Source organism: Panicum virgatum, chromosome 2N (assembly GCF_016808335.1).
Source record: "Panicum virgatum strain AP13 chromosome 2N, P.virgatum_v5, whole genome shotgun sequence".
Classification (NCBI taxonomy): Eukaryota; Viridiplantae; Streptophyta; class Magnoliopsida; order Poales; family Poaceae; genus Panicum; species Panicum virgatum.
The window spans coordinates 13,589,996-13,661,637 of NC_053146.1; the positions used below are offsets into that span (position 1 = coordinate 13,589,996).

At 47.1% G+C, this 71,642-nt stretch overlaps 3 protein-coding genes and 1 pseudogene across 4 annotated transcripts; all 4 read left to right on the forward strand.

Annotated features, from left to right (window-relative positions):
* The first annotated feature begins 2,010 nt into the window (after positions 1 to 2,010).
* LOC120658730 lies at positions 2,011 to 7,501 on the forward strand (annotated as a pseudogene).
* Positions 7,502 to 15,678: 8,177 nt separating this feature from the next.
* Positions 15,679 to 16,474, forward strand: LOC120659820. The gene is made up of 2 exons (XM_039938065.1): positions 15,679 to 15,897; positions 16,079 to 16,474. Exons 1-2 carry the CDS (start codon positions 15,758 to 15,760, stop codon positions 16,224 to 16,226), a joined length of 288 nt encoding a protein of 95 aa, XP_039793999.1. The 5' UTR covers positions 15,679 to 15,757; the 3' UTR covers positions 16,227 to 16,474.
* A 6,161-nt stretch (positions 16,475 to 22,635) lies between these two features.
* LOC120659821 (serine/threonine protein phosphatase 2A 57 kDa regulatory subunit B' theta isoform-like) lies at positions 22,636 to 27,535 on the forward strand. 2 transcript variants are annotated; one of them, XM_039938067.1, is made up of 5 exons: positions 22,636 to 22,892; positions 23,074 to 23,159; positions 23,425 to 24,854; positions 26,821 to 27,193; positions 27,285 to 27,535. In XM_039938067.1, exons 3-4 carry the CDS (start codon positions 23,676 to 23,678, stop codon positions 27,178 to 27,180), a joined length of 1,539 nt encoding a protein of 512 aa, XP_039794001.1. In that variant the 5' UTR covers positions 22,636 to 22,892; positions 23,074 to 23,159; positions 23,425 to 23,675; the 3' UTR covers positions 27,181 to 27,193; positions 27,285 to 27,535. The 2 variants fall into 2 exon arrangements, with proteins under 2 accessions (XP_039794001.1, XP_039794000.1); XM_039938066.1 differs by having other exon boundaries at positions 22,681 to 22,885.
* A 1,898-nt stretch (positions 27,536 to 29,433) lies between these two features.
* Positions 29,434 to 32,815, forward strand: LOC120659823 (UDP-glycosyltransferase 91C1-like). Its single transcript, XM_039938068.1, has 2 exons — positions 29,434 to 31,446; positions 31,554 to 32,815. The coding sequence occupies exons 1-2, from the start codon at positions 30,985 to 30,987 to the stop codon at positions 32,580 to 32,582; spliced, it is 1,491 nt and encodes a 496-aa protein (XP_039794002.1). The 5' UTR covers positions 29,434 to 30,984; the 3' UTR covers positions 32,583 to 32,815.
* Positions 32,816 to 71,642: the final 38,827 nt, after the last annotated feature.

A 71,642-nucleotide genomic window follows, 5' to 3' on the forward strand; every position in this document is an offset into this window, starting at 1 on the left:
AAAATAGTTTCAGCACAAAAAAAATTATTCCACCATATGTGATGATTCGATTGTTAGTCACACGTGTGACTTCTAATATTTACCACAAATTTGATTACTGACAATTATTTTCACTTGAATAATAGTTGGAAAATCCGGAAAAGAAATTTTAATGCTGCAGAGATGGAAAATTACATTTTTGTGCAGAAGACTCTAGTTGTGTGTTTGTTCTTGAATTCTTCCGGTGGGCTGGGCTGGTACAATGGATCGGAGATTGGGATCAAGTTTGGGCCCCTGCCATGCCAGTAGCCCACAGTAGTGCTCGGCCGACGCCCCACCTCTGTAGTAGCTCATGATGCTTCACACGCCAGCTTCAAGCCATCAACGAACACGAGGCTGCTGGCGGACTGGCGCGCGTAGCAGAAATAAGGATGGCAGCGGGGCGGGTTCAGAGCGGGTATTCATGGATTTTGGGTTCGTGGGTTTCAGATTTGGATTCTGTTTTGCGCTCGCGGATTTGCGGGTTGGAATACCCGAAAAAGTTCGGGTTTGGGGCGGATCCTAAATTCTACCCGTGGAGCTCCATCGGGCCACCGAAACAATTGGCCCAATAAAAACCCACCTAACAACCCTAAATATATAAGATGAAATCTCCTCACCCATCCTCCAATCACCCTCAGGCCGCCCCCCTCCCTCACGGCCTCACCCATCACGCCCCCTCCTCAATCTCTCACCAATTCTGGCGGCCCGGCATCACGCTCGACTCCTTGGCCGGTCGTGCTCACACATGCGCCCACCCGTCGGCCCCCGCACCCAGCGACCGCACAGCACGTTGGTGGGCCAGCGGCCGCCCGCGCCCCGCACACCGCAGAGGCTACGCCGCCACTGCAGTAGCAACCCGCATAGCGGCCGCACCGCTCATCGGCCTCCTATCCGCGGTCGGCTCGGCCCCCACACCCTAGCCTCCTGTTCGTGGTCTGCCCTCACCCCAAGACCGCACCCAACACGACCTCGGTGACCTTGGCACCTCTCTAGGCCGCACCGGCCTCGCCTATGGCAGTGGCGGCCGACTACGACCTTGGGGGCGACAACGCCCGACTGTGGGCTTTGGGGCGACGGTGGCCTAGGGTCAGCAGCGGCCTGGGGGTAGCAGTGGCCTGGGGGCGGCGACGGCGCAGACCGGGAGGTGAGACGAGAGAGAGAGAGAGAGAGAGAGAGAGAGAGAGAGAGAGAGAGAGAGAGAGATTGAGTGATAGCATGAGAGGCTAGGGTTCCGGAGGGTTGGGCTCTTGGGTGCGGCTCGCGGGGTTGGGCCGAGAAGATGGGCTAAATAGGAATGCTGGCTTGTAGAAAATTTCGGGTTTCGGATTATCCGTTGGGTTTTGGGTATCCGCGATTTTGGGGATGAAATCCCACCCGAATTGAGTTCGGGTCGGATTTGGGTTTCAAGTTTGGGTTTCGGTCTTGGGTGCCCAGGCACTCCACCCGACCCATTGCCATCCCTAATCAGAAACGCCCCTCCCCAGTCCCCACCCCACAACCACGACACGTCTGCACCTGCGCGGAGGCCCTTCGATCATGGAAGAGGACAAGTCAGGGCGCGTCGAGTTGTTCGTTCGGCCATTACAATGTCTACCAAATTTAAGACTGAATGCATATAATAACTAAAGATAGTATCCACCAACCTTATATCAATGAATCATAAATCTCTAGCTAGAATAAAAGAACCATATTCGCCATGCTTATTAGTGTAAAATATTGCAATCGACCTCATGAATGAATATGCCACAATCATGATGCAAATGGCCAAGATTAAGCTATTATCAAGTTCTAACCTTCGGCATCTTAATGGCATAACTCAAAATATAACTGAATGTAAAATGATGAACCTAACTCCGCCTATGTTGACTGGAAGACTCTCTCTCTCCTGAGTCGTCTTAGCATAGCCGGTCCCAAGCCCGGGTAAAGGAGGAGGGTTGCGTTAGATTTTGGCAAACCAGCATAAAAAAATAGCCACTCTAATGGATTTGAAACCCACAAGAAACTCATTGGGGGCATAACCCTCTTAGGGACGCGCTACATCGGAACCCGGGTGTGGTGATAAATGGGCAAGGGCCGGGTCGCCATCCCCCCAAGGGCGCATCGTATCGTGACCTGGGTACAATGATAAGTGAGCAAGGGTCGGGTCGTCACCTGAATGGCGCGCTACATCTACGCCCGGGTGTAGTGAAAAATGAGCAAGGGTGTCGGTACCCTGTAGCAGGGATACCCACTCTTACTGCGACAAGGCAGGACCCGCGTAGTTATCCGTAACTACGCGCAAAGGACGAAGTAGCCAGGCCCCACAGGTCAGGCTCTTTCCTCACCAGGCCAACGGCCCCGGACCCGTTCCCCGCCTGGGGATGGGTCCGGAGACGCCACGTGTCTCTAAGGAAGGGAAGCTCCGAGCTGACAGCCGAGGCCTCGGACCCCCCGTAGGGGTCCGGGGCCTCCTGCGTCCATCCGGACCCCCTTACCACGTGGGGGTCCGGAGCCGCCACATGTCCCGAAGGCACGGGCGCGGGCTGGTGCGCGAGTCCTCCACTAGGAGACTCGCCCACCCACCGCATTTAATACGGATGGTTGAGGCGTGCTCTGTCGCCGCGGCACGCGGGACAACTTTTGTCAGGCCTCACTGTGCACCGCATATTACCAAGGTACACAGTGCAGCCGCCTGTGCCGCACCCGCGCAGTGCCCGTCTGCAGCATTAAATGGATACAACGGCACGGCACTTTTTCATCATGTCGCCTACGCCGCAAGCTACACAGCCCATTCAGCTACATGGCAAGTGACGCCACTAGCTACGTCTGGCATCATCCCGACAAGACAGCGCCTAGACATGATGAACGAGGGACTCTAGGAGCAGGCAAGGGATTCTAGGAGAGAGATCTCCTTTGCCTGCTACGCCATAATGTATGAACAGTACGTTATTTTATACTACATCATTGGGCCCACCTGTCGGGGACCCAACAGCCATGTACGCGCCTCCCTTGAGATATAAAAGGGAGGCGCTCGCTGCGCACTACAAGCTCTCCAGACACACAAGCTCTCGCGAACTCTCTCGAGAGAAGGCAATACAACACACAGTGGATGTAGGGTATTACGCTCCGGCGGCCCGAACCACTCTAATCCCGCTGTGTTCATTGTGTTCGAGAGGGAGATCGAACTAGAACTAGCTAACCCCCAAGTACACACCCTCTGGGCTAGGGCGGGTGCCTTCCGCCATCCGGCCGTGGTTTGCAGTACCACGACATTTGGCGCGCCAGGTAGGTTGTCACTGCGACGCCTGTTGCGTGCCGCCCCGCGCCATCCCAGTGTCAGGTCAAGGTTTTCTCTCAAGCAACGGCCATGCTTCCTCTGCGGAGGCATGGCGTCGGCTCAAGGCTTTCTCTCAACATGGAGCCTGGAGCCGGCCATCCCGGAGGAAGTTGGCCGTGTCGTCGTGCCGTCTCCGGCACCACCCGAGGTGCTTGGTGCTGCCGCAGACAGGACCCCGCCACCAGGTGCGGGGCCCCTGGCGCTAGCACCAAGGACAAGCCAGCGAACGACCACCCTTCTCCACGCCCTGTGCTCGTCCATACGAGCACCCGTTCTCCTACTGCGCCAGGCCGGAAGACCAGGTTCTGCCGCAGCAAGCGGCAGGCGGGCTGGCTCCCGGTGGCAGACGACGGCGGCAGAGGGGCCTCTCCCATTCAAAGCCAAAGAATTTGTCTCATGCTACCTAAGCATATGACAGCTCTTAGGCGAGGAATGGTCGCCCGAGCTCCCGAGGTGATGCTGGATGATGCAGTTCAGGCACATCCGGGGTGCCTTCACCTCCGGCGACTATGAAGAATCCAGGAGTAGCGGTACCACTTCCAATCAGAGAAGGACATGATGTATAGGATGCAACCGAAGGTTACTCCTAAGATAAGACTAAGAGAATTCCTCCTTTGTAATAACGTGGTGCCTATGTGTGAGTCTAGAGCGGTCAAGGTCCGACCTTGTAAACCCGACCTCTGGCCCTATCACACAAACAGGCAAAAAACGGTCCGGAGCGGTAGAGGTCCGACCTCGTAATCCCGACCTCTGATGTATACCATGACAACCACAATAATAAAGGGGATTTTCTTTCTCAATTTTATCTAGGCTCCGCCTTGATTACGTTTATTCGCCTTGGTTTAACTATTCTTTCCCCTTAAGCAGAATCTTCCTTTTATTGCTAACAATCCAAGTTAAGTTGCTGGCTTGTGACCAGGTAGGGACACCCCTTCTAGCTGGAAGGCAGTTCGGACCCCTAAGGACCTACACCGGAGAAGTAGTATCCGTATCCTGGGGTAGAGAAGCTCCGCGTAGCTTAGCCTGGTAATGTACCCTAAGTTTACGTACTTCACTACCCTGTTACAAGTACTCTAGTATCCGAGACTGCTGTCTTTAGAGGTCCCGGGCTCCCTTCTAGTATAAGGCTTGGTTTCTCGCACCTTACTATGAGGACCGGTGACATTTCATCAGATCGTTAGCAATGACTCAAGTCCACTCCGGTGGCCCGCTCCGGTGGAGACCGCTCGCCATGATCGACTCAAGTCCACTCCGGTGGCCCGCTCCGGCGGAGACTGCTCACCACGGTCGACTCAAGTCCACTCCGGTGGCCCGCTCCGGCGGAGACCGCTCGCCACGTTCGACTCAAGTCCACTCCGGTGGCCCGCTCCGGCGGAGACCGCCCGCCACGGTCGACTCAAGTCCACTCCGGTGGCCCGCTCCGGCGGAGACCGCCCGCCACGGTCGACTCAAGTCCACTCCGGTGGCCCGCTCCGGCGGAGACCGCCCGCCACGGTCGACTCAAGTCCACTCCGGTGGCCCGCTCCGGCGGAGACCGCCCGCCACGGTCGACTCAAGTCCACTCCGGTGGCCCGCTCCGGCGGAGACCGCTCACCACGGTCGCCAAGAGCCGGGTCCGGGAAGTGGTGCTTGCTCCCTGGGCGATCCGAGGTCTGTGTAGCCGCTTAGCTTGGTTCCGCACCCTAAGCCTACACCTTCATCGTCCTGTGGAGAGCGCTCTAGTACCTGAACCTGGCAACCGGTGTACCGGCCTCAGGGGTCCGGAGTGCCCGCTCTCTGCATGAGCGCACCGACGCAATCAAGTTTGCGTGAAAACACATCACAATAGTAGGCCCCACCCGCGGGTTCGTACCTCTCCCGAGGTGGGCCCGGGGGCCACTGTCGGTACCCCAGGACAGGAGTACCCCCTCTTGCTGTGTCTAGGCATGAGCCTTGTGGTTATCCTTGACTACGTCCAAACAGCCAGATCCCCGCGGTCCGGAGCCCTGTTCACCCAACAACGGTCCCGGACCCGTCCCCCGGCTGGGAAGGGTCTTGGAGCACCACGTGTTTCGGGAAAAACAGGCGCTCAGCCCGAACAGCCGGGAGCTCCGGACCTTCCGTGGAGGTCCGGACCCCCGCGGAGTCCCGGACCCCCTGTATAGTAATCAGACCCCTCACTAAGGGAAGGAATTGACACCCCGCCCCGGGGAGGTCCGGGGCTGCCACGTGTATGCAAGCACAGACACGTATATAAGGCCACTTGGTCTCCATACTAAAGGTTCACCTTCCACTACATTCATTGCGGTAGGTGGATGTCCGCATTGATATAGCAGAAGCCGAGGCAAGTCTTTGACCAAGGGACACTATTGATTGCGTATTACCAAGACGTGTAGTGGAGCCGCTGGCGCCGCCCACGCCGCGCCTGTCAGTCTGCCATGACAGATGGACACGACAGCTCGGCTTCACCCATTATGACGCCTACATAATAGCCTCAATAGGCCATGCCGTAAGCTACGTTTCCCCAACGGGCACCTTGCTAATGGGACAAGAGAAGACCTCCCTGAGTCAGAATGCCAGCAGGGCATGGAAGCATATCAGAGAAAAGATTCACAACTACTGTAGCCATTTAAGTACTCTGCGCAGTATGCTACTTAGTCACGTTTGGCCCACCTGTCGGGGCCTCAACGACCAATGTATCCGCACCCCTTGATCTATAAAAGGGTGGGCGCCTGCTAGAAGGGGGCTCAGGCTGGGAAAAAGGCCAAGGCCCGGTAGAGGATAGGTTCATACACAACCAAGAACAATACTTCTCCCAGTGGATGTAGGGTATTACGCTCCGGCGGCCCGAACCACTCTAGATCGTGAGTTCATGTGTGCTTGCCTCCGTGCTAGATTAGCCTAACCGCCTAGTACTTCCTCGAGTCCTCCCTCACCGGGAATAGGCGGGTGCGCTCCGCCACCCGGCTGTGGGTACCCTAAAAATCCCACGACAAAGGGTCTTTGCACTTCCCTCGATGGGTGCGAAGGGTAAGGAAGCTAGCCGAGCCAACTAGGATTCGTATAGGTAGCTGGAACGTAGGGTCCCTAATGGCTAAGTTGCGAGAGCTAGTTGATGCAGCAATTAGGAGGCGTGTAAATATTCTATGCGTTCATGAGACTAAATGGAAGGGCCAGAAGGCGAAGGAGGTTGAGGATACTGGCTTCAAGCTTTGGTACACGGGAGCAACTCCGGGTAGGAATGGTGTAGGCATCTTGATTGATAGGAGCCTTAAGGATGGAGTGGTAGAGGTTAGAAGGCAAGGCAACCGGATTATCCTAATCCGGTTGGTAGTTGGAGGTTCGGTTTTGAATGTGATCAGTGCCTATGCCCCTCAGGTAGGCCTTAGTGAGAGCATCAAGATGCAGTTCTGGGAAGATCTAGATAGCATGGTTAGTATCGTGCCTACCAGCGAGAAACTCTTCATAGGAGGAGATCTCAACGGCCATGTGGGTGCGACTAATGTAGGGTTCGAGCGAGTGCACAGGGGTTTTGGGTATGGTAGCAGGAGTCAAGAGGGGGAGGATGTGTTGAACTTCACGTTAGCCTACGACTTGTTGATAGCGAATATCATGTTTAAGAAGAGAGAATCCCATCTTGTGACGTTTCATAGTGGACAACACTCGAGCTAGATCGACTTTATCCTTGCTAGGAGGTAGGATAGACGTGATTGCTTAGATTGTAAGGTGATACCTGGGGAGTGTGTTGTCCCTCAACACAAGCTTATGGTGGCGGACTTTCGTCTTCGGGTACGTGTCCACCGGGACAAACGTGCCAAGATTGCGAGAACAAAGTGGTGGAAGCTTAGAGGGGAAGCGGCACAAGCGTTTAAGGAAAGGATGCTAGGTGAGGGGCCTTGGGAAGAAGGAGAAGACGCAGATGACATGTGGCTAAAGATGGCAACATGTGTTCGAAAGGTGGCCTCAGAGGTGTTTGGCGTGAGTAGGGGAGGCAAACAGGAGGGGAAAGACACCTGGTGGTGGAACGACGAGGTGCAAAGGGCTATTAAGGAGAAGAAGGAGTGTTTCAAGCGCCTCCACCTTGACAAGAGTGCAGCCAACATCGAGGGCTATAAATTAGCGAAGTGGGTTGCAAAGTGAGCTGTGAGTGTAGCAAAGGGTAAGGCGTATGATGACCTGTATCAGAGGCTAGGCACGAAAGAAGGGGAGAAGGACATTTATAGGATGGCTAGGATCCGCGAGCGGAAGACAAGGGACATCAACCAAATCAAATGCATTAAGGATGGGACAGATCGACTGCTAGTGAAGGATGAGGAGATTATGGATAGATGGAGAGAGTACTTCGACAAGTTGTTTAATGGGGAGAGTGAGGGCCCTACCCTTGAGTTAGCTGACTCTTTTGACAATACCAACAGACGTTTTGTGAGGAGAATTCAGGAGGTAGAGATCGGGGAGGCTTTGAAGAGGATGAAGGGAGGTAAAGCGATGGGCCCTGATGGTATCCCCATTGAGGTGTGGAGATGCCTAGGAGATAGAGCAATAGTATGGTTAACTAAGCTTTTTAATCTCATTTTTCGGTCAAACAAGATGCCGGAAGAATGGAGGAGAAGTATATTAGTACCTGTCTTCAAAAATAAGGGCGATGTTCAAAGTTGTACTAACTACCGTGGGATTAAGCTGATGAGCCATACGATGAAGCTTTGGGAGAGGGTTATCGAGCATCGCCTAAGAAGAGTGACAAGTGTGACCCAAAACCAATTTGGGTTCATGCCTGAAAGGTCAACCATGGAGGCGATTTTCTTAATACGACAGTTGATGGAGAGATATAGGGAGCAGAAGAAGGACTTGCACATGGTCTTCATTGGCCTTGAGAAGGCATATGACAAAGTACCGAGAAATGTCATGTGGTGGGCCTTGGAGAAGCACAAAGTCCCAACTAAGTAAATTACCCTCATTAAGGATATGTACAAGGATGCGACGACGTTTGTCCGGACATGTGATGGCAACACCATTGACTTTCCTATTAACATAGGCCTACACCAGGGGTCAGCATTGAGCCCTTATTTATTTGCTTTAGTGATGGATGAGGTCACAAGGGATATACAAGGTGAGATCCCTTGGTGTATGCTCTTTGCTGATGATGTGGTGCTAGTTGACGAGAGTAGGGCAGGGGTTAATAGGAAGTTAGAGCTGTGGAGACGCACGTTAGAGTCGAAAGGGTTCAGACTTAGTAGGACCAAGACCGAGTACATGATGTGTGATTTCAGCGCGACTAGGCATGAGGGGGGAGACGTTAGTCTAGATGGGCAAGTGGTGGTCCAGAAGGATACTTTTCGGTATTTAGGATCGGTGCTACAAAAGGATGGCGACATTGATGAAGATATTAGGCATAGAATTTCAGCTGGCTGGTTGAAATGGCGGCAAGCTTCTGGCATCCTTTGTGACAAGAGGGTGCCACAAAAGCTTAAAGGCAAATTCTATAGGACAGCAATTTGTCCAGCGATGTTATACGGTGTTGAATGTTGGCCTACAAAAAGGCGACATGTCCAGCAACTGAGTGTAGCAGAGATGCGGATGTTACAATGGTTTTGCGAGCACACAAGGAGGGATAGAGTCCAGAACGAAGTTATTCAGGATAGGGTCGGGGTGGCACCAATTGAGGAGAAACTTACCCAGCATCGGCTGAGATGGTTTGGACATGTCCAACGAAGGCCTCCTGAGGCGCCGGTGCGTAATGGGGTTCTTGAGCGGGTCGATAATGTAAAGAGGGGTAGAGGTAGACCTAAACTGACATGGGATGAGTCGGTTAAGAGAGATCTTAAGGATTGGAATATCTCTAAAGAGATAGCTTTGGATAGGAGCGCTTGGAGACTAGCTATCAATATGCCTGAACCTTGAACTTATTTCTTTCGGGTTTCATCTCTAGCCTACCCCAACTTGCTTGGGAAAAAAGGCTATGTTGTTGTTGTTGTTGTAAAATGATGAACCTTTATATAGCTATAATTCTGTTGATAATCAATAATTTTTTTCCCAAACACTAACCTCGGTTGCATTATGATTTTGGGCAACTATAGCTGACTAAGTGTTTTCTGCAGGAAAAATGGTTAGACCAATTTTACAAGCTATAAGACCGCTCTTGAAATCCGGCTTGACCGTTCTCATGAGCCGGTTGGGCAGGTTTGTCCAGAGAGCACTCTTTGGCATCAACAAATATCGGTCCTTTGATATGAAATTGATCTTCTCAAATCATGTAGCCAGATGTTTGGTGCGTCAAAATATTAGCTCTATTACTGACAAGTCTAGGTATATGGTAAATGATGAATTCGTCAAAACAAGATATCACATCTAGACATTCTCATAATAAAAATTTAGTGATCCAAATAAGCATTAGTTTAACTTAGGTACTTGCTGCATCTATTAATATTGAACCACCAAACACTTCTGGATATTTCGCACCTATGGATTACAAGATTTCTAGCTCGAATACAAAACTTCATCTTCGGCCTAATTATTGGTGTAAATGTATTTAAACCGGCTATACTTCTCAAAATAGCATCACTTTCTTAAATAAAACAACACCAATGCCTTAGAGAACTCTTTCAAACCGATTCAACAAAGTATATAATCCATAGCGGAAAAATACACAACTTATAACCCCCCACCCCCTTGTTGGCATTTTTAGCGCAATCACTTTGGAATGGGGGTGTTAAGCTCGTCCCTAACAACGGCTCTAGAAATGCTGGGTTGGTATGTCTTAATGTTTACAGAAAGATCCGCAAGCGCACGAATATACCATTGTAGCATTTCACCCGGAAGTATTCAGGGTATCGTAATTTATATTTTCCCAAGGGATGGCGAGGTTGTGTAAAGATATTTACTAGTTACATAACCATGACTTTATGAAATAAGGTGCAGACTGCTGATTATATAGGGGTAAGTGATAAATAAAGGATAATCAGGGGTAATGTGACACACACAGAACAACCAACTCTCATGAATAAAGAATAAACAAGCACACCTAAGGTTAGTGGGAGCCTAGGCACAGATCCTAGTATACTATTCATGTTAGCAGATAAGTTATGTTAGCCACATGCTTAGAGCTGCAGGTGCCGGGAAATTAGGGACATCGGGGAGAATGACCCGCACTGGAGAATATTCAGTCCCGTTTCATCTTTGCATGAACTCCTACACGATACCCGAACGTTGGGGAGTACGCTAACCGAGAAGCAGCTTCCCGGCGGACCGACAGGGCTGTCACCACCTGCGGTCTACCCCAGTCAAACCGTGGAGCACCGTCATATCCGAGGGATCCCATATACCCGGGCACCATGGCCGCATATGAGGTCACTACCTTAGCACCCCCGGGTCCCCCACCCTTCGGATGGACAGGTAAGATACTCAGGTAAGCCCAAAAGCACAACAAACTGATATCCTTACCCAGATCATCTGGTTTAAGTAAGCAACTAGTATAACATGATAAAGCACAGATCAAGGCTAAGCATGCTACGAACATAGCAAGATAACCAAGAACAAACTCAGTATGAATATCATAATGAATGTCGGAATACAAAGCCATACCAGAGGCCGAGGATTGCTCGCCGACCCCGAGGACGACTGGATTCGCTAAGGGAAATGAAATACTAGCCTAGCTCCACTACCCTAAGGAGTACAAGTCACAAGAGAGTGTGCGAGAGAGGCCTTCAAGTGGTGTGTGAGAGAGAGAGTGGTGGGAGGCCTCTTATATAGTGCTTGAGGTCGATTCTCGCCAACTCTTTACATGGAAACATCCCTAACCGACCTCTAGAGGATAAGACCTGATCTCCCACCAAAATGCACCTGGCCGGGAACCAGGGTGGGTTCGACCGGCCCCACCTTGCCGCCTCTGGCCACCGCCTTTCTCTGGTACGCTGCCTAGTGGGCCCTGATGTTGGTACGTCAGTGCCAGGGCTTCGTTGGTCGGTGTGGTCTGTCAAGTGAGCCTCTTTTGCATGTGTTACGCAGGATGCGATCTTCTGCGACTTTATCTGCGTATTCTTCATATTTTCTTCTTATTGCGGACTTGTGCTCCTGAAAACATAAATCTTCGAAAACAACTGTGGAGCTAGGTTAGTGATACGAATATGCGAGTAAGAGGTATGGTTTTTCCTTCTTTTATGAGTATAGTTGACGGTCATATTTCACACTTAATGACCGTCAACACCCCCCTCCCCCCCCCCCCCCCCCCGAACATCAAATCATCAAGATGACGACAATTGAAATCCCAATGGGGAATAACCAATTTAGCGTGATGACCAAAACAATCATCGGCTATACATGTTGCTAAGGCCGATAATAAGATATCGGCCATATATACTCCATCCACATGAGTATAAATAACTGAAATAATTAGAGAAAAAATATGAATGTGAAAACTGAATCATGAGAATCTCATAGGTATTCGGCTTTTTAAATTAATGGCAATCGCATTGCAATTAATTAATATGCCTAATAATCTGATGGCAACCCTCCTTGATATAAAGACCCATATGGAAGCCAAGGATAAAAAGTAAAATATGAGGGGTAGCCAAGCATATTATAGGATGGAGTCCATGACATAGGCATATGTGGCATTTGTGAATCAAATGGATGATGTATTGACCAATAATTTAGATGATTTGGTGCAAACCTCATATTTGAAGATCGTTTCTTAGACCTTCTCTTTCCTTTAATTGTGTTGCTATTCATGTGTGAACATCATCCTTGCCTTGAGTTTCTAATATTCACTTTAGGAACGCACGCCATGTTCCTTTCTTTCAACGCACGCCATGTTCCTTTCTTTCAACATCATCAATAGGTGAAGTCCTCAACGCAACAATCGTCTGCTTACTAATTGAATTCAGATCTGAACTTATATTTTTGTGGCCATCATTTTTCACCACATAAACCTGCTTGACAACCTTTGTCTTCTCATGAACTGTAGAACGATTCTTTGATATAAAATGATCATTCACAATATGTGGCTGTCCTGCATGCACTGGTTCTCTTGGAGCTGCATACTCTACATGATATGGTCTAAAATAAGGAGCATGTGCCCATGTATCATCCCACCCCCACGATGAATAATGATGAAAACTAGTTGGATGTGGAGCATATGGAATTGACATTGATGCTCTCAAGGAGAATATGATGCTGCTAAATGAAAGTTTTTCTCTTGCCCATTCCAACTCTCGGAATTATGTTTAGGAGGCAATCTTGATGATTTAACATCATTTGACTGATTAGCACGTTTGGCCTTATTCTCTTTAAGATATTTAGCCAGAAGTTCATCGAACTGAGCTTCAACTTCTTACCCTTGTGCTTATCAAGGTCTGACCTGTTTGGCACTACCGGTCTGACCGGTCGAGCAAACCGATCTGACCTGTGTTGCCAGCACAGCAGGAGTAACTGGTTCCTAATCCGATTATAGAACCTACTTCACCCCCAGTGCCTCTAGGAATTTCACTAAGCTCATTGTCCTTGAAAATATCCTCAACTTGCAATTTTATGGATGATGTCTTCCTCATTATTCAAGGAGTTATAATCCTCCTTTTCACCAAGATTTTCATTGTTAAATGAACTGGCCCATGCTGGCCAATTTTGTAATATGTTGTCATCAAGACCAACTGATTTCAATTGGTCATCTCTTGTGCATAAGCAAATTTAATAGTCCGAAGTTAATAGCTGATTGTATAACTTGGTGAAACATATTACAATTCTGAGTATTATGATCAAATCAATTATATCACTTGCAATACTCTTGCTCCTTTTGCATCAAGAGATGATCAAATGGTTTGATCAAATTCTTCTCCAGCAATTTATCAAATAAATCATCACACAACCGATGCTTTTGTGGAGAAGGTTTTAAGGCTGAGCACACGAATGGTTCATATTTCTAATTAATCCATTCAGCTATACTTTTTCCAGTGCTTCTCATATCCAATGCTTTAGAACTTATCAATACATCATCATCGGATTTCACAATGCTTCTGAGTTTTGGTTTCTTGCTTTTAATTCCAGAATGACCACAAGTAAACCATGTAGAGAAATTTTTTTGCAATGATGATACAACAAGTTTAAATACCAAAATATTACTAGTATTGGAATTTCTAATTTTCACAATGCATTGGCTGATACTATCTGAAATTATTCTGCTGCTAGCAAATAAATTGCCTTCATAAATCGATCTTCTAGGATTACTCACAATGATATTTCTACTAGATGCATGAAACGAAACCATATGATCTGATTGGGAATCAAATAATTTACTTTTGCAGCATACCTTGTCAAATATGTTGGAGAGACGTAGAACTTTGATATGGATGATATCATGCTTCTCCTCTTGATGGCAGCGCACATTCACATCTTTTATGGACTGGTCAGACCGGTTTACAGAGCTGGTCAAACCAGTCTTTCCAGTGCTGCTGGAAATCACCTTCTGCTGACAAGCCAAAGTTCCCTTGTTGCCTCCATTGCTATGTTCTTTGACAATGCGATGTTCTTCACCAATCAAACTTTTCTCAACCAGAACTTGTTGCTCTATAACATGATAATCACTAGAAAATGCACAACACCTTTGACTTTAGAAAAATCAAGTATAGCTGTTTTATTATCTCTGACATGTTTTTGTACCGCTAGACTTGCTTCTTGTGATACAACAAATTCGGAACAATCTTTATTTGATTAATCGAGAAATAATCATAGCCCTAGAGCTTTTCTTTGAAGTGAGAACATAAACCACCAAGAGCCAAACCAGCCAAATCTCATTCAGAAATAGACAAATTAAAACATCGGTTTTTAGTATCTTTAAATCTTCTAAGAAACCATGGATAGACTCATCTCTACCCGATCTAACCGATGTCAAATCTATGAATTTCGCTTTATTGACTTTATTATAGAAGTGATGCATGCAATTTCTGTTCTAATTCATTCGAAGAGTGGATTGAATTTCGAGGAAAAATGTTTGCTACGCTAGCGTATGAAGATGCATGCAAGGTCGCTGAATTTTCATTAATTCAGTTTGGGTTAAAAATAACACTTGGAACCGAATCATAAGAATTCAAATTTGCATGTGGTGCTGAAATTGTAGATGCAACCTCTGCTCTAGTAATATATTGTGTAGCGTATGATGCTTGAGAATAATTCGCTTGATGACTAAAATCAGCACGGTAAATTTTCTCATTCATCGGCATGCTCTGAGATAGAGTCAAATATTGTGAATTTGCTGCCAGTGAATAAACACGTGAAACATCTTCTGATTAGTATTAAAATTATTAGCACATGGTGTCTTATAAAGTTGGCCAAACTCACCATACTAGTTTGGCCTTGATAATTATTCATCGGTACGTGAACTTGTTTCGCTGCCGATGTATGAAAATGTTGTATGTTGCTAGTAGCATCGAAATTCAAAGTATGCATATTATTTGACATATTGCCTTTGCATGTAGTTTTCAGAATTATCATGATGTGCATAATAAAATTCATTACCTGAATAATGACTAGCCGATGCAATATGCACACTATCACTATATCTAGCAAATCAATATGAGAATTTGTGGTACTAGCACAATAATTAACATAAACCATATGATGTATTTCTATGTTGTATCTCAGGCGTGGTGTAATAATATTGCTTTGGAGCATATGAATAACCCGCCATATATGCTCAATAATAAGTCTTATGCTTCTGGTCTTGTGATCAATAAATCAAAATATTCTTGATAATCCAAGCAATCAATGATCAACACTTTGCTTTTCTTTTGATCTTCGATGTGCAGCAGCAAGCAATGTAGGATGCAATTGGCATGAGCAGGTTGATGCAATACCACAATTATAGATGCAATAGGTATAAAGGTCAGATGTAATATTCGAATCAAGATTATAAAACCCCATTTATTGCATTGTTCGTCGAAGATGCAAGCCGTTGACCGCCGACGCGCGTGCCGTTCAACGACCGCGAGAGGTTGGGCGTGTACTTTTTTGCGTGCGAGAAATGCCGCCCACGCAGGCGGGGAAGTTTCGGCGGAGCAAGGCAGCAAGCCGCGCCGGTTCGGTTGTGGAAGGGAAATGTCGGCGCCTAATTGGGTTTGTCCTCCTTGGCGACCCCACCATCTGGCTGGGCCAAGTTGGCGTGCGGAACTGGTTGGGCATGTGAGAGCGACCCGTGCCCCCCGCCACCGCCGAACCGCTCGCTCTCGCCATCACCGCGTCCAACCCCGGCCGATTCGGTAGGAGCTTTTTTTAAAAAAAAAACCCTACCAACTGAATGGGCGCTGCGAGGCCCAGGCCCGGCCCGGCCCGGCCCGGCGGCCGCCTATATAAGCTGGCAGGCGAGCCAGTCCCGCACGCCGGCGCTATTCTTGCAAGCCACGAAAGAACGAAACAGATCTGCTGTTTTTGTTCTTCCTCCCTCCGCCGATCGGATCGATGGCGTCCGCCGCCGCCGGGTCGTGGTCGAAGCGTTGGATCCGGCCCGAGGTGTGGCCGCTCTTCTTCGCGACGGGCACGGCCGTCGGCATCTGCGGGATGCAGCTCATCCGCAACATCACCGGCAACCCCGAAGTCAGGTCAGGACCTCTCGATTCGTTCTCGCTCCTTCCCCTTGCACGATCCCTCGGTCCTATCCGCGCGTCGTACGTTTCCACCCGCGCGCCGCCGCGCTACGCATGAACGAACGAACCTAGTTTTAATTTTGGATGATGCATGATTACACATAAAACAATCTCCGATCCGAACTGCCTGCCGCAGGGTTCTCAAGGAGAAGAGGGCTGCCGGCGTGCTGGAGAACCACGAGGAGGGGGAGAGGTACTCGCAGCACGGCTTCAGGAAGTTCATCGACGGCAGGAAGCCCGAGATCATGGAGTCCATCAACTCGTGGATGGCGGACCCAAAGTAGATCGATCCATCTCCGTCTCCATATACACCGGCCTGCAGGTCTGCTACCGGCCGACGGCTGATTATTTGGTCGGCCGCAACCATTTAATTCTTGATTGCTATTGTTACCGTAATGGTCCTCTCGATCGGTACTTTTTTTTATCAACATATACATGTATCTTTAACAAGAACAAACATGACAGCATCATGTTGACAGCCTGGCTGGCTGTTAACAGGCATATCATTACAAGTTTTGAATTCGAATAACTTTGCAGTCAAATCTGACATGAATAACTTTGCAGTCAAATCTGACATCTAACCAGCTCTCGTTCTGATCAAATAACTTTAGCAGCCAAATTAATTTGACATATCTGACCATACGTCTTTTGCAATCTGTCCGTCCTCCTGCGGGTGAATCTTCCCTCTTTTAGCTGTATATATGCGTTGATTGGGCGGGCTTTCCTGATTTTTTATTTTTATTTTTCAACCTGGCTATTTTGAGTTCTTGAACAAACTGATGACGATGATGTGTGCGCGCGCGCGACCTTTACGAGCGGAGCAAGTTGGAAAGAGAGGGCTGCGTACTTCCTCCACCGACCGACGCTGCGTTGCGGCATGTGAAATGAGAAAACGGAAGGAGGGGCGGTCGTCGCGTCCACACGCACGTCCAGTCCAGCCTGTTGACGCCCTGCGGTGGCTGGCGGGCGCCCACGAATCCACGAAGCTGCTTCCTCCGCGCCAGTCGGGGAATTTTTTTTCTAAAAAATAAACGCCGCGCCGCATGTGTACCAGCTGTTGGTGCCGGACTACCGGTGGGTTGGAAATTGGGCCGTTGTTGGGGCGGGGGGAGGCGAGCGACTGGGCCACTCGGTGTTCGCGGCCTTTCTCTATCTTGACCATGGCCTGCTCGCTGGCTGGGCTGAATTGCGGGAGGTTTACGGCCCACTTTTCGATGGCTGGCTCAATTATATGCAAAATGCAAAAAGTAGTTGGAAGGAAGGAGGCCCGATTATGGGTGGGCAGAATACCCGAAATCCGAACCCCGAACTCGAAAAATCCGAGCACGAACCCGAAAAACCCGAGCCCAAAAAACCCGATCACTACTTCGGGTAGCAAGTCCCGGTACCCGAAATAATTACGGGTAGTTCGGGTTTTAACAGCCGGTACCCGAATTACCCGATGGACTCGAAATTAAAGAAGCCTACCATACTCACAGCCCAACCAGCCCAGTAGCCCACTACTACCATGCTTTACACGGCCCACCAACAACAATAGAACACCAAGCCAAGCCCCCCGTCAGCCTTATCCCCTCATTCCACCTCCGGTCAAAACGCAAAAGGCAAAAAGAAACTCGTCTCTCTCTCTCTCAACACATCTCTGATTTCTCCGCCAGCTTGCTGCCTCCGGATCAGAGCCTCAGAGGCCATCGCCTGAGTGCTGTGGAGAGGATCTGTGGATGCGTGTGCTCCATGTTTGGTAGCTGCGCTGGAAGTTTTGCGACAGCGAGCAGGCCGGCGGCGGCCGGCGGCGGCCAGGACTCCTGGGAACCTCAACAACTGGCCCCTCCCCCACGCGATCCGCCCCTGCGGTCTGCGGATGCCTCAATGGCTCGACGCTCGCGCAGGTACACGCGGTGCTGGTCATCCGGTTTGTACTCATCCATCTGCAGCAAGCGTTCGATCCAAAGTCAAGATACATTGTATTTTTCGGGTATTTCGGGAATACCCGAACCCGAACCCGAAATATTAGGTACCCGAATTGTCGGGTATTAATTTTTCAAAACAAATTTCGGGTTTGAGTTTTAAAAACCCGAATTTTAAAAAACCCGAAATATCCGACCCGAAATTTTCGGGTTACCCGAATGCCCATCCATAGGCCCGATTGCACAAAATCGCTTTAAGTCCGAGAAAAAAAACATCGAAAACAAGCTTGCTGGCCTCACATATATAATTGGGATATATTCATTTGCAGTAATACATAAAAACACAACGCATTTTGTGTCTCGGCGGACTGCAAGTTGAAATTTAATCCATTAGGAAACCCACACATACAGTAGGGATTACATTATGGATGTAAACGGATCGGATACGAATGGATATCACTAATATTGTAATTTTTTCATATTTTCTATCGAATTTGGATTCGAACACGGGCAGACTGGGATACATATAAGAATGCCGATTGCTTCGATTATGAATACAAATATATGTGTATCGAATACGGAGCGAATCGGATGCGCTTAATATCATATACGGATATTTCTTCGGATATCGAGTAAAGACAACATTATCACACGTGTTGTAACATTCGAACTCCCAACAAATCCAAATTTTAACTAGATTATGCTTAACAAAACAAATGAACAAACAGTTGCATGTTTCTAACTTACGAAGTAGATGAGAGAGCTTTAATTACATGACATTCTAACTTGTAATATACCTTATATTGGAGGCACTCAATTCACGACATTATAATTTATTACATTCATGATACTTAACAAGCACTAGAATCAATTCATCTGTTCAAGAAGGCCATATTCAAACTAAAATCGTGCTTGATTAACCGAATTAATAATAGATCACATACCATTTTTAGCACTCAATTACATGACGTCGGCACTCTAAATTATGACATGCATAAATAGGTAGAAGCAGTCAAATCATTGCTAGAGTTCGAATTATTATACAATATTGAATTTTAAAAAAGACAGAACAAGTCTAATTTTCATTGTTGAATTATTGCTAGAGTGCGAGATTAATTATCAAACTAGGAATAAATAAGATTCAACTCCAATATAGTACAAATAGATAGATTGTATTTTTAGAAAACTTTTGATACTAATTTTATATTTTCTAATTAGAAATGAATTAGTTATGAATTTTTAGAGATTAAATCAAATTTTTTATTAGTATATATATTTAGAATAATACAGCTATCCGAACCTAGTATCCGAATTGACTATCCAAAATATCCGATATCCGCCTGACATTGGCTATATTAAATCCAAATCCGATATCCGATTTAAATATCTGATATCCGAAACAGTACCCGGATATTTGAGAAAAACTATCCAAATTGGTATCCGTCCCTTTCGGTCGGACTTTCGGTTGGAAAATATCCGTACCATTTACATCCCTTGTAAGGATATGTACAATATATATGTATATCAATTTGTAATAAATTATTCCAGATCTTATGCCTCATGCACAAAGACAACGCAAAGTCTGTTTTGTGTATATCTATATTAAGAATGAAATCCATGAGGGAACTTACCCATAAAATTGGGATATATATAGTATATATATTAATTTGTGATAAATTAATGCATAGCTTATATCTCATGCAAAAAAGGAGAGACAATGCAAATCTATTTTGAATATCTACATACTACAGCCTAAATTGAAATCAGTGAGGAAATAACCCACAAGTATAATTGAGATTAATATGAATAATTTCTTCCATAGCTTATATCTCATGCACACAAAGACAACGCAAGTCTATTGTGTGTGTGTACTACAATTAAAATATAGTAGGTTGTAATAAAATATTAATTTCATATTTTGAGTATAATACTGGATACAACTCAACATAAGTTGTTCCACTCAATAAATCTCTGTTGTATGATGTATGATGTATCTGACCCAACGAAGAGTATATATGTGAAGTATGTGATTATACTAGACAATATATGATGGTATATACATTTGGTACGTGGCCATACATCGAGTATATCGACATACTTATTTTTAATATATAGTAGTACTGTATAATTATAATATATTTAAAAATTGGGATGCTTTTGAATTTTTTTGTATATATCTCTTTGAAGTATCTTAGAATTAATATATGAACATACTCAAAGTGATAAATGAGTACATGGACATACATATGATGGCATATGATGGTGAGAGTGGTTAGGCCACTCCCAGTGGGGGTTTTATGAGAGTTTCATGCACATTAAACAGAGTGTCATGCCACTAATTTAGATGATGTGGCACTAGTTCTTTCATCTAGATTAAACCATGTATGCATGGTTACCAATTCTTGATGAGTCTTAGAATTAAATGGGATGAGAGTCTATGAAATAGCAAATATAAAAACAATGCATTTTGGAGTGAGTTTCATCCAAGATCCAAGTTTCATTTGTATTTTGGTGATGTGGCACTCTTGGAAACAAAAAAATGAAACCTCCCATTGGGATTAGCCTTAGCAATTGTTTCAATCATTAAATGTGTCTATCTTTTACATTTATTTCTACTCAACTATCAATTAACTACTCCATCTTTACCCATAATCTTCCTTTTACATACTTGTTATGTTTGCTTTGAGGGTAATAAATTTATGGTTAATTATAATCACTAATACTATATATCTAGGATTCTTTGTTGGGAGTCAACTTGTAAGCAGGGTGTTGTAGTGATGCTCGACAGATATATGTCAGGGACATATATAGGAGGGAGAGTTGGGGTGTCACATGAGACATAACATGTTAGGGTACATTAGACAATGTGAAATATAGAAAGTCTAGGTGATGCAATAAGTTTTGTTTCATGTTGTAAAAGATTGAAGTTAGGTTTTCATGGTAACACCAGACAAAAAAGAAGTGGAATTGTCATATTGCAATGCAAAATGGCCCGTAAGGAACAACATGAAGTGGAGCTAGTGCCGGTGATCTACTAGTGCACAAAAGAAAACTAGGTAAGGAAGATTGGTTCAAGGGGAATAGGATTTGTTTTGTGGCATCAGTGCGACACCATCCCAATTAGGAAGTAAATTTTATTTTTCATTTCAAGTTTCTATTTCCATAAATATTTCAACAAAGACCGATGCATAACATCACATCTAGAGATCGCACGAGCACAGAGGAGTGTGGCTCATGCCACACCTAATGTAGAATGGCTCGACTCTTCATGAAGTTCATGTGCTCTCCACATCACCTTTTGATATATGATAAGCATTCGGTGATTCATAAGCCATTCAAAGAAAAGGAAAAAAACAACATTGTCTTTGCTTTTGCCCCACTCTGGTGCTGCATTTAGGATTACGTCCTCGACTTATGTATCAAGCAAGAAGATAGCACTAGTAGTCTATTATGTATCTTTATCTAGATATAATTAATTAAAAATATAAATGGGATATAGTATATTTAATTTTAAATAGATTCTTCCATATCTTTTGCATATCAACTTGGATATAACTCAAGCCTCTAGAAATGGCCCCATTCAATAAATTCCATTTCAATATATTCATTTCTTTGTAACCGTCACCTATTGTTGCCCTACCCCACAATCCTATCTCAACTTTCATTGCAATCCTTCCAATGTATTGAGTAGTTAGTAGTTGCTTCACTCTGTAAATGCCCTACTCATCCTTTATATTTATTTTTACTTAACCGCCAACTACCCCATATTTTCTCCAAAATCCTACTTTTTGTACTCATTATCTTTGATTTTAGGGTTAGCAAATTGTTAATGCTAATCACTGAGATGATATTTCTTGATTCTATTGTGGAGAGTCCACTGTTACATCAGGATATCGTGTCGACACTTGATAGAAATGTTGGAATTTTCATAATACGATGCTAAATAGTCATGAACTGATGGCATGTTGGGGCACAGGACGTAGGTTTGGACCGTTGGAATGGCAGCAGCATTTTAGGATGCATTTTTGTCGAGGTTTTCGTACTCGTGATTAATGATTGATGTTAGATTCTCGCGGTAACGCCCGACAAAGAAATAGAATTGTCGCGTTGCGATGCGAAAGGTTCGTCATATAAGACAACGAATAATCAAGCGTTAGAAAAAGTACTCGACCATCAGCATCAACGAATACGAGTTGCTACAGATTACTCAAAGGGCATGATTTATCTGGTCGCATCGGTGCGAGACCATCCCAATCCGGAAACCCTAATTTTCACCACTTCCAATTCCCAATTCCGCAAATAGCTCGATTTGCATAACCATGCATAGCATAACAACTGTCAACTACCACCTATTAAAACATCAAACGGCTCCAATGCACCCACCGCAATGCTCTTGCGCCCCGCTCACATCCACCACCTCACCTAGAGGGTTTGTGTACATGATAACCATTCCATCCGGTGCGTCATCACCCACTCAAAGAAAAGGCGAAACAGAACGCCATTGTCCGCGCTTGCGCCTCACGCTTTTGCCAGCAAACATGGCTGGCTCTCTCTACGCTCTGACTACCAAACACACCCCTGCCGTGTTCCCAACAAAAAAGTTTTTTTTTCTGAAAAAAAAAGAGGATGGAAGGAAACAAACGCCGTGGAAAGGGCGGAAACGGACACGCTGGCCAAGGGGCTACCGGCCGAAATCGCTCTGCCACGGCCGTCTTCTAGAGACAGAGAGGTTGCACAGAAGAAAAAAGGAAAAAAAAAGGAAGCCGGGGGGTAGAAACGGAAAAGGGCATTAAAATAGTCGTAGAAGCCAAGCCCAGGAGATCCAACAAGGCAACTCCCCCCACCCCCTCCGTCCTCTTCCTCCCTCCCTCCCTCCCTGCTGCCGCTCCACTCCGCTCCCCGGCTGGGCCACCCCGCGCTCGGCTCGCCCCTCGAAGCGAGCTCCCGTGGGGCCCGGCGCCGGCACGCCACCTCGGCCGCCGCGGCAGGAGGAGGAGGAGGGTACGAGCCAGCCGTCGCCGTCGCCGTCGCCGCGTGTGGTAGGTGGTGAGCGCCCCTCCGCGCAGCCCCGTTTTCTCGCGGTTCGCGCCCCGGGGAGGGAGGTGGCGCGCCGAGTGGGGGGGGGGGGGGGGGCGTTTGCTCCCGCTCCCGCCTGGGCCCCGCGCCGCGAACGCGCGACTCCGTGTTGACCGTTGCGCTGAGTTGCCCTCTGCTTTTGTTTTTCCAGAGAGGTCGCTGTCGTTCGCCGTCCCGTCCCGCCCGCCTGCGCCCAGCCAGGATTCTTCGACCACGCGCCGCGTAGGATCGCCTCAGGTTGGTTCCTTTCCGCCGCCCCGTCAACCAATTTCAGCTGGGCCGCGGCGATTTCAGGGGGACGGGCGCTCTGGGTAGCTTAGTACATTCTTCGCCTGACTGTTCTTGGTGGAATTTCTTGTTTGGGGTGTGGGGAGGTAGTCGGAGGTGAGCTTCCGTGGTTGTTTTCGCGATATGGTTGCAATAGTGCTGCAATTTCTGTGAGGTGCTGACATGGCTGAGGGTGTTCGTCGGTTTACCTGACCCCAATTTTCCATTGTTGTAGGTTGGAGTGGCTGGATTTGGCAGGATAACTCTGCAACACGGGGGGGGGGGGGGGGGGGGGTGTTGTTTGGTGTGCTGTGAGAGCATGCCATGGACTAGAAGTGAGGGGTTAGGGTTTGGTGTGTGGTAGCGGCTCCTGTTTCGGCTGAAGGGGCAGGGATCGCCTTTTGCCGTTTCTTCCTGGGAGGATCTGAATCTCGTATCCGTGTTGATTCGGTGGGTGGCGTCAGCTGTTCTGTTCTAGGTGGTAGTATGATGAAGCAGATATTTGGGCGGCGCAAGGCGTCCAAAACCGCAGATAAGGAGTCTGTTGGCGGGAGGAGGCATGCGGTGTTGAACCAGCACTCGGGTTCTGGAGTTGCCGACCTGAGTGGCCAGCAGCAAATTTTGTCGGGTACTGGGCATGCCTATGGGAGCGGAAACCGTGTGGGGTTCCAGGAGTCGAGGATAAATGATGCTTTCTTCTCTTCTTACTTCCGACCGTTGCCGAGCATTAAGGATGTGCCAAATACGGAGAAACAGAACCTGCTCATCGTAAAGTTGAACATGTGCTGCACCCTGTTTGACTTTTCGGACCCGACAAAGAACATAAAGGAGAAGAAGATAAAGGTGGAAACATTGATGGAGATACTCGATTATGTCAAAACAGCCAACACAAAGTTCCCTGAGATTGTTGTGGAGGGAATCACAAAAATGATTTCAGCAAACTTGTTCAGGACACTGGTTATCCCGCCCAGGGAGAAAAAGGTGCTTCAAGCTTTTGATTTAGAAGAGGATGAACCATTGATGGACCCTGCATGGCCACACTTGCATATTGTGTATGAGCTGCTCTTGAATTTTGTTCAATCTGCAGAAACTGATGCTAAATTGGCTAAACGATATGTTGACCATTCCTTTATTCTAAGGATGCTTGAGCTCTTTGATTCTGAGGACCATAGGGAGAGGGAATACCTTAAGATGTTAGTTCACCGTATCTATGGGAAGTTCATGGTGTATCGGCCATTTATCCGGAAGGCTATCAATAATGTATTCTACCAGTTCATATATGAAACTGAAAAGCATAATGGAATAGCAGAGCTCTTGGAAATTTTAGGAAGCATCATCAATGGATTTGCCTTGCCACTCAAGGAAGAGCACAAACTGTTCCTTGTAAGGACCTTAATTCCACTTCACAAGGCAAGGTGTATTTCAATGTACCACCGGCAGCTGTCTTACTGCATTACACAGTTTGTTGAAAAAGATGGCAAGCTTGCGGATACTATTATTAGGGGCATCATAAAATATTGGCCTGTCACAAACAGCCCAAAAGAAGTACTCTTCTTGGGCGAGTTGGAAGAGATACTAGAAGCAACACAACCTAGTGAGTTTCAAAAATGTATGGTTCCTGTTTTCTGCCAAGTTGCTCGCTGCTTTAACAGCTCTCACTTCCAGGTAATATCATTCACCATATCCTTGATGAGTATTCCCTCTATGCAGCTTTGTTACTTGTTTCTCCTATGGTTGAATTGTTGGCTTGTTGTGTACTCTTACCTCATCAGAATTGGATTAGATGTCATCTGAAGCAATCATCATACTTTGCCTGGCTAAATGTTAGTTCCATGTTGGTTTGTTATAACAGTAGTACATCATTTTCACCAACAATTCAAATAACAAATTTCAGTTGGTTCATCTATTTATTCACAATTTACTTCTTAGCATTTAAAATGCGTTTGCTTGTATGTGCATTGCATATCATCAACCTCATATCTGTCTGTTTGTTTGGTATTTATTTTCTAAAGCGGTAAATGAAAATTCGAATTGAGAAAACAAAGTTTTTATTTGTAGACATCTTGAATTGCTAAGTTTCCAACTGCAGAATGCAAGCCCCATTCAACTTGTGCCATTTTGAATTAATTTATGTTGGTCTGGTCAGTTTGTTCTTCACAGAACGATGTCCTTTCTATCTGTATGGATTTGAACTTAGTTAAATTTTTGTAAGATTTAAATAAATAATGTTGGATTACTTAATCTGCACTTATGTTAGGCAACCATTCCTTGGTCTAGAATCCTCTTAGGTACATTTGGAGTGAAATCAGATGTTTTTTAAAGATCGTTCTAGCTGCTTCATGGTATTTCCCAACCCATGGTTCGGCATGCATTCATGTCATTCTATTTCCTCCTTAAAGATGGGGTTTCCAACATTTTAGTGGCATGACAGCTACAGGGCTGCCCAAATCTGAGGCTTTGCATAGGAAACAAAGGAGCTTCAATTTTATGATGCTTGCTGCTTCCTTAATTATTTCACAAATTTTCTACTGGTCCTCACTATCTCACAAAAAAGCATAAAATAAAAGATTTTGGCCTCCCTTCAGTTTTCTGCTTTGCCTTTGCTACTGAAAGCTAGAGGAAGCGTGCAACTTGTCATGGGCATGTGCCACAAAGCATGTTGTATTCATGTAATAATTTTTTTGGAGCTCAGGAATAAACTATTGCAAGATCTGTGAATAAACCCAGTGACACATAACTCAAATGTTCGTTTCTTGGTGTGAACTGTGAGCCCTATATGAGATCCCTATATTCTCTGCAGTATCATGATAAAGCATTGATCTATTGAAGAGTACAAACAAAATTACACAAATGAGTTGCACGGCTACCTGCAATTTTCTAGATCTGTTTTTGGGAAGTGCATCAACACAGCATATCTAGTCATTAGTAGTAAAATCGTAACTCATTCTGGTTTTGTGTACTTTTTATTAAAAACGTTACTTGCGTGTGCTGCAATATTTAGAAGTTTCAATAGTTTTATTGTATCCTCGCTGAGCATTCTAGGATGCCGTTCTTTATCATTTATATTTGACTCTATAATGGGCTAATGGCAAGTTTCCAAAAAAAAAGATACTTAATTTTGTTAGATCCAAAGTTGTTCTATTTATAGGGTACTGCATGAATTTAGTTTTATGTGTATAAGGTGGGAGAACAACAACAATGGATTAAGGATTTTTTTTAAAAAAACATGTATAACCAAATTTGTGTGGGTAAGGCTTGGGGCTTAAAGACAACCCTTTCCCAGACCCCGCACAGTGCGAGAAGCCTACGGCATTGGGTACGCCCTTTAAATTTGAATGGTTGCTGTTAACTGAAGTGTGTACATGTGAATATATTTGGCCCTCCAGGATTGGTAATTTATATTCATATGGAAACATGATTTATTTTTACACATTGGTCTATACTATAAATACTCATTGCTATAATTTTATTTGTGTACTTGCATGTTGCACAGTACAGGGAAAACGCTGTTTGACCTTGATACTCAATATTTATGTAGTCTTTACCATTCTGTTTTGTTTCTTCTATGGTGTGTGTGTGTGTGTGTGTGTATATATATATATATATTGTAATGTGCTTATACTTTATTTAGGTTGCTGAGAGAGCATTGTTTTTGTGGAACAATGATCGCGTGGAGAGTTTGATTAGGCAAAACAGTAAAGTGATCCTTCCTATCATCTTACCTGCCTTGGAGAAAAATATAAACGGGCACTGGAACCCAGCCGTGCAAAGCCTCAGTATGAATGTGCAAAAATTGTTCTCCGATCGTGAGCCTGAGCTGTTTGCTGAATGTGTGCTGAAATATGAGGAAGACAAAGTCAGAGAGGAGGAGCTTAAGCTGAAGCAGGCGGCGGCATGGAAACGTCTAGATGAGATTGCATCCTCCAAAGTCACAAGTGGCGAGGCTGTCCTTGTCTCTCCAACCTTGCCCCGCCAACCTTCAGGCTTGTAGGAACTTTCAAAGGGTAAGCATGCTGGTTGTCATGTGTTCAGTTGATTCAAGTATTTGTTAATCTTGTGCGGTTTTGATAATACTTGGATCCTTGGTGTTTGCAGATCCTTGCAGAGTCATCCAGCATTGTACAGGATTGGGTTGTAGATAGGGAAAAAAAGGGGTATATGAAGCCGCCAAGGCTGGTGTGCGAAACAGAGGGAAAAGAGATATTGGAAGCCAATTGTGCATCAGTTCTGTAAATCACATGCCATGGCTTCTCTTGGCATTCTGGTGGTTCAGTCTCTTTTGTAGTTTGTCGGAGAATTTTTTTTTTCCGGTATAAAATCGGTTAAAGGGGAGCTGGTACATGCCTTTTCTGTTCCTGTTCTCTGCTTGGATGGCGGGTGATCGGCTTAAGTGATAAAAGTCCCTTAAGCTTTCCTTTCCGCACTTAGTCGATAGTATGGTTTATGATGATTGTGAGTGCTGGCGCGGATCATGTCAGATCCGCGAGCAGATGCTGTGCAGGAGCTGGTGTGTTTCATCCTGCTGCCTGACTCTGGTTTGCAGGGAGTGGAACCACTTCAGTCAGATGCTACAATTCACAGTGTGGTGTGGAGGATAGATTGCCTCCAGAGAGAAGCCCTGTTGTCAAAGCTGCTGGCAATTTGCAGGCCTCCTTTTCAGGTTTGTTGCCATGGAGCGGTAAAGCGCGATACCTGGGAAAACTGTAAGGTTGCACAGCGAGCATTTGCTTGGCATTGCTGAAATTCGTGCTAACTTGCTTCAAAAGTGGCTTGGCATTTTGTGGAAAACTGGACACATGCACTGAGGAAATACCTGGTAGCTAATGGAATTGAGTGTTCCTACACTCTAACCAAGGAGGTTGATGGACACCATGGTCAAATCCGATACTGCCACGGCTGGTCAATGCAGCGCTCCTAATTTTTCTCCACCTCCCCATTGCCAATTGGGTCATCCTTTGCCTAATATATACTGCATATCAACTTTTCTTTTTCATTCTAAATTTGAATAATATGATAAAACCCCCTTTTTGCAACAACATAATTTTCTAAATAAATTTGTAAAGTACGTTACAAGAGTTTGTTGGAACTTAACTATAGAAGGATGAGAGAATGAGCAGATTCATCCGATATTTTGTTTTGAATTTACAAAATCCAGAACAGACAAACTTTTCTGAAGTCTTCTTTTCACGTGTTTGAATCTGATGCTTGATCTTCACTTCTTCAGGTTGGATGTCAAGCATTTGGACATATGTTTTTGTCAAATCAAAGAAGCTGAATAGAATGGTCTGTTTAATAACAGTTGAATTTTCAAGCAAATTAGTTCTTAGCAAAGAACACCGTACCACTATATATCTCAGGACAAAACAATGTCTGCTTTCAAATGGTCAGTTTCTTTCACTTTCAAGTTATAAGAGCAACTCCAAGAGACTCTCTATATTCATCCTAATTGTTAAAAATAGATATTTTGATGTAAAAGTAGCACCCAAGAGCTTTTCTAAGTGGTTATCCAAATATAGCCATCATCTATTTCGGATTTCTCGCTAGCTAAAAATAGATAGAGAAAATGGCTCTTTAGAGTGTAAACAAGATATAAAAAAGCTGTAGGAGAGTGAAGATGTATAGAGAACAGTTTTTATGTAGATGACTCTTCAATTGATGATTTAGAGAGTGAAATTTAGAAAGACTCTTGGAGATGCCCATTCATTCTTCCAGGTTGTCATGTTAGGCCAGCATGGAATGATGTGATTCTAGATATCAGTTTTTTCTTTCCATAAAGAAAAGGAAATTTGTTATGACAGCATCAAATGATGTGATTCTAGTAATCTAGTTGTTAGTTTGTTTTTCCATAAAAGAAAAGGAAACTTTGGACCTTGGTCCTCCAATTCAAACTGTGATAGTTATGTCTGATTCGGGTTAACAAACCCCAAATAGGCGATAGGCACTTTGGGAACGACATCGATAGCTCATTTAAAGTTGGCCCTTCAATATATACTCCCAACTCTATAGCTTAACACTGAAAATCAAACAAGGATATTTTGCTGATATGGACCTGACAGTCTCAAGGCTAATTTCAGGATGTTTGAGCAACTCCAATAGAGCTGTTAAATTTGGGTGAGCAAAATATCTATTTAGAAGTTCACTTCTAAATTCTACTCACCCAAATATGAGCTTCCACTCCAGTAGGCTGAATAAATTAGACTTCTATTTTTTCAACTGACACCTGAGCCCCACCTGTCATTCTCCTCCCCCCCGCCCTCCACCTCTTTCTCCTCCCCATTCCCATCGCATCGCCTCCTTCCTCCCATCCCCTGTCCCGAGCCGGCCGCAAAGCCAGCTCCTTGGATCACGCTGCTGTGCTGCCACCTCCGCTCCTGCTCAAAAAAGATAGCCGCCGAGCTCCTCGGATAGCCAGCTCGCCATTCCTGCGCGCCCCTTCGCAGACACTGCTCGGTGCTCCTGCTCCGCCTCCTCTTCTCGCGAAGCCGAGCGTCCTCTCCCCCCTTCCTTCCTGCTCCCGCCGCTGGGCGATTGATCGATTCCGTTCCAGCTGTTCCAATCAATCATACAGAGCGCAGCGTGTGGGAAAGGGAGCCAGGGAGGGGAAAAGGTGGCCTTGTTTGGGGGCACCCAGATTCCATTCCTTGCGCAGGGGGATCCTACTAGGCTGCTGTGGAATTTGCTAGAGCAGCAGCAGCAGCCCACCATTTCTCTCTCCCTCGGCTCTCGCCCCGGCCCTGCTTTCTCCGCTGCGATCGATTCTTCATTCCTTCCTCGTGAAGGAGAGTTCCTTCTGCTACTCTACAAGAAAGAATCCTTCGGTGTGCAGTGCGCCGGAGAATCTGATTCTCTCCTATCCGGGGAGTTTCTTGGAGCTTGCTCGCCTGCTTTCTGTCACTGACGGTGCCAGCAGAGTGAGGAGTATCGGTTTCTTCGCAGCCGCCGCCGGGACAGCAGCGGAAGGGACAGGATGGCCGCCGCGCCGCCGCCCAAGGCCGACGAGCTGCAGCCGCACCCGCCCAAGGAGCAGCTCACCGGCGTCTCCTTCTGCATCACCAGCCCGTCGCCATGGCCGATTCGCCTCGTGCGTGCCGGGCCGTCCACCGCCGGCGCGGCGGGCCCGCCAAGCGGCAGGGCCGTGCGCGAGGCGGCCGACCGCGCGCTCGCGGTGCACGCACTGGAGCCGCGCCATCCTCGCCTCTAGCCGCCGCCGCATACAGGCCGTGCGCTGCGCGCGCCTCCGCCTCCACCTCGGCTACTGGGGAGGGTGCCAGCACGCCTACCCTGGTGAGGAGCGCGAGGGTGCTGGGGCGGCTGGTGGGTAGGGCGGCCGGCAGCGTTGCGTCGGCGGGGGCGGGGCGGGGCAGGGGCCGAAGGGATCGCGAGCAAGGAAATGAAAGAAAAAAAATTGGTGGGGCACACAGTTGGCAGCCCAAATAGAAGGGCACCAAATTGGAGGGATGGGGAGAGAAATTTGGAAGGATTATTAAAATAGCAGTCCATTTATTTCCTCTGCTGGAGATTATTTTTTATGTCCACCGACTAAATTTTGATATGGAAGTCCATTTGCTCTCCCTACTATAGTTACTCTTACAACCATATACATAGTGATAGGTTGATTTAAACCTGATTAAATTATTAACATGCGCGGATCACGCCCTCGATTATTTTGCATCAAAAAATCAGGACAGCACAAGCTTTGATGGAGCTCCTTGTCAATTTATTCCTCCCTACACAAGGCAACTAGGCATGATATCGCCCGCTTCCATTTGGACTCCAAGCTCTCAGCTATCCAGCCATGGCAGGAACCCAAGATGCTTCGTCCTCTTCCTCGGCGCCGTCTCTCCACGTCGTGGTGTTCCCATGGCTGGCGTTCGGCCACATGATCCCGTTCCTCGAGCTCTCCAAGCGGCTGGCGCGGCGCGGCCACGCCGTCACCTTCGTGTCCACGCCGAGGAACGCCGCCAGGCTGAGCGCTGTCCCGCCGGAGCTGTCCGCGCGCGTCCGCGTCGCCACGCTGGAGCTGCCGGCGGTCGAAGGACTGCCGGACGGCGCCGAGTCGACGGCCGACGTCCCGCCGGAGAAGGTCGGGCTCCTCAAGGCGGCGTTCGACGGCCTCGCCGCGCCGTTCGCGGCCCTTGTCACTGCTGGCCTCAGCGGCCGCGGCGGCGGCGAGGCCGACGGGTTTGAGAGGAGGCCCGACTGGATCATACTCGACTTCGCGCAGAACTGGGTCTTGCCGATCGCCGAGGAGCTCAAGGTGAAAAACCATGCGATCGAAGTCGAAGGTCGAAGCTGCAGCAGCTGATTAGCTGCTCGTCAGAAATCAATTCGTTTCGGTAATTTTGATTTATTGTGTGCTGCAAGATCGCGTGCGCCATGTTCCTCATCTTTCCGGCGGCCCTCTTGGCGTTCGTCGGCACGAAGCAGTCGAACGAGGCGCACCCTCGCCGGACGACGGAGGACTACATGGCGCCGCCGCCGTGGGTGCCCTTCCCCTCCACGCTCTCCTACCGCCGCCACGAGGCCGAGGCCATCGCCGCCGTGTTCCGGCCCAACGCCTCCGGCGTCTCCGACATGGACCGCCTCTGGCAGCTGCTGCATCGCCCGTCCTGCCGCCTCGTCATCGACCGCAGCTGCCCGGAGGCCGAGCCGCGGCTGTTCTCGCTCCTCACGGACCTCTTCGCCAAGCCCGTCGTCCCCGCAGGCCTCCTCCTGCCCGGCGACGCCGCGGACGACGAAGCGCAGCCGGGCAGTGGTGACCAGCCGTTCGAGGCGGCCGCGCGGTGGCTGGACGAGCAGCCCCGTAGGTCCGTCGTCTACGTGGCGCTGGGGAGCGAGGCGCCCGTGACGGCGGGCAACATCCGGGAGCTCGCGGCCGGGCTGGAGCTCTCCGGCGCGCGCTTCCTCTGGGCGCTCCGTGCGCCGCGCGGCGAGCCCGCCGCCGCGCTGCTCCCCGGCGGGTTCGAGCGGCGCGTGGCCGGGCGCGGCGTGGTGGTCGCCGGGTGGGTGCCGCAGGTGCGCGTGCTCGCGCACGCCGCGGTGGGCGCGTTCCTGACGCACTGCGGGTGGGGCTCCACGGTGGAGAGCCTGTTCGGGTTCGGGCTCCCGCTGGTGATGCTGCCTTTCGTGTCCGACCAGGGCCTCATCGCGCGGGCCATGGCGGCGCGCGGCGTGGGCGTCGAGGTGCCGAGGGACGACGGCGGCGGCGGGTCCTTCCGCGGGGCCGACGTCGCGGCGGCGGTGCGGCGGGTGATGGCGGGGGAGGAGGGCGATGAGATGGCGCGCAGGGCCAGGGAGCTGCGGGACGTCGTCGGGGACAGGGTGAGGCAGGAGCGCTACGTCGATGAGCTGGTGGAGTTGCTGCAGCGCTACAAGTCAGCTCACTGGGTATGAGAGAAGATGTGTTGTTGGGCTAGTAAAGCTTCGGATTTACTACTTTGTTTATCTACTCAACATGAAGGAAGCATGTTATGTATATATGTATGAACATTCTATAATATGTGCACAATCTAGAGCGCCAGAATATGAGCTCCACATTATAAGAAATGTCTTTTATTTGTACACGGAGGCACAACTTATTTGTATCTTGTAACCTCTAAGGATAATCTTCAGTGCAGATTGACAGAGGAGGCTGGATGATTTTTTTTTGTGAGTAGGCTGGATGAATTGTACATAACAACAACAACATAGCCTTTTTCCCCCAAACAAATTGGGGTAGGCTAGAGATGAAACCCGAAAGAAATAAGTTCAAGGTTCAGGCACATTGATAGCTAGTCTCCAAGCGCTCCTATCCAAAGCTATCTCTTTAGAGATATTTCAATCCTTAAGGTCTCTCTTAACCGACTCATCTTAAGGTCTCTCTTAAGGCTGGATGAATTGTAAAATTGTAAAAATGGAATCTTTGCACATTTAAAATATTAAAAATAGACTAATCACAAAACTAATTACGAAACTAGTCTGTAAACTATGAAACTAGTCTGTAAACAATTAACTTGGCGGCTAGAACATACCGCCAAAAATGAGATTTCTTGGCTGCCGGCTGTCAAGAAAATCGAGTTTCCTTGGCTCTCTATTCTTGGTGCATTTTGCTTGGCGGTTAGCTGCCGAGAACTGTTTCCTTGGCGATTTTAGTATATTCCTTGGTGGTTTTTGGCCGCCAAGTCAATTCCAGATTCTGGTAGTGATTGACTAGACCACTGATCCATGTGTGTTTCTGGGTTTGTGTATTGCAGTTGCTGAGCCGACATGAGTGACAACATCCTCAGAAGAGCTCCATAGCAGATGCGATAGAACAGATATTGCTTCCTGACATCCAAATGTAGTGAGAAACTTTGCAAATCCATAGCTCCTTAATTACTAATGAAATTCGAATTTGCCCTGTTGTGAAAAAAATCCAAAAATAGATTATTCTTGCTATGTTGTGGAACCATGCATGCAAATCCATAGGGACAGGCATGGCGCCGGCATGCAGTAATCTTTGTTATGTTGATGTCGGAGTGCTTGATGTTCAAAGAAGGGCAAACTAAATCGCCTAGGGCATATCTATCATTTTGCTACAAATTTAACACCCTTGACTTCTAACATAATAGGTGCAAATTGGAGCTTCCTTTTAAAAAAGCGAGGCAAAAATCGCACAAAACAAAACGAAGGGGTAAAATCACCATCGGCACTCAAAACAGAGGCAAGAACGCTGAAATCCCTACATAAAAAAGTTAAAAATAGTATGTGCTAGCATATTAAAGCCCAATATCCTCCCCTCGTTGACACTGACATGCCCTTATTAGCTTATAAAAGGCACATAGTGCCCTACCTCATAACATAGCAGACCCCAAAATGTACCAACAACAACAGAAGTAGGGAGCAAATAAAAAGAATAGTCCGAAACCAAAGGTGCAAATGTCGAAATCATGGACGCACAGTAGCGTTGGGAAATGGAGGCACCAGGAGCCATATTTCCCGAGGGGTCCGCGTTGCGCCATACGGCAAGGTATACCTGACCCCAGGAGTGCAATTTCCGTGTTGCAGTAGCTGCGGAACCAACGTCGGCAAGGATAGGACACACCAAAGGACATCATGGAGCTCACGATCGATTTGTGCGGACATGGTTGCCAGGAGCCTCAAGGGAGATTGCTGCTTCCTTGCGCAACCCACTAGATTTCATCTTGTTACCAGGACACAGAAACACACGCCATCATTCAGCCTGGTCGTTCATCAGAGAAGCACGTGTGATCGTTGTTGGGTCGGCCGGAGTTGCAGGCTCTCTGATGTGCATGGCGATGCAGGCGACGAGTAGTTTGATGATGACCTGCTCAATGATGAGTCAAAATCAAACTATGAGGCAGATAAGGTAGCTGAAGAATCGGGTGGACGGGCAACATGGCTCAAGAGATACTGATCGGATTACTAGGAATGTTGAAATGTTATACTTACAAGATTCTTTAGAGGACTTAATTGACTTGCTTCAAAACCAAGAATATATATGGTGGTTCCTCATAAAAAAATAAAAGAGAATGGTGAAACATCTTTAAAATTACAAGGCAATTCCAGGCCCGGCGAGGATTTCTCGAGCTTAATCTCGACAGCATACTGGTGCTTAATAAATCGGCCACCAGGCCTCACCTAATGAGCAAATACCAACATAGCTAGGATTGTCAGTGCTGGTCATCACGAGCCTGACATTTCTCTTCATCTGAACAAGCTGATCAGAACAGCCTGCATTTTAGTTGAGCCATTCAGAGTCTCGCACCAGCAACAAGTTGTACGTATTCCAGCTCAGAATGTCTCCACCTCCGCTCCATATATACTGGTTGCAGAATATAGCAACGCTGAAAAATTATAGAATTAGCGAATATATATTCTATTATCCTATAAAATATGGTCAGTGTAGGAACAACGACATGTTCCAGAAAATTTATCACAGACTGTTTGAGACGCTCCAACGAATAAATGTGCTTCATGATGTCGTTCTCCAACCAACCTCTCCTTGTATTAATAAACAAGGTCATTACAAATAAAAGGGCACACAATACATTGTTTGGCTCCTATATATACATCTCAGCTTGACTCCCCATGGTTTTCTCCTATGTCTCCTTCATTCGTATTGGGAGTGGGAGGCATCTGGAGCTGCATCACCAGTGGTCATTGTCCTATTGGAAGTGAAGAATGATCAGTATGTTTTTTCAACTGTTGATGTTGCAAGAGCACAAGGAACAGCAATGGTGCCAACTCGGAAAGGAGTGACTCCTGTGGCACGCGGGGCCAAGCAGAATGACAATTGTGGGGCGTGTATACACTTGCCCTTGAGCCAGGTTCTGTGTCCACGCAAAATCTTTTCAAAACGCCTATGTTTTGAAGGGATGCAAAAGGGCATTTATAGACAAACCTCCATAGGCGTGGCAGCAATTTCCTTCGTTCTTGTCGAGCCAGTTGGCACTTTGGCAGCACTGACAACGCACATTGGAACCCTGTGTCAACTATCTCCATCCATAGTTACTAGTTCCAGCAAAGGTAATAGCTCCAATTATTCGATGCCAGCAATGATTTTAGGACTGGCGATTGAACTTGGCAGCTGCAGCGATGCGGTATTCCCATTCATAGTTTCTCCTGAATGAATAATGTTTTTGTTGTGTTTCGGGTCATTTCCGGATCTTTGGGCTCTAATAGAATTTGCTGGAGTGCGCGGTAGAGTAACTCAGCATACCTGTGAATGAGTGACACAGCAGTACGAACCAAGATGCATACATTTGCCGAATGGTGTTTGCCGAGTGTTACACTCGGCAAAGAGTTTGCCGAGTGCAAACTGGCATTTGCCGAGTGTAACCGGCACTCGGCAAAGCCAGTGAATTCGGTAGTGGATCTGAGTATTTTTGTTCTTGCAATGAAACATTTTTTCTTTCCAAATGGTACAAGTTGCTAAGGAGCATCTTTTATTTGATGAAATCAGTGTTAATGTCGGGCTGGAAGATTTACCGGAGAAAGAGCAGGCTGTTGCTCGTGCTAACTATCTTCATACAGGCTCTCTTCAGGTCAACTCCCTAGATCAGGCTGATGGCGAGGATGGCCTGGCGACGGTGCTCGCTGATGAACAGCGGGCCCAATTAGGCTTTGTTTGGCTCCAGGACTTTTTTCAAAAGTCTCTATCACATCAAAAGGAATCTTATTATTTTATAGTATTAAATAAGATCTGTTTATAAATGTTTTTTGACAGCTGAGTGCTTTTTCGCGAGACGAATCTAATGAGCCTAATTAATTCATAATTTGCTACATTGATGCTACAGTAACCATTCGCTAATCATAAATTAAGATACCTCATTAGATTCGTCTCGCAGTTTAGCCCCAGGGTTCTGCAGTTAGTTTTATAATTAATATTTATTTAATACTTCTAAATACTAAAAAGTTCCTAGGACTTTTTTGAAGTCCCTGTTTCTAAACACCGCCTTAGAGGGAGCTGAGACTAACCAGCATCTCACCTCTCCTTTGCTGCTTTCTACTGTGCAGGCTGTACCATCACCTACTGTGGCTCCTCTCCACCACCTGCTGCCTATGGTGGGGGAACAGCAGGGACAGGCAGTCCCTCCTATCTCTGACCTTGTGCTGCAGGGACAGGCTCCTGTGGAGTCTGGCACGCTGCCGGATGGGGGTGAACAGTCGGGACACGTGCTGCTGGCCGAGGGCCAGGATGTGTCTCCTGTCCCGGTGGCGGCTGGGCAGGCCCACGTGGGCTCCACCGAGCTGACCACTTCGGAGGTCTTCTCCAAGCTGACGGACAGGGGCTCCAACTCCGGTGTGGCACTGGTTGAGCTTTGCGCTACGCCGGTGCTGCCTGATGCGCCGGCTACTTCTGATCCTGTGATCCAGACATCAACTACTGATGCTGATCCAGGGTCGCCAGCAAGAGAAGGAAACCAGCGGCTGTTGAACAAGAAGGTGAGTTTGGCGGTGCAGCGGGGAAGGAGAACCACGGCAAAGTACGATGAACATCCGCTCGACAAAGCAGCATGTATGGCTACAAAGAAGAATCTGGAATCAATAGGCACGTCTTTTACCTCCTTTTCAAATTCTGAAGTTATAGCTAAAATCAGCAACCTAGGAGTTTCTTTGGGTAGAGACGATAGTGAATGTTTAAATTCTGCTGTTTCTCTTAAGAACATAGAAATTGATAGGACTGTTGTAGCTGCTAAAAAATAAATTGGGTGTAAAGGGTACACATAGGTCCACATATTTTAATGAATTTGAGGAGGACAATCTCGATGTAGGCCTCAACCACTTTTGTGGTGATTTAAATGAGGAAGCATATGAACAGGGACTTGATCACATTTGATGTGATCTAAATGTCGCCCCCCGTAAGAAAAAGTCCCACTCAAAGAAGAAAATATATGATGGATCGCGCAAGAAAACCCATCACCCCGTCCAAACTGTGTCTCCAACGAAAGGAGTTTTTTTGGAATAGCAAAGGTCTTGCTGACCTGACTAAACATAGACACTTGGCGGATTTGGTGCGAGAGGAGCAAATTGAATTTATTGCCCTCATGGAAACTGGCCGGGATTCGTTCCCAGATGCCACTCTAAAAAATCCGTGTGCGGGTAGAGATTACCTTTGGCACAGTATGGCTCCACATGGACGATCAGGTGGCTTGCTGTTGGGTGTCGATTTGTCCACTTTTGATATTGGAGCTATTTCGAAGGGAGACTACTATGTCAAATTTACCCTTCATAATAAGTGTGATGGATTCAAGTGGGTGTTGTATGCGGTCTATGGCCCTGCACAACAAGAACATAAAGAATCCTTCCTTGAATTAGCGAACTCATGCTCTCGTGAAACCTTACCATATATCATTGGAGGGGATTTTAACATCATGGGACGCCCTGAGGACAAAAGCACCGACAACTTTGATCTTAAATGGCCTAATATTTTTAACTAGGTCATTGAAGCACTTGATTTCAAAGAAATTGGGATGTCGGGCCGCCAATTTACTTGGGCCAGTTAGGGAGATAACCCAATTTTCAAGAAACTCGATAGGGTGTTGGTTACCACTGAATGGAAGGAAAAGTTTTCTATTTCCAGTGTTCAATCGAGGGACATGGGTATATTTGATCATACCCCAATTGTTCTAAATACTGGCGCATCTGCTCACATGAATAACCAACCTCAATTCAAATTTGAAAGAGGTTGGTTCCTTAGAGATGATTTCTTTGATATGGTAGCCAATACCTAGCAATCAGAAATCAAAGGTGATACCATCATGGGGAGATGGCAAAATAAAATTTGGGCCCTTCGCAAACATCTCCGGGGATGGGCCCGACACACGGCTGGTCATTACAAAAAAGAGAAAAAGAATTTACTTTCTTTGATTGATTCTCTTGACAAGAAAGCCGAAGCCACTCCACTCTCCGATAATGAGATTAACATGAAACACTATCTCAAGGAGAGACTTATCTTCTTACTCCGAGAGGAGGAGATGAAATGGTATGAAAGAGCAAAAGTGAATACTCTCCTTCAAGGAGATGATAACACCCAGTTCTTTCAACTGGTTGCTAATGGCAAACATAGAAAGCAACACATCTACCAATTGGAACGGGAAGATGGTATTATAGTAGGAGATGAGCAGTTAAAGTCCTATATTACAGACTATTATAAAGGTTTGTTTGGACCATCAGAAGACAATACCATCTCCCTGCAGGAAAATCTCACCGATGACATCCCACAAGTTAGTTCAGCATAGAATGATATTTTAATATCACCATTTTCCGAGCAGGAAATTAGAGAAGTTGTGTTCCAGATGGAGCATAATAAAGCTCCGGGACCGGATGGCTTCCCTGCTGAATTCTATCAAGTTTTTTGGGAAGTTATTAAGAAGGATTTGCTAGCCCTCTTCTCTGATTTTTATGAGGAGAAACTGCCGCTCTTTTGTCTTAATTTTGGTGTTATTTCTCTAATACCAAAGACAAATGATGCAAAGAAAATTCAGCCGTATAGACCGATTTGCGTTCTTAATGTCAGCTTTAAGATTTTTACCAAGGTTGTCACTAATAGAATTAATAAAGTGGCGCAATCGGTCATACAACCTTCACAGACAACATTTATACCAGGGAGGAATATCATGGAGGGTGTAGTTATTCTACATGAAACTATCCATGAACTTCATACAAAAAAACTTAATGGGGTCATATTCAAAGTAGACTATGAGAAGGCCTATGATAAAGTTAAGTGACATTTCATTCAACAGACGTTAAGGATGAAAGAATTTTCCCCCAAATGGTGTAGATGGGTTGAAAATTTTATTTCAGGAGGAAGTGTTAGCATCAAAATTAATGATGATATTGGACATTACTTCCAAACAAAGAAAGGGATTCGGCAGGGGGACCCCTTGTCTCCTGTTTTGTTTAATATTGTAGCAGATATGCTTGCTTTGCTAATTAAAAGAGCAAAGAATGATGGACAGATAAAGGGGATTATACCACATCATGTGGAAGATGGTTTGTCAATCCTACAATACGCGGATGTCACCATTTTGTTTATGGACCATGACATTGAACAAGCAAAAAATTTGAAACTTTTGCTTAGTGTGTTTGAACAACTATCAGGTTTGAAAATAAACTTACACAAAAGTGAACTCTTCTGCTATGGAGAGGCAAAAGGATTGGAAGATCAATATGCGGAAATTTTCGGATGCAAGATTAGGGATTACCCTTTCCGTTACTTAGGAATTCCCATGCACCACAGAAAACTCCGTAATAGTAATTGGGAAATTATTGAAGAAAGATTTGAACGGAAGCTAAACTGTTGGAAAGCGAAATATCTGTCTTATGGAGGCAGACTTGTTCTTATCAATTTAGTTCTAAGTAGTCTTCCCATGTTCATGATGTCTTTCTTCGAATTATCGATAGGCGTCCTCGAAAAGCTTGGTTTTTATCGGTCTAGATTTTTTTGGCAAGGCAATGCTTCTATGAAAAAGTATCGTCTGGTTAGATGGGACCTTATATGTCTCCCAAAAGATCAAGGAGGGCTCGATATAATTGATCTGGAGATCCAGAACAAATGCCTTTTTAGTAAATGGTTATTCAAACTATTTAATGAAGATGGTATTTGGCATTCCCTACTCATAAAGAAGTATTTAGGCTCAAAGACGTTGTCTCAAGTGAGTGCTAAACCAACGGATTCTCATTTCTAGAAGGGTCTCCTCAATGTTAAGCAAACTTTTCTCTCCTACACATCCTACAATATCAAAGATGGTTCCCAGATTAGCTTCTGGGAAGACGTTTGGAGAGGAAATCGTCCATTCAGTCAGCGGTTCCCTAATTTATATCATGTTATGTATAATAAGCATAATACTGGGGAACAAGTAGTGTCTACCAACCCTTTGAATCTCTCTTTTCGAAGAACATTGGTAGGGGTTAAGCTAACTGAATATATTAATCTTGTGGCTTATTTAAGGGATTTTAACTTAGCGGACAGAAGGGAACTATTTCTTGGAAATTACATAATAATGGACAATTTTCAGTCGGTTCTATGTACCAAAAATTGATTAATAAATAGGTCCCGTTCTGACATAAATATATCTGGAAGTTGAAAATCCTGCTAAAAATTAAAATCTTACTTTGATACCTTTAATACCTCTTGAAGGGGGTGTTGTTGACAAAGGATAACTTAGCTAAAAAGAATTGGGATGGTAGTGACAAATGTTACTTTTGTAATTGTAACGAGACGATCCAACACCTTTTCTTTGATTGTCATCATGCCAAAAATCTTTGGAGAGTGGTGGCAGTAGCCACAGGCTTACCTCCTCCTAGTTCAGTTGCGCATATGTCGTCTACCTGGTTGTTAGACATAGATGCTAAACAGCGCAAACATATCTTAGTGGGGTTTGCTGCCCTTTGTTGGGCAATTTGGCACTGCAGGAATGACATTTGTTTTAATAATGTTAGGTATACTTCTTTTCTGTAGACTTTATTTAGAGGGGCATACTGGTTGCAGTTCTGGGCGCTCTTGCAACTGGCAGAAACATAGGAGTTACTCCGATCTGTGAGCAAAAATTTAGAGACGATGGCGTTGGAGTTGTTTTCTAGATTTGGTTGGATGTTTAATAACAGACTGGGTTTCTAGTAGTCTTTTTATTTGCTCCTTTGGTGTCAAATTACTGGCTGTGTGGGTTCGTAGAGGCCGCAAAGTGGTTTCCATTATCTAAAAAAAAGGAACATCTTTTATTCTATTAAAATATGCTTCCCGATGTAACAATGTTCCAATTGGGACAAATATTTTTCTTTTGCTGCTAGCCCTTTCCAACTACATGTAATGATCGTTTATGAAACACATGAATGCTTAGATCTCTCATATTATTTGGAGGTTGTCTTTGAGATTAACTGAAATAGGCCAAAATACACTGTACCCATCAACCAATCACCCATTGCTGAATTGACCCTATGTAACGAACATGACACCATTTATGCCATTTCGAGTGATTTTGGTGATCGTATGATAACGCAATTAATGAGACTAATGGTTTTATTAAGTGAACATTTCTAGATCCCAGGGATGAAGTAAAAAGGCTATACAAAGCAATACACGAAGAAAGAACTCTAAGAAACGATGAATTGGATGAGTTCTGCAGAAAACAAGAGCACCGGAAGAACCGATGCCTGTAGCATCGGTGCATCCGATGGTTGTCGGAAGTTCCGACTCCCTGGCATCGGTGCAAGTCTGAGCACCAAATGGAGATCAAGCGAAGACCAAGTCAAAATAGCCAGGTCACCGGTTGAATCGACGGCGTCAAGCTAGGCATCGGTGCATTGGATGTACTATGTTCCAGAGACGATGTCAAGCGCGCAGGAGCCAAGCTTTCAGCACCGGTTGAACCGGTGGTGCATCGGAGCATAGCACCATTGTAATGGCGTCAGCAGGAGAGAAAGAGGTCCAACGACTAGTTGAGTGCTGTGAGTGACCGGTTTAACTGACACCAAGTCATCGGTTAAACCGGTGGTGTCACAGACAGTGCGTCAGAAGCTCAACGGCTACTTCGTGTCTGAGAGTGACCGGATAAACCGACTCCACCCCAGGCAGAGGCATCGGTTCATCCGATGGTATGCTGTTTTCTGCTGACCATTGGAGCAACGGCTACAAGACTTGGTGGCCTATATATACGCCTCACCCTGGCCATTTGAAGCATGTTGGAGTCCCAAGACATCTCATACACACCCAAGAAAAGCCATACAAGAGCTCATTGATCATATCCTTAGGTTTTAGCACTAGCTTTGTAAAGTGTGAGTGCTAGATTAGCTCTTGAGTGAGTAAACAAGCAAGGTTGAGATCCTTGTGGCTGGTTCTAAAGGGAACCACACTTGTATTATGGTGCGCTGGCCCCTTGGAGCAATTGGTGGCTCGCCAATAAGTCAACGACCCTCCGGCTTGATGTGGAGCGGCGTCGACAATATTGTGCGGGGGACAGAGACCCCTCCTTCGTGGGCAATCTCCCTTAGTGAAGATCGGGATCAAGGTGACCGTGATTGTGTTCACGGAAGAGACTTGATTGCCGGGAAGCGATACTCTTCGTGAGTGCTTCAACAACGTGGACGTAGGGGCGCCTTTGTGGCAATCCAAACCAAGGGATAAATCCTCATGTCGAGAGTTCGCTTCATCTCATTCCTCTCTTTAAGCTTCCGTATTTCATATTGCAACTTGTGTGCCTTTACCTTCTTAGTGTAGTATCTTGCTAGGGTTGGCTATAGGTTGCAAAACTCTTTTGGGATGAGGGTTACACACTAAGGTGAACCGTAGTTGCACATCTAGATAGCTTGATCTAGTTTAAGTTTTGTGCAAACTAGTTGGAGCCATATGTTAAAGTTTTTAATAGTGCCTAATTCACCCCTCCCCCTCTTAGGCTAGAGCACCCGATCGCTTTCAATTGGTATCAGAGCCGGGACTCACTTCTCTCACAAAGAAAGCCAATTCCATTGGCAAATTTGTGTTTACCGGCTCATTAGATCGGTAGACATCACCGCCTAGTGAGTTTGCTCTTAGGGGGAAGGATGGATCCTTTTAGACCCGCTCCACAGTTCAACGGCATGGGCTTCCAACATTGGAAGGTTTTAATGCAAGCCCATCTCCAAGCGACGGGACTAAATGTTTGGAGAGTTGTAAGTGAAGGTGTAAAAAATAATAGTCAACAAGAGAAGTAAAATGATGTCATCGCAAAGTGCATAATTTTGTCTTCTCTTAGTGATAATGTGTTCAATCGTGTTTATTCTTTTGAAAATGCTAAAAAACTATGGAAGACTATCATCGAGAACTATGAGGGCATGGAGGATGTTGCCAATGAAAAATATCATATTCTCATTGATAAGCTTAATAGCTTTAAGCAACTTGATGATGAGAATGCCGAATCTATGTACTCACGATTGAATACTCTTGTGAATGAGGTTAATTCCTTAGGTGTGAAGCAAATTGAAGATTTTGCACTCATTCGCAAGATCCTTCACTCACTCCGAAGGCCGGACTATGATTTGGTGATGACAATTCTATATGAGAAAGATCTCAACACAATGACACCAAATCAAGTCCTCAACAAGGTGATCGCCCATGAGCTACGCAATGACATCAAGGCAAAAGCGCCATCTTCCTCACCAACACATAGTTCACTTGCATGCAAGCAACTCAAGAAGTTAAAGAAGATGGCCATCAAGGGTAGCTCAAGTGATGAGGAAGAAGAGGATGCAAAAAGCTCCTCAAATGATGAAAAAGAGCAAATGAACCCCAACCTCTACAAGCAAGTAAAGAAGATGAACAAATGCTTGAAGGAAATCAACTCAATGGGGTATATGGTCTTCCTCAAAGATGGACCTCACCATCAACTCATGAAGGTTGAGAAGATGTTCAAGAAGAACAAGCATAAGAAGGAGAAGATACCCAAGCATGAATCATATGCCGTATTTGGTGAATGGGTAAGCGGTGGTGAAGAATCAAGTGCAAGTTCAAGTGATGAATCAAACAAGAAATTTACCACCTGCATGGGATCATCATCCAACACTTGCTTTATGGCCAAAGGTATGGATAGCGATGTAAGTGATGATGACTCCAGCTCTCCTTCAATTGATGAACTTCTTGACTTTGTTCATGAGCACCAAAAAGTCATTAAGAAGCAATCGAAGGAAATCAAAAACCTTAGTGCTCTCAAAGATCTAAATGGTTCTCTTGTTACAAATTTTTGAAGATTTGATGTGCAAATTCAAATTGCTTAGCAAGGAGCATGAAGAGCTTAAATTAAAATTTGAGAGCATTAATGATACAAATGACTCTTTGGAAATAAAGCAAACTATTCCTTGTGCAATTCCTATCTCTAGGGTAGATGCTTCAACTTCTTGCATTGATTTAATTGATGAATCTTGCTCTAACCTCTGCAATGAGAAATGCAATAAGAATGTTGTTGTAGAATCATGTGATGATCTCATTGCCAAGGAGAATGATGAGCTCAAGTAAGAAGTGGAAAGGCTCATGAAGGACTTGTATAGATTGAAGGGCAAAGGCATAGAGAGCAATGTCCAACTTTCTCAAGATAACCGTGAAGACATGGTAAAGAAGCTTGAGAAGGGGTCCACCGTGACTTGCTCAAAGTGCCACAAAGAAGGCCACACGTTCAACAAGTGTCCTCAACCAAGAAAGAAGCTTTCGGATGAGAAGAACAAAAAGAAGCTCACAATCAAGAGTTCTCTCATCTACACCAAGCCCAACCGGAGGAACAAAAGCAATAACACCTCCTATGTGATCAAAAAGAAGACCAATGGCAAGGTGGTTGCTCACAAGATTGGGAAGAAGGAAAGGAGTTGGAACCACTCCATTTGGGTGCCCAAGGACATCATCTCCAACATGAAGGGCCTCAAATGGTGTGGGTTCCAAAGGAGACTTAAAGCTAAGAACGGCTTCGGGGGATTTGGAGGCTTAGCTTACAAGTTGAAGTGAAGGCTAAAGCCAAAACAAGCTAAGCTCACAACTTGGACATTTCTTGCCCAAGTCCCCTATAAGGTAATGGTAGCTAGATTTCAACTAAAGCATCATGTAGCTCCATTGCTTTTGCTAGGTTGTTTGCATACATTGCATCTCCTAGTGTTATATATGGTAGGTTGCTTGTGTCATGATTCTAACCTAGGAGCAACCTACATGGTTTGATAAGTGTGTACAAAGCTACACAAAGTTACCCTTCATGGTACATGGACTTCATAAGGTATGTATTTCATATGTGTACCATGAACATAAGCTATAGGGTAAACTTCCCATTGTTGTCAAAAACTATGTGTATACATTTGCTTGGTGATTCAAACACTAAATGCACACATTTAGGGGGAGTTCATCCTATATGTTGTGATTTTGAGACTAATATATTTGCAAGTTTATCTTTTGTAGTCTCATATTGAAGTTAACACTCTAAGATAATATTATTCATGCTCAATGTGAACAAACAACTCTATAAGAGTGATTAGATAAATTGTGCTTCATGCATATTGAGCCATGCTCTATTGAACTTAAATGCTCATATCTAAATTCATAGGCTATGTGCTCATACATTTGTTTAACCTTAGTGTACCAAGTGCTTTTCCTTTAAAGACTTTCAATTGATTGCAAGTCACTTTCAATTGATACATGCAAGGTAAACAAAGTGACCCCCGGAGGTATGCAAGGTTCTAAACTCATTCAATTGGTATCTTTGTCAATTTCTTATCTTTGTTAGAGCTATCTCCGTGCATGATATGATCTAAGCTTTCTAGTTATAACATCTAGTTGTGCACTTGATTTTCACATTATCATTTTGTGTACATATTTATGGAAAGCTTAGCTCATGTCATGCTAGTTTCGTGATTTTGTGATCCACCATAGTAAATTTTCAATTGGTATCTTCATTGATATCATACATTTGGATCATAAGTCATGAAACAAACTCCCTAGACTACTAATCTTCTCTTGAGCTATATTGTTTTGCAAGACCTTTTAGGTGCAAGACCTTTTAAGTGATTTGATCCCAAAGGGGGACAAATATGGATCAAAGCAAGGCATATTTCCAACAAAGAGGGAGAGATGTTTCCAAGAAGGAAAAACATTCCAAAGGGGGAGACATGCCAAGTGGATCAAGTCAACATATGAGAGAGGAGTAGCAAATAGGGGGAGGAACAAAGGGGGAAATCATGATTTTAGGGGGAGGCCAAGCCATCATTGGATGGTGGTAAACATCCAAGCAAGTGAAAGTGGTTCAATTTATAAATTCTTGCAAATTTTATGCTTGCTTTGATTGTGTTGTCATCAATCACCAAAAAAGGGGAGATTGTAACGAACATGGCACCATTTATGCCATTTCGAGTGATTTTGGTGATCGTATGACAACGCAATCAATGGGACTAATAGTTTTGTTAAGTGAACATTTCTAGATCCCAGGGATGAAGTAAAAAGACTATACAAAGCAATACACGAAGAAAGAACTCTAAGAAACGCTGAATTGGATGAGTTCTGCAGAAAACAAGAGCACCGGAAGAACCAATGCCTGTAGCATTGGTGCATCCGATGGTTGTCGGAAGTTCCGACGCCCTGGCATTGGTGCAAGTCTGAGCACCAAATGTAGATCAAGCGAAGACCAAGTCAAAATAGCCAGGTCACCGGTTGAACCGATGGCGTCAAGCTAGGCATCGGTGCATTGGATGTACTATGTTCTAGAGACGATGCCAAGCGCGCAGGAGCCAAGTTTTCAGCACCGGTTGAACCGGTGGTGCATCGGAGCATAGCACCGGTGTAATGACGTCAGCAGGAGAGAAAGAGGTCCAACGGCTAGTTGAGTGCTGTGAGTGACCGGTTTAACCGACACCAAGTCATCGGTTAAACCGGTGGTGTCACAGATAGTGCGTCAGAAGCTCAACAGCTACTTCGGGTCTGAGAGTGACCGGATGAACCGACGCCACCCCAAACAGAGGCATCGGTTCATCCGATGGTATGCTGTTTTCAGCTGACCGTTGGAGCAACGACTATAAGACTTGGTGGCCTATATATACACCTCACCCCGGCCATTTGAAGCTTGCTGGAGTCCCAAGACATCTCATACACACCCAAGAACACCTTCAAGCCATACAAGAGCTCATTGATCATATCCTTAGGTTTTAGCACTAGCTTTGTAAAGTGTGAGTGCTAGATTAGCTCTTGAGTGAGTGAACAAGCAAGGTTGAGATACTTGTGGCTGGTTCTAGAGTGAATCACACTTGTATTACGGTGCACCGGCCCCTTGGAGCAATTGGTGGCTCGCCGGCAAGTCAACGACCATCTGGCTTGGTGTGGAGCGGCGTCGACGATATTGTGCGAGGGACGGAGACCCCCTCCTTCGTGGGCAATCTCCCTTAGTGAAGATCGGGATCAAGGTGACTGTGATTGTGTTCATGGAAGAGACTTGATTGCCGGGAAGCGATACTCTTCGTAAGTGCTTCAACAACGTGGACGTAGGGGCGCTTTTGTGGCAATCCGAACCACGGGATAAATCCACGTGTCGAGAGTTCGCTTCATCTCATCCCTCTCTTTAAGCTTCCGCATTTCATATTGCAACTTGTGTGTCTTTACCTTCTTAGTGTAGTATCTTGCTAGGATTGGCTATATGTTGCAAAACTCTTTTGGGATGAGGGTTACACACTAAGGTGAACCGTAGTTGCAGATCTAGATAGCTTGATCTAGTTTAAGTTTTGTGCAAATTAGTTGGAGCCATAGGTTAAAGTTTTTAATAGTGCCTAATTCACCCCCTCCCCCTCTTAGTCTAGAGCACCCAATTGCTTTCACCCTAGAGGCCTAGATGAGTAACACCTAATAGATAGAATTTTCCATCCTATATATTGTTTTCTTCCCATGGATTGTTAAACTTGGACGCACCAAAACCTCAAAAGCAACAACAACAAAGGCAAGCAAAATGGGTTTGGAGCCGAACAAATAACACAAGTGATCCTAGCGGTGCAGTTCAGCAGTTGGGCCGGTGACCCGACGTGAACACTTCATACAAAAATAACAAATAATTTCACCTGAATTCGGAGGCCCCTGCTGGGTGAAAGAGTCAATAGTGACATGTTTACTGTCATTAGTGATAAGTGTGTCGATCCCTTCCGTCAACTAACAGCCCACGTAGGTGACTGGCGACAACAGTAATCTGTTTCTGATCACCTATGGTTTGTATCTCTCATGTGTCACGGTATTGTAGCTGTAACAGATTCAGGGCACCTTTGGATTTTTGCCAACTCTCGCCCGACCAAAAGATGGCTTTGACCTTTCTCCCTCCCATTGGTTCGCTACTAGAAAACACGCCAAAAATCCATCCTAAAAGTACCAATATGAAGATGAACCGGTTGGTAACTTTTAGGATGGATGGAACCTATGGATGAGTCTTAGGTACCGGTTGGTGACAACCGATACCTAAGGCTCTCCATAGGCACCGGGTGGTAACTTTTACATTAGTACCGGGTGGTACCACCAACCGGTGCCTATGGATGAGCCTTAGGTACCGATTAGTGTTACCAACCGGTACCTTAGGCTCATTCATGTGTTACTTCAAAAGAAAAATATCTATCTTCTCCTCAAAAGTGATGTGTAGGTGAGATTGTAAGAAAAGCACACGCGAGGCAACAGATCCTGAGTTCGAATCCCAGCCAACTATTTTTACCAAAAATACTAGCCTAAGGCACCGGTTATTTTACCCGGTGCTCATGACCGTGACTTTTGGTCTCGGTTTCCGAGTACCGGTTCAAAAAACCGGTACCTAAGGCCCTTGCTAACTGGTGCCTTTGGGCATTTTTCCAGTAGTGGTTTGACGCCGGTCGTTTTGGTGAGCCCGGGCGGCCTCCTGTATCTCCTTTCTCCCTTCACTCCCTCAGCTTTTCTTTCCATGGGCGCCTGTAATTGCCAGACTTTTGGCAAGCAAACAATTGGTGGCGTTAGCTGGGGCTGAATCCAAACCGGCCCTCACATTCAAATATGAGGCCATTTTTCTGCCACGGACAGAAAAAAGTAGGTGTGTGATAGCTTGAAGCTAGAACCAAGAAAAACAAACAAAGTTTTCCAAAACTAAAATAATTTAGTGACTCATGAGATGAGGAGAGAGCATTACAGTGAGCTATATGATGTGTGGTCAAGTCCTTGTCACCTAAAATTTTATATATTTTACAAATATACTAATAATAAGTATGTCTTACACGACAGTTGCATGCCAGAGCAAAGGTGTAGTGTTTGGGGATAGTGACATCCCTTTGAATTAAAACAAAGAGATATATGTGTGTACCTTTATATTTAAGTATAATTTATGATGAATACACACACAATTATGACGCAATGGACTGTGCTACCTAAATAACTTGGCGCACTGAGCAATGAGAATTGCTTCATTTATATTTGCCCTGCATGCGCGAGCTACCTTAATTATTTTTCACTGTTCCACTTTTCATTTACCATCTTTATATCGCCAAAAATTGTAGACAGCCTTGGGGAATAGGAGACACCAGGAAATTAAGAACCACCAGTAGGCACCAAAGCTTGGAAACCAGCCCCATCTGCTCTCGAAACCACTGCCGAGCCAAAACAAGACATGCTAGTGCCCTCTCTTTGCACTGTGACCTGGAACACTAAACATCAGCGGGGAACAGATTGGGCCTGTGCTAGAATTCGGGGAATGGCTCCTATGTATGAACCACATCAGGAATATCCAGTCATGAACCACAACCATCTGCAGGAAACCAGATTGAGGGTGTGTTTAGATCTTTTTGGCATAAATTTTTAGAAGAGAATCTTACTATTTTGGAGCACTAAATAATGTCTATTTATAAAACTTTTTGCACGGATAGATTGTAAATCACGAGACGAATCTAATGAGCCTAATTAATCAATGATTAATTTATAATTAGCGGATGGTTACTGTAGCATCACTGTTGCAACCATGGATTAAGTAGGCCCATTAGATTCATCTCACGATTTACAATCCATCCGTGCAAAAAGTTTTGCAAATAAATTTTATTTAGTACTCCATGCATGTGTCCAAACATTCGATATGACGTTTTTGGGTGTAAAATTTTGGGATCTAAACAAGTCGATTCTCAAAGTTTTTCTGCACGGTAGTAGGGTTTGGGATTTTGTCAGAGTTTTTGTGGCATTGCATTGAGCTACAATGTAACTGTTAGCAACTTGAATTTCATCTAGATGAATACAATAATTTTCAGTTGTATGTGTGTACAAATAAATGCAAATAATCATGGAACGTACTGGATGCAGGTGGATATAATAACATATTAACATCTACAACTTGATTGGTTGATCCGTAGCTTTCTTGTCATAACAGATGGACTCAGTAGAAGTCACATATATAGGCAACAGAAATAGCAGAAGTTATCTTTCCTTTGATTTTCTTGCCAAGAGTGGTTCTGCTGAAACTTGTCTATAAACTTACTAGGAAGTGCCTTTCTACGAATATATATATCAGCAGGTGTGCTTAAGTTGTGGTTAGGCTTTAGAAGTTTTTTTTTCTGAAATCAGTTAGGCGGTAGAAATTTGATGCAACTAGCTAGGCCAAAGTCCAAGCTAGTACAACTCTTTCCTGCTCGATAGCTACTGTTACAGGAAGCTGATTTTCTTCTCGTTTCTTCTTTTTAAGAACACTTGGAAAGAGAGCATAGGTTCCGTTTGGTTCACCAGCCATTTTTGGGCAGAAACGGATAACACTGCCTTTTCTGTTAAATGTGTTCGTTTTGGTTTTCATCATGCAATCGGTTTGCGCGGCAATAGTTATATTACCAGGCCTTACTATTCAACAGAGAACATTCATTAAGTTTAGGATCCTCAGAGGATATACTATTTCTACTTCTTTATATTTACTGTAATTGAGGAATGTGGGTCATACATCGATTGTGAGACGGCGGCTCTCTTATATAGGTTCCAGGGAGAAGAAGAAGAAGGATATGGACCTTGAACGATGCATCCAGATATCGAGTAACTGATGAAATCATATTGCATTGGTTACAAACAACTTACAGCAGCAATTTTATATAACGGATAAGGCTTAATCGCTTCTTTGATCGAATCAACAATCCTCAAAAGGGGAAAAACCACACGGGCACATTCCCACCGCTTCATGCCCCTCGTCCACTTGATAGGAAACGACACGCAAAATCAATGGCCTTGGCCCGACTTGACGAGGAGAACGAGCATGAATATGCACATATGGCACCCCTTGCCTCATTTCCAGTTAAATCCGACAATCATAATTTAGCTTCTGAGCATAGAACGAAAATTCGGACCGGTCATTGAACTGGGATCGGTGGTTCACTAGTTTAGTGGTTGAACTAGTGACTCAACCGGCTCAAAGTTGGTTCAAATAAGGTGCATATAATTTCCCTTTCCACAAGAGAAATCTTGGTACCGGGTCAAGGTTCCACCTAGTACCAAAATATTCACGAAAATATCCTTTGGTTGGGATTCGAACCCGCGACCTCTTGCCTCGCGCTTACTCCTTTACCATCTCACCTACGCAGAGGTTGTCATTGAGAATGAGATATTTTCCTTTTGAAGTAACCCATAGATGAGCCTTAGGTACCGGTTGGTCCAACCGGTACCTTAGGGCTTCGGCTCATCTATAGGCACTAATTGGTGGTACCATCCGATACTAATGTAAAAGTTACCACCCGGTGACTATAGAGAGCCTTAGGTATCGGTTGGTAACACCAACCGGTACCTAAGGCTCGTTCTAGGTTCTATCCACCCCAAAAGTACCGGTCATGAGGTGGACCTAAGGTGTGTTTTCTAGTAGTGGAATAATGTACTGGTTGGATCTGGTCTTTTAGCAAAATGATCTTTTGTGTGAACGTAACTAGTTTCCCTTACTATTCGGGCCTCTAGTTTCTATATTTGGTAGGGTGGGTTTGAGCCCAGCAAACCCTAAGAACAGTATGCTGATTGGATCTGGTCTTTTAGCAAAATGATCTTTTGTGTGAACCGGACCAGTAGACATCAGTTCATGGTTTTTTGGTCCGACCACTGGTCGGGTTGTGCAACACTTGCGAGGTGACCAACGGATATGTTTTTTGTGCCAGTACCATCTCCATAGGTTGACAGTGTTAACTTGGTCAGTCCTTATTTTGGTCACGGCTTCTTGCATTGTATCATCCCTTGATGCATCTCATTCCCATGCATGCATGGAACAACATGGAGATAGCCACACTGATCTCATTCAGTTGCAGGCAACACAATGGCCCTAGTGACGTGTATATGAGTGTGTGCGCTAGATAGGATGAACATTAGTTGCATATATAGATAGGATGTTCTAGCTTATGTGTGTAGTATATACTGAAAGCCGTAGGGAGCATTTAAGGTTGTCCTAATTCACAACTTCCCCCTCTTGAGCCATGGGAGCATCTATTTCTTTCATGTCTGAGTGTGTGCTTGTGCAAACTTTTTGAGTTCTATCAGATGATTGAAGTCCAATGCCCATTGCAGGCACATTGTAGTCCCGGGTCAATATGAGTAATTCATAGTTTGCTTATCATGCTTTAAGGCATACAAATAGAAATAGGTTATACACCAGCTTGTTAATTTGAGGTTATGCAAGGTCAAGCAACCAAACATTGAATAGTTCAACTACTACTCTAGCCCATATCATAATACCATAGTGGTGGTGGTTGTGGACGTGGGCGTGCATATATACTAACCTACCTCCTCATGTTGAAGCATGACTCTCTTCCCTTATAAAAAGGACATATATATATATATCATCTATATTATACTACCGTTGCAAATGTTCCACTTCGCGCGCGCCCCGCTGTAGGCCGGATTCGGCCCCACCTTCCACTACAACACATATGGGCTTCTACGAGATGTTTCATTTATGTCACTGAAAGTAGTATTTTCGTCATCTTTCATAATATGTGACATTTACGTGACGAAAATCGATTCGTCGCCTATACCATATCGTAAAAGATTTTTGTGACGAAAGCATATTTTTTCGTCATAAATCGTATGATGATTATTCTATCATCCCTAATTTATGACACCCGTTATTTGTCATTAAAGATCTATGAAACGTCACAAAATCTTGTACACAGATGATGTGGCGATGATGTGGAGCTGACATGGCAACATTTTTGTTACATGGTGGCGACTGCGGCCGCCATTATCGCCACGGAGACTGTGGCGTGCACGCGCACCCGCTCGCTGCCGCTAGCTCGCCGGGAGGGGGAGAGAGAGAGAGAGAGAGAGAGAGAGAGAGAGAGAGAGAGAGAGAGGGAGGGGGAGGGAGGGAGGGAGAGGGTGGGACGCGTGAGGAGAAGTGTGGGGAGCGGGATGAGAGGGGAGGGGTCGGGCAGGGTTGGGCTTTTAGGGTTGGGAACAATTAACTGAGATGTGTCCTATAAGTTGTCCGCCTCCGAAAATGTGTGTATTTTTTGAGGTGGTCTTTTTTATAATAACCACCTCCATTAATATATTTTGCGAGGTAGTTTTCTATAACCGCATTGGTTAATGCTGGCCATTAATCGAGGCGGTTATTTTTCTTGCCTGCCTCTGAGGCTTTTTTTAAAGTTCACAGTTAATGCTTTTTTTGTAATAGTATTAATTGGAGGTGGTATTTGATATTAACTGAAATAGAACAAATATGCTGTACACGCATCAACTAACCACTCATTGCTGAATTGACCCTAGCTAGAACCTATGAACACTTGGCTTGACTGACAAGAGATTGTCATCCCTATATATTCTCATATTCTTCGGCCTGTTCCTTCTACCTTAGATGCACCAACCTCAACAAAACCAATGAGTTCAAAGTCAAATGAAATGGGGATGGAGCCAAAGGAATAAGACGAGTTAGACATGGATGCACACCATGTGCAGTGTATGTGCTGGGAACAGGAGGCATCCGGAGCTGAATGCCTTGGGGTGTTCGTGGTGCTGCTAGATACGCTCCTGGTGATCCCTCGTGCTGATGCTAGCTTGCCCACCGCTACAACTTGGGCATTAAGCCTATAGACTAGACCACTGATCCATTTGTGTTTCTGGGTTAATTTGTGTGTTGCAGCTGCTGAGACGACATGCGTGATAGAAACATCCTCGAAAGAGGGCTGTAGCAGATGCGATAGAACATATACTGCTTCCTTTTTTTTTTTGAGAAAAAGGGCAGGACGTTTATTAGTAATACATAACTTTTACAACCAAACCCCTCATACCGAGGGACCTCTGAAAGAAAAGAAAATTACATTGACACCCATTAGAGGTCCACAGTATCATCTTCGTCGCCGGTTGGAGCCGCCTCTGCTCAGTGCTCTGCCTTGCCACGGAGTGGAAGAGAAAAGCACCAAGGAAGAAGCTTAAAGCCGACACCCATGCTGACGAAGAAACTTCAAAGTTCTGAATCACCATCAGTGAGACAGTGACACACCAAAAATGGCATGTACTTGAACCACTGAACGCTCCGGCATACAACGCTCCGGCGGACGGCCAACGGCCGTAGCTTTGTCGTCGCAGGTGAAGGGGATCAGATGCCTGTCGCCTCAACAGGAAACCCCAATCGGCAGAGAACAAAGAACCCAAAAAGGGGATTTGGACACCCGAACCCGAGCTCATGAGTTCAAGGTAGAAAGACCCTAGCTAGGGGAGAAGAACAGCATCCACCTCACCCGCACATAGGGTAGAAGTAACGTACCCAATCTTATGCACAGCAGAAACAACACCGGAGGTCACCACCGATGGCGACCAGGCTGACACCGACGCCACTGCCGCGGAGGACGAGCATGGAGATAGAATCCGCATAGAAAGTCTCCCCGATGCGGAGATACACGACCCAAAAGGTAACTAGACTACTTACATTATTTAGTAGATGTACACGGATCCGCCGCCGACCGGCCTAGCCCCTCGCACTCCGACGCCGGCAAGGCCCCGGAGGCGAAGCGCCGGTCGAATCGGCGGAGGAGACAGGAATCGGTCTTCTGTCGCCGCTCTCTCCTGTAGCAAGGGGAAAGAAGACTCGAGAGAACATATATTGCTTCCTGACATCCAAATGTAGTGAGGTGGCAGAAAAATAGGGGTAAAAAAACTTTGTAAATCCATAGCTCCTTAATTATTAATGAAATTTGAATTTTCCGTGCTGTGAAAAAAATCCAAAAGATAGATTATTCTTGCTACGCTGTGGAACCATGCATGCACATCCACAGGGACAGGCATGGCGCTGGCATGCACTCCTAATCTTTGTTATGTTGATGTCGGAGTGCTTGATGTCAAAAGAAAGGCAAAATAAATCACGTAGGGCATATCTATCTTTTGTTAGAAACTATTTAAACATCTAGGAGTAGATCGAGTGGGAGAGACCTTTACAGAGGGGAATCTTGCCAACTTCCATGGCTCTGTCGTGGCAGTCCGACGTAGTAGTCGAGGATGGCGGCGGTGGCATGGTGCAGGAGCGGCGGAGGCGTGACGCAGGGGCAGCAGGCGACGGAGGAGTGGTGCAGTGGCACCGGCGAGCCGGTGGCACTTCCCGTCACTCTCAGTGTTTCATACTTAATCCGACGTTGGTCAAATTAAACATGTATAACTTATCACAACTTTGAATGAACTCAAAATGAATTCTATTTGATAGAGAGTACATAATAGACATTTCTCAAAACAATCTCTTATTGCTCTATCTTCTTTTCTTGGATCAATATCCATATGTACTTTTCTTTTCAAGCCAGTCCTTACCGAGAATACACTTTCCCATGTGATGACTTTTTTTCCTTTCTGAGTAACAAGTACTCACTTTATTTTCTTTTGTACCTTCAAAAAGGACTACATGCAAATCTTTGTCTGAAAAGACAATAATTAAAACTTGAAATTCTATTCTATATCACCGTTGGGCAGAAATAGAATAAAATATCCATCTTTTTATATTAATTCCATATCACTGTTGGGCAGAGACGGAATTAATATATGGAAAACTCAATAAACCTTAAAACCATATATCTGCTCCTCGAAATTAAATCCTCCAGTTGCTTCGAATTTAATTAGAAGATAATAAAATTTATTGCAGCAGAAATTAGAAAAATACATTTATCTAGTTTAAGAGCAGTTCTTTATCTATTCTCTGAAAATGGTCACTTTGATGCAACATTTACCAGAGACATTAATCTTTAAGCTATGACTTTATAGTCAACTTTGACTTTAAATAGCGGAAGCTTTTCTATCTTTTACCCACAGGGAAAAAACATATTTAAGACATAAAGACTATTCTTCCAATTAAATCTTCTCGTTGGTTCTGACTTAATTGAAAGATAGCAACATTATAACACCAGAAATCTTTTCCTTCTTTATGGCAGCGAAAAACTTTTATTTCTTTTCAGAAATAGTATTTTGTACTCATTTTCTCTCAAAACAATTTATCTCGTTGGTTCAAAATTGAATAGAGATAAAACTGTAGAAAACCTGCTCAAAATAAGCTATTTAATCATGCTTTTAAGAGCAACAACTTTAAAACTTTGCAGCGGGCACATGTAAAATTCTATATTCAGAAGCATTACTGTTCTCGTTTCTCTCTAAACAAAATAAATGTTGGTGCGAACTTGAATAGAGATCAAATTCATCAAAACAAGTATTCAAAATTGCTTCTGAAAAATAGAAAACAAACTCTAACCATTTCAGCTCAGTGGCCCAAACTCTTTTGCACTCGGCTCGGCCCGCTTCGGCGCCCGCCTGGGCCGGCGACCCAGCTCGGCGCTCCCTACCGCGCGTGCGCCCGCTGGTGAATGCGGCCTGCGGCCCACTCGCGCAACTGGCCCGTCGACTGCCGGTCGAACCTAGCCGTTGACTGCCATCCGATGGCCGAGCGTTGATTTCGCTAGATCAAAACCAGCTCCGCCCGACTGGCTCCTCCCAAACCCTAGATCATTCTTTCCCTCTCTCTCTCTCTGTAGCCACTGAGCAGCGGCTAGCCATGGCGGCCGGAGGAGCGGCAACGGCGCCGCCGGCAGCTCTCGGCGACGCGCGCGCATACGCAAGCGTGCCACCGACGTTGCCAGCGACCGTAGAGCTTCCTATCTTTCTTGTATTTCTTTCCTGCGCATACCAAAAGGCGGCGGCCCTTGGGTGGAGGGTGCGAATTGGTGCCGGCGTGGGCCCTCTGGCCGGCGTGCACGTCCACCGGAGTGTGGGCGCATCGTCGTCGAGGGGCTCCTCATCGGTTCTTTTCCACGCACGGGCGAAACCCGCGGCGGTGGCGTGCCGGCGAGGCAGCGCCTCTGAGTAGCTTTGCGCACGGCCACGACCGGCGATGTGGGAGCAACAGGTGCGTCCCCTTTGCTCTATTCCTTTAGGGTTAGGGTTTTATGTCTGTGTGTTTCGATCTTTCTTTGCATCTCTCGATTCACATCGAAAAGACGCTCTCTGTTGAATCCTCCACGCCTCCAAGGGTTTGGAGATCTTTTGCTTTTTCGATCCGAGATCGATTTGGTCTTTCTTTGGTTCTTTGATTAGATCGGCTCTTGATACCATTGTTAGAATCTATTTACACATCTAGGAGTAGATCGAGTGGGAGAGACCTTTACAGAGGCGAAAATCTTGCAGACTTCCGTGGCTCTGTTGTGGAGGTCCAACGTAGTAGTTGAAGATGGCAGCGGCGGCGTGGTGCAGGAGCGGCGGATGCGTGACGCAGGGGCGGCGGGCGACGGAGGAGCGATGCAGTGGCGCCGGCGAGCCGGTGGCACTTCCCGTCGCTCTCAGCCCTCCCTCTCGATCGGTCTAGGGTTTGAGGTGGGAACCGTGGCTGCAGCAGTGAACCTCGTTGGTGGTGCCACTGGTCCCCACCTCCTTTTTATGGGGCTGTGCGACAAGGGACCACCAGCCTCTTTTTTGGGTTGGGCGCCCCCGATCAGGGCGCGAATCAAGGGTCTAGACATGGCCGTTGTGCCAAGTCTGGTGGAGATCAACCTAATATCTTTTTGCTACAAATTTAACACTGTTAACTCCTAACAGAATAGGGGCAAACAGGGTTCGTTTTAAAAAGCGAGGGCAAAATCGCACAAAGCAAAACTAGAGGTAAATCACCCCTGGCACTCAATACAAAGGCAAGAACACCAAAGCCCCTGCATAAAAAGTTAAAAATAGTATGTCCCAGCATATTATAGCCCACTATCTCCCCCTTGTTGACACTAACATGCCCTTTATTAGCTTATAAAAGGCACATAGTGCCCTACTTCCTATCATAGCAGACACCAAAATGTACCAACAGCAACAGAAGTAGTGAGCAAACAAATAATCCAAAACCAAAGGTGTAGATGTCAAAATCATGGACGCACACTAGTCTTGGGAAATGGAGGTATCAGGAGCCCTATTTGCTGAGGCGTCCGCATTGCGCCATACGGCAAGGTATACCTGACCCGAGGCAGGTGGCATTTCTGCGTTGCAGTAGCTGCGGAACCTCGGTAAGGATATCACCCACCGCAGGCCATCGTGGAGCTCACGATGAGTGCGGAGATGATTGCCAGGAGCCTCAAGGGATATTGCACGTGCGATCGTTGTTGGGACGGCCGGTGTCGGAGGATCTCCAATGTGTGCATGGCAATGCAGGCAATGAGTAGTTTGATGATGATCCGCTCAATGATGAGTCAAAATCAAACTATGGGGCAGATGAGGTAGCTGAAAAATCGGGTAGAGGGGGCAACATGGCCCAAGAGATACTGATCGCATTACTAGGAATGTTGATATGTTAGACTACAGGATTCTTTAGAGGACTCAATTGCCTAGCTTCAAAACCAAGAATATAATTCATATATGGCGGTTCCACATAAAAAACAAAAAGAATGGTGAAAGATCTTGAAAGTTACAGGGCAATTCCAGGCCCGGCGAGGATTTCTCGAGCTTAATCTCGACAGCACACTAGTGTTTAATAAATCGGCCACCAGGCCTCACCTAATGAGCAAATATCAGCAGAGCTACGATTGTCAGTTCTGGTCATCACGAGCCTGACATTTCTCTTCCTCTGAACAAGCTGGTCAGAACAGCCTGCATTTTAGTTGTGCTATTCAGAATCTCGCACCAGCAACAAGTTGTACGTATTCCAGCTTAGAATGTCTCCACCTCCGCTGCATATATACTGGTTGCAGCATAGGAACGCTGAAATTGTAGAATTAGGGAATATATTTGGGGATGATTCGAGCGAGCGGATTAGAAAATAAGGGATTTCATTGAAGTTGAATTTTACAAGCAAAAGAGCCGATTTGACAAAGGATGAATCCTTCTGCTACAGTACTACTTCTACAGTACTACCTACATCTACCGCTCGTAGGTACCTAGTACCTACGGCGCTTGGGGCTTTGCGCCGGTGCGTCTCCGCCGTCGCTGTCGTCATCGTCGGTGGCGGTGCTGCTGCAGCCACCGGTCTCGGCGTCGCTGCTCCGACCGCCGCCGCCGCTGCGTTCTTCTTCATTGTCCTCTTCGGAGGACCCGAGGAACAGGAAGTTGTTCCCATCCGTCGGGTCGTCGCCGCTAGAGGAGGAGCCGATCTCCTCTTCCGAGGAGGAATCGGCTCCATCCCATGAGAAGCCATCGTCACTGCTGCTCTCCGGCTCCTCCTGGAATAGGAGTCGGAGGTCTTCGCCATCGGTTTTGGGCTCGTCGTCTTCGGAGACGATCCCGAAGTCGAACTCCTCTGCATCCCAATGCAGAGGAGCGAGCGCCTCGTGTGCTGCCGTCGGGTTGTACTCCGGCGTCGGTGGAACCGACTCTCAGGAATAGAGTCGAGGGAGGAGGCGGAGGAGCTTGAAGAAGAAGGGGAAGAAGGATAGTCGATGAAGTTGGAGCCGGATGAGGAAGAGATCACCATGGCTACTGAAGGATTGGGGTTTTCTGCGCTGTTTGGCTTCGGGAAGAAGATGAGTTTGTGGTGAAAGGATTTGATTTTGGGTGAGATTAAATAGTAAAAAAGTGGAAGTCGGATCGGCAGTTTCACATTCTACGAGGAGCCAGTTACAGAAACGTTGTGTCTTCCATGGCGGTTGTTGTGCGTTTTAATGAAGCATCAACGGGAAGGTGAAGCGACGGAGTGGTTTTGGAATTATCATTGCCAAAACCAGGGGGTATGTGTTATCGCCATAAATTAACAGGTTAATTAATGGGCTGCGAGTAAGTTGGGTTTAATGAAGAAATTGAAGGAGACTTACGAATTGGCTCCTACGTGAGCATTTGGGCCATGCGGGCCATGTATCCTTAAATTTAGTTCAGATTGAGTTAGAGATAGAGTCTGATATGGACACGTTAGTTTAGATTGTTTTCTATGTCTCCGGACTATAAATATGTACCCTATGATATTTGTAAAGAGAGAACGTCATCACGTTTCGCAAACAACAACTCTCGGCGCACCGCCACCCCTAATTCTAGGGTTTCATCCAAGTAAGCGCCATGCTACCCTGATCGTTTCTTGCGATCAGGGCAGCGTTGTTCTTGCTTTTACCTTGGTATTACTCGTATTGAAGCGTTTTTTATGGCGAGTAGTGCTAGTTATCCTGGTGTTCGTAGCATGGCTTTTAGTAGATCTATCATGCTTTGGTTGTTTATCATCTACGAATATCATGTTGTTTCTGTGCAGTCGCGTTTTAATCTTATGCTAATTCTTGTTGCATAGAATTAGTTGCGCGGAGATGACACCCTGCTTCTTTTCTATCTAGTAGATCTAATATGTTACGGTTTGTTCTTATACTTAAGAATTGGCTTAATATCTGTTAGGTTAGGCCTTGCAAACGGGTTGGATGATCCGGTGACGTATTAGATGTTTTGCCTTAATCTTAACAGGGAATTGATCCGGGGATCGGCTTTTGCTTATTCTTAGGCCTCTATTCTGGTTAAGGCTTAATTATTTATTACGCTCATTAGGCCCAATTATGTGTAGGATGTTCCGATCTAGCAGTGAAGCTTTTACCGTCGTGGATTAAATTAGCTAGAATTAATTGAATCAGCTTTACAGTTATTTGCTTTATTTATCAATATCCGGATATATGCATATCCAATCTGACACCAGGACTCGATCAGCTCTTTAAAGCCGATGCAAGAGTCGTCCCGGGGAGCCGACCACGGCTCGGACTTATGTTTCCACGTGTTTGTGTATGCAGGCAAATCATCGCAAGCACGTTCGCACCTTCCTGATCAGGTATAGGTCAGGTGGCACGCCCTGCGTCTTAGAAAGTTGTGGCGTGTGCTAGGATTGCGGGCCGTTGACGAGGGAGCAGTGCCTGCCAGCGCCCCGGCGACCTCCCGGCTCTTCGTGTTGCCCGTCGCTACTCGCCGGTGGGTTTTGACCGACAACAACTATATAGTAATCATTCTCTAAAAAACAACAAATCAATTCTACCTTGCTCAAATTAATGAACAAATTAATAAATCATGCTCGTTTTCCCTCATCCTTAAAATTTTGCATAATAACATATACACATGTCCCCGTGAAATAATTCAAAAAAATTACTCTAAATGTGTCATGGTCAAACTATCTAGAAAACCTTCTCTAAAAAGTAACAAATCGATTCTATTTTGCTCAAATTAATGAACAAATCGAAAAATTATGCTCATTTTTCCTCAACATTAAAATCACTATTTTCTTTATCTAGAAAGCATGAAACAAAGAATAAACACCGTGAAAAAAAGTGGAAGAAACTACTAACCTTTGGTGCACTTGGATGGGTAAAATCCTCACAAATTTGGGGGAAAATGGGCAGCACCTCCCCTCTAACACGCCATGAGAGAGGAGGAGCTCGGCCAAATGAATTGGTTGGGCTGGGGAAGAAGGAGTGTCTGGTATATACGGGGCAAGTTAGTGCCGGCTGGTGGTTTTAGCCGGCACTAAGTGTGGACGTTTAGTGCCGGCACTAAGTGTGGACGTTTAGTGCCGGCTAGTATCTCTAGCCGGCACTAACAGACTTCTGACCATTGTGGGTTAGATGTTGACCGTTGGGTGGATGACACGTTAGTACCGGCTAAGGTTTATAGCCGACACTAACGTGCCCACGGGTTACTATTTAGGCACGTTAGTACCGGCCCCTAGTTGACCAGCACTAACATAGCACTAACATGATGGTACCAATGTATATTTCTCCAGTAGTACATCGCCGGCCCTAGGCCTCCTGGAGACGAGCCCCATTCCTCCTGCACGGCCGGCGCCGTCCTTTCGGCCGCGCCTGCATGCCCCGCGCGCCCCTCCGCTTGCGTCCCTGCACGCTGCAGTCGCCAGCAAGCCGCCGCCGGACGCCAGCCGAACTCGCCGCGCCCTCGACGTCCCGGGCGAGTCTGATGCGGCCGCCATCTCCACGGTGCCATCTTGCATCTCCTGAGCTACCTCGTCACAGTCCCATCGCCGGAGCACCGCTGCCCTCGACGAACAGCACCACCTTCTCCCTGGCAAGTCGCGACGATTCCACCAGGCTCCAACTTCGAATGCTCGCCAGAGGAGCGCTGCCACAGAGCAGACCACGGCCGCCGCGACCAGCTTCGATTCCAGCCAACCCCGAGCACCCTCGACGCCGGTGAGCCCCTCCTCGAGACCTCCACCGTCTCCTCTCCGTTTTCCCCCTCTCACCGGACCTTCCCTCGCACCAGAACACCGGCGAGCAGGAGGGCCAGAACCACCGTACGCCATGGCTGTGACTTCAAATTTTTGCATCAAGGCCCCTAGGAGACAAGGTAATAAATCTTCTATTCTTTGTGTCTTGGCGAGTTCTCAGTTAACCCCATCTGAAGATTAGGTCCTTGTAGATCAGCCCGTGTTCATCTTTTTTTCCGAGCTAATCCTGGTCTACTTCCTTTTTCGCGAGGACTGTTCGTTGTGCCTTGCAAAAGCTATCTGCTAATCCCTTTAATCTGCAGCTAATCGTGCTCTAGTCCATATAACCTTGTTAGTTTAGTTTAAGCTCTGTTTTAGTTCGGTCCTGTTGCATTAGCTTTGTTTTAGCAAGAGCTGTAGTTTAGGAGTTCCGTTGTATCGTAGTTCTTGTTTTAAAATTAAATATAGATTTAAATTGATTAATAATCTCTTGTCTAGATTTCCTAATTAAAAACTAATTAGATGTTTACTCCGATTTTCATAAGTAATGTTAACTTGATTAATATGAACTCAAAAGTGTTTGTAATTTAATTTGTTAGTTCAACAAGACTCATATAAAGTTATGGTTCTCACCAGTTTCTTTCTAATTAATTGTTTAAAATAGTAATTTGTACATAGGTAATTAAATAAAATTTGACTAAGTTTCACTTCGATTTTATAAATGCAATATAATGTGTTTCTTTTAAATGTTCTTCACATGTGGTTTCTTTTAAATGTTCTTCACATGTGGTTTCTTTTAAATGCTCTTCACATGTTCTTCGATTTTATAAATACAAGATTATATGATTCAATTGGAACATAGAGAACCACCCAGAAAAACAGTACAACCACAATACTATATAGCTCTGATCTTGGCTGATTAATTAGTTGAACTATATGTGGTGTTGGGGTGGCTCGTTTGGTGGTGTTTGGACTTTTGTCGTGGAGCAGGTGAAGGAAGTTGTGTCTTCTGAGGGACTGCAATTGTAGGGAGCAACACTTACATATAGGAATTCTTTGAAAAGGCCTCGTAGCGTCCCTATGCAGTCACACCTAAGGAAGTGTGATAACGTGCTTGGCCGACACATGCATGGTTGGGTTCAAAGTTCTTCTAAACTTTTACGCGAATTATGGTGAAAGTGTACAACCTCTGCAGAGTTAAAACTAACCGGTTAGCCGTGCTCATGGTCAAGAGCGGCTTGGACCCTCATATGATTAATAAACTTAAAGATGGATATAAATCACATTCTGGTTATTTCTTGTGGCCTTGCTGAGTACCAACCATAAATGTACTCACCCTTGCTTACTGCTGCTCAGAAGAGAAAGTTGTTGTGAAGTCTTTCGAAGATGATGCTGAGTTCTAGGCGTACGCAACCCCCAGTCGATTGCCTGTGAAGTTTGAAGCCTTCGTTTCCAGGATAAGCTGTATAACTCTGATAGTCTTTTATTTGTTTTGGTTATCTTTTTCGTGATACTGTTACTGATTATTCACTTATAATGCCTCTATATGTATGAAACTTAATCCTGGCATACATATAGCTATGCATTCGGTTTTGTCCTTAAAACCGGATGTGACAATGTCGCCGTTCTCGTTGCGCTTCACCTTGTAGACCCACTTGAGTCCGATCTCCTGGTGACCAGGCGGGAGGTTGACGAGGTCCCGAGTGTTGTTGTCGGTGATGGATTGCATCTCCTCGATCATGGCTCCTCTCCAGCACGCCTCTTGCTCAGCTTCACGGAAGGACCCGGGCTCCTCAGCCGACATGATGTGGAGCTCATCGTCGAGCGCCCTGGTTGCGAGACCAGGCAGGGAAGCCGAGCCAAACACGTTGTCGAGGGAGCGGAACCTGAGTGGTGCATCGTCCTCGTGATCGACATCAAGATCATCGAGGTGGCCTGGTGGTGGAGAGGCGAGGATGACCGGAGGGTCTGGAGTCGGGGTTGCTGAAGCTGGTGCTGGCGTTGGGGAAGTGCCTGGTGTCGGCGTCCCCTGCACCACCTCTTCTGCAACTGGCGCGCTCTGTATGTACGCCGCCGTGAACTCGATGGTGAACGGCTCGGGGTCGACGTTGTCGTTGCCGTGGTCGCCCCACTTCCACTTCCCTGCTTCATCGAACACAACATCGCGGGAGACGGTGACACGCTTGGTGTTCAGGTCGTAGAACCTCCACGCCTTGGAGCCACTATCGTATCCGACGAAGATCATCGGAGAGCTCCGATCATCGATCTTCTTGGGGGTGTGGCTTGGTGTTCTTCACGTGCCCGATGCTGCCGAACGTGCGGAAGTAGTGCACCGGTGGTTGTTCACCGTGCCATGACTCATAGGGAGTCACCCCGTCGAGCGCGCGTGACGGCGCCCTGTTCAGGACATGGACCGCCGTGGTGACCGCCTCGCCCCAGAAGTACCCCGGAAGGTCCTTCGCCTTGAACATGCACCGCGCCATCGACACGACGCTCTGGTTGCGGCGCTCAACCACCCCCATTCTGTTGCAGAGAGTAGGGAGCGGTGAGCTACCGCCGGATGCCATGCTCGGCGCAGTAGCGTCCGAACTCGATGGAGGTGAACTCCCCCCACCCACGATTGGTAAGCAGGGTCTTCAGCTTACGGCCGGTCTCGACCTCCACGGCCGCCTGGAAGTTCTTGATGGCCGATGCGGCGTGATCCTTGCCAGGAAGCAGCACGAGCCATATGAAGCGACTCATGTCATCAACCAGTAGAAGGAAGTAGGCGTTCCCGCTCGGAGTCGTGGGCGTGATCGGGCCGCAGATGTCGCCGTGGATGAGTTCGATGGCGCTCGCAGCACGACGTCGCACCTGGTCGGGGAAGGCAGCTCGCCGTTACTTGCCAGCAAGGCAGGCGTCGCAGACCTGGTCTACCTGCTCCAAGGGAGGCAAGCCTCGCACCATGCCGGGGTGTGCGAGTTGGTGCAGTGACTGGAAGCTGAGGTGGCCGAAGCGGGCATGCCAGTGCCACACCGCCTCCTCGATCCTGGCCGACAGGTACACTGGGCACCCAATCTTGAGGTCGAGGGTGTAGAGGTGTGAGGCGGAGCGCTTGACGCGGGCCAGAAGCTTGCGTCCCTGCTTGTCGGGTATCACAATTAGGGACACCCTAATTGGGTGATAAGATCGCTTTAAAACGCAAAAACACCTGTTAAGGCAACTGGGCCAATGAAGGCCCACGGCCTGCTTCCCATCCGGAAGAAAGGAAAGGACTCAAAGTGAGCCCAGCATGCGGCCCATTTGCATCCCCCTTAAACCCGCCGGACAATCTCCGCCTCGCTCGAGGGTAGCGAATCTACCCTCGAGCGTGTGACTCATTTTCCGCCCCCCTCGGGACCCTCGACCGCGCAACACACTTCCGCCTCGCTCGAGGGTTGCGGATCTACCCTCGAGCGGGTGACTCATCTCCGCCTCGCTCGAGGCCGTCTCTCGGCACAAGGGACAAACAACCCCGCCGCCCAACCGACCGCCGTACGAAGGCATTAAAGGCCAGCCACTCCGCCACGGCTCAAAGGACGGGCGGCATCAGACTGCCACTCCCACAGTAGATGTGACCGGGGTCCCATCCACTGACTCTGGTCACCACTCCGCCATCCCGGTCGCTGTAGCAGCGCCTTGGGACCTGCGACGCGGGACAAGACAGGCTCGGTACTGCTCCCGCCGACCTTCCGGACCCGCCTCCCACTGAGGAAGGGGTCCGGCGACGTCACGTGTCCCCAGACCTTCTAGTGTGCACACCCGCACTCCGACCAGGGGGTCCGGGGCCGACTCGCGCCATTACTACCGCCGGGGCACTGCAGAACGACCGGCGCCATCCCCGCGGGACCAAGGACGAAATCCAGGACGACAGCGACGCGCGCCGCCTTCCCACAGTGTACTTCCTACAGTATTCGACCACTGTACCCGCGATTCAGGGGAAAACGACGACTTCCGCGCCCCTACACTCGTGTACGCCGCCCCCTCCTTGTGACTATAAAAGGAGGAGGCGGACCCCCTTTAAGCCTCTCTAGGCTCTAATTGGACTCTAGTCTGCTGGGTCTCTCTGGTTTCTATCTCCCAAGAGAACTCTCAGCACTACTGAGTACTCATCTCAACCGACGCCACTCCTAGCAGAGACTTGGGAGCCAACCTCCCTCTCTCGCCTCGCTTGTATTTCCTACTACAAGCACTCCGGGTGCAAGATAATACAGTGCCCTCGCACACCCCCTTTGCTGGATGTACGGCCCCGCGGCCGGAACCAGGATAAAACCGTGCGTTACTGCGATTGCCTCTTGCATCATCATCTGGGACGAGGAAACACGCAGCATTTACTAGTTGGGATCCAGGCCCCCGGGTTGGGACACCGACAGTTGGCGCGCCAGGTAGGGGATCTGCGTGACATTTTCTCTCTTTTTTCCATTTGATCTCCAGTAATGGCGAGCAGATCCAACCCATACCCTATGGGTGTTTCGGATCCGTTCCCAGTGGGACGCGTGGTCTCGTTCGGGAGTCTCGAGTTCAGGGCAACCGGCAACGGTTACCTCATGCAGCTCCTCTCCTCCGAACGCAACCTCATCGCTCCGATTTCGCCAGCCCGGCGCAACAGGCGCTCGGGTCAGCGTTCGTGACAAGTATGCGCGGAGCGGCGTCGTGCGGCACGCCACAGCTCCCCCACGTGGGTCGAGGCTGACATGCCGCAACTCAGCGTCACGGCCAACGGGGCCACCGTTTCGTCATCACGTGCCTCGGCGTCATCTGCGTCGGCACCATCGCCTGCGGCAGCACTAGTGCCTCCCAGGGGGGACTCGACTTCGGCGTCGCCCTTCCCCTTCGGGATGCGCAATGCCGCCGCCCACGCCTCGTCAACCAGCGCTAACTTCATCGAGCATGAGGATCTGTCGGGTCATCATCTTCGGTCGATTCGCAGCCTCATCGCGTCGTCCCCTGACGAATCCTACCCCGAGACGGCGAGCTCGATCGCCGACGACATCGACTTCTTCATGAACAACTTCGTAGCCGAGGGGGCCGAGGACTACTCCGGGGTCCGCGACCCCGACGCTCTCCGCGCGTTCCAGCTGGCGACGGCCTACTGCCTCACCTGCTCCGAAGACTCCATCGAGGGGGATTTCGATCCTTCCAGGGAATGCTTCATGGCGGACCTCGCGGGCGAGCAGGACGACAATGCTCCAGCCAACGACGAGGACGGCGGGGCGGACGTACGGGCAAAGCAACCGGTGGTCCCCCCTGCAGCCCCTTCCTCGTCAAGTTCAGCGGCGCGACAAGCTCAACTGGCGTAGCTCAACGAGCTTCAAGCCAAGCTCGACGAGCAGCGTCAACAAACCCAGGAGCTACGCGCCGCACTCGAGCAGCAGCGTACCGTGCCTGGTGCACACGCCCAGGCGGCGGGACGTGTTGCCCGGGAGCGCATCCTGGCCAACGAAGACGTCGACAAATCTCTGGAACTGAAGACGGCGGGCGAGAAGCTCGTCGCTGCGGCTTACCTACTCCAAGCTATGCCCGAGCCATCGACACCTTCGGGCCGTAACCTGCGCTGCGAGGCACAGGAGCTCATCGAGCAAGCTGCCGTGCAGCAGGCCGAGAGTTCTGCGTCTCGTATGCGCTCGAAGGCCCCAGAGCAGCGTGATGGGACTGCGCATCAGGACCGTGAGGTTTCTGTGCACACACCCCCGGCGGGAAAGGGCAAGGCAGCCGTAGCGCCCGGCGTAAGGGCACCCTTGGTGCAGGAGCGCATCGGAAGAGTTCCCGTAAGGGAGCGAATCCGTGATACTCGCGGGCACGCTGGCGACGGCGACGCCCGCAATGTCATCAACGGCAGGAGGTACACCCCTCGACGGGGTGGACGCTTCGACCCTGAGCACGACAGGGGTGAGTCACCGGAGCCTCCGGGCACTCGGGTGTTCAGCCGGGAGATTCGAACAACATCTTTTCCCCCGCGCTTTCGACAACCCAACACCCTCGTCAAATACTCGGGCGAGACTGATCCTGCAGTCTGGCTCAATGACTACCGCCTAGCGTGCCAGCTAGGCGGTGCGACGGAGGATGCGGTCATCATCCGCAACCTCCCTCTTCATCTTGCCGACGCCACACGAACGTGGCTCGAGCACCTGCCTGCGAATCAGATCCACAACTGGGCCGACTTGGTCCATATCTTCGTGGGCAATTTCCAGGGCACGTATGTGCGCCTTGGGAACTCCTGGGATCTCAAAGGGTGTCGCCAGAAGCCCTGCGAGTCCCTGCGTGACTACATGCGATGCTTCTCCAAGCAGTGCACCGAGCTCCCTAGTGTCACCCACGTCGAGGTCATCAACGCTTTCCTCGAGGGTACGACCAGCAGGAACTTGGTGCATGAGCTTGCCAGAAGCCGACCTGTCAACACCAACGAGTTGTTCGACGCCGCCACCAACTACGCCGCCGGCGAGGAGGCTGTTGGTGCCATTTTCGACGACAAATCGAGCAAGCGCAAGGATGATGCGCCCGCGGAGGGCGGCAACGTCAAGCCAAACACCCCCACCAAGAAACAAAAGCGGGGGAGGAAGGGAAAGAAGCCGGTCCCACCGAACCAGCGCGGGTCGGGGCAGGTAGAGGACTCCGAGGAGGCCTTCGCAGCCGCCCCAGACCGCAAGGGACCTCGAGGCCCCCCTCGAGGCGGCGGTGGCCAGTTCGACGACATGCTTAAGAAGCCGTGCCCTTACCACAAGGGCCCGGTCAATCATACCCTCGAGCAGTGCGAGATGCTCAAGAAGTACTATAACCGCGTCGCGCATCGCGATGAAGACAAGAAGAAGGATGCAGGCGACAAAGGTGGAGATGACGAGTTCCCCCCAGTGGAGAACGCCTTCTTCATCTTTGGAGGAGCAACGACGAATATGACTCCTCGGCAGCGCAAGCGTGAGCGCCGCGAAGTCTTTTCCATCACCAAAGCCACGCCATCCTACCTCGACTGGTCGAAGGATACCATCGCCTTTGGCCGCGAGGACCACCCCGACTACGTCCCGTATCCGGGACGGTATCCACTCGTTGTTGACCCCATCATCGGCAACACCCGCTTCTCCAAGGTGCTCATGGACGGAGGCAGCAGCCTCAACATCATGTACGCCCCTACCTTGGAGCTCATGGGGATCGGACTGGACAAGCTTCGCCCCAGCAAGTCGCCATTCCATGGCGTTGCGCCGGGGAAGCGAGTCCAACCCCTCGGCCAGATCGATCTGCCTGTGTGCTTCGGCACAGCAGCCAACTTCCGCAAGGAGGTACTCACTTTCGAGGTGGTGGGATTTCGAGGGTCCTATCATGCCATCCTTGGTCGTCCTTGCTATGCCAAGTTTATGGCCGTCCCCAACTACACCTACCTCAAGCTCAAAATGCCGGGTCCGAAGGGCGTCATCACCATCGGCTCTTCGTTCGAGCACGCCTACGAGTGCGACGTCGAGTGCATCGAGCGCGCGGAAGCTCAAGCGGAGGGCGAGGGCCTCGCAGCCACCCTCGACAAAATGGCGAGCGAGGCCTTGGACTCCACGCACCGACACGCCGGGAGCTTCGAACCCGCCGAGGGTATCAAGAAGATGCCCCTCGACCCGAGCCACTCTGACGACAAGGCGTTGCAGATCAGCGCCACCCTCGACGACAAATAGGAAGTGGTGCTCGTCGATTTCCTCCGCGCCAACGCAGATATCTTTGCGTGGAGCCCCTCGGACATGCCTGGCATACCGAGGGAGGTCGCCGAGCACTCTCTTGATGTCCGACCCAACTCCAAGACGGTGAAGCAACGCCTGCGATGCTTCGACGAGCTCAAGCGCCGGGCGATCGGCGAGGAGTTGCAGAAACTTCTGGCGGCCGGATTCATCAAAGAGGTATTCCATCCCGAGTGGCTAGCTAATCCAGTATTAGTAAAGAAAAAGAGTGGAAACTGGAGGATGTGTGTGGATTACACTAGTCTAAATAAGACATGTCCGAAGGTTCCCTTTCCTTTGCCACGAATTGATCAGATTGTAGATACTACTGCGGGATGTGAGCTCTTATCCTTTCTTGATGCTTACTCCGGTTACCACCAAATCAAGATGAAAGAGTCCGACCAGCTCGCGACCTCTTTTATCACACCTTTCGGCATGTACTGCTACGTTATGATGCCCTTTGGCCTCAGAAACGCCGGAGCTACCTATCAACGGTGTATGCTCCACGTTTTCGGAGACCATCTCGGGCGGAGCGTAGAGGCATATGTCGCTGATATCGTTGTAAAATCCAGGAAGGCGGACTACCTGGTTGCCGATCTCAGGATCGCATTCGATTGCCTACGGGCCAAAGGGGTAAAACTTAACCCCGAGAAGTGCGTATTCGGGGTGCCTCGAGGCATGCTCTTGGGTTTCATTGTCTCCCAGCGGGGCATCGAACCCAACCCTGACAAAGTCTCGGCCATCACTCGGATGGGACCGATCCGAGACTTAAAGGGGGTACAGAGGGTCATGGGATGCCTAGGGTCCCTTAGCCGTTTTATCTCGCGTCTCGACGAGAAGGGCTTGCCCCTGTATCGACTCTTGAGGAAAACCGAGCGCTTCACATGGACCCCCGAAGCTCAAGAAGCCCTCGAAAGGCTGAAGGCATCGCTCACCCGTGCTCCCATTCTTACGCCACCTACGAACGGCGAGCCCCTCTATCTATACGTAGCTGCGATGACCCAAGTGGTCAACGCGGTGATCGTGGTTGAAAGACAAGAGGAGGGTCAGGCTCTGCCCGTCCAGCGGCCGGTGTACTATATCAGCGAGGTGTTGTCTGAAACCAAGACACGCTATCCGCAGATTCAGAAGCTGCTCTACGCAGTAGTGTTGGCTCGACGCAAGCTGCGCCACTACTTCGAGGCCCACCCCGTCACCGTGGTCTCGTCTTTCCCTTTGGGAGA

Excerpts from the sequence above, each read along its gene's own strand:
- LOC120659823 (XM_039938068.1), top strand. The coding sequence starts at position 30,985 with ATGGCAGGAACCCAAGATGCTTCGTCCTCTTCCTCGGCGCCGTCTCTC. Across the intron at positions 31,447-31,553 it reads CGATCGCCGAGGAGCTCAAG|ATCGCGTGCGCCATGTTCCT; the intron begins GTGAAAAACCAT and ends GTGTGCTGCAAG.
- LOC120659821 (XM_039938067.1), top strand. The coding sequence starts at position 23,676 with ATGATGAAGCAGATATTTGGGCGGCGCAAGGCGTCCAAAACCGCAGAT. Across the intron at positions 24,855-26,820 it reads TTAACAGCTCTCACTTCCAG|GTTGCTGAGAGAGCATTGTT; the intron begins GTAATATCATTC and ends TACTTTATTTAG.
- LOC120659820 (XM_039938065.1), top strand. The coding sequence starts at position 15,758 with ATGGCGTCCGCCGCCGCCGGGTCGTGGTCGAAGCGTTGGATCCGGCCC. Across the intron at positions 15,898-16,078 it reads ACCGGCAACCCCGAAGTCAG|GGTTCTCAAGGAGAAGAGGG; the intron begins GTCAGGACCTCT and ends TGCCTGCCGCAG.